We start from the raw sequence: 72,089 nt of genomic DNA, 5'->3' as shown, positions 1-72,089 counted from the left end.
TCCCATGCATCATTCCAGTAAGTCATACAATAACAAGTTGAACTAAAGGGATCAAGCTCCCTCCATTTTCAATCCCATCTCTGAGAGAGGCGGGTGGGCCACTGAGAGGACTGGTCTATTGGGCCTAAGGTATTAAAGGGGACATCTCTGGCACTCACCTTATGCCCAAGGGAAAACTCCATATATCAATTGGAGCTGCTGGTGTTGCCACCATTGGTTGCTCCTTGACTATGAAAAACACAGTCATCATGGCATCACACATTGTGGCTGTTAACTGTTCCATCAGCATCGACATGGTAGGAGCTATCAGTTTCATTACTTGATTTTACAACTTGCAACCACACATCCATTGATCCTCACTGTGCAGCAAGCAAGAAATTTGTCCCTGTTCCATGGGCGAAATTCTGCACAGCTTGCTTGCCACTGCCTCTTGCAGAGTCTGTGATGGATTCGCCCATCTGCTTGGCTGGGCACTTCCATGCCCTTAGTGAGTCTGGCAGCCACACAGCAAATGCTGCTGTGTCTCCCTGTGGCTTCCTCCACCACTCTCGTTGGCGGGTTCCCCCACAAGTTTGCACTGCACAGTCAAGGCATGCATGCCTTTCTCTGGTATGGCTGGCTGGGCAGCTGTTGCTCATTTTCTATGCTTGTCCCCTCACCAGACATGGCTTTTCTCACCAGATTTATCTTCTTGTTCACAGCAAGGGTGTGGTCTGAGAAGACCTTGCATCCTCATCTCCATGCCATGAGTTATTCTCCACAGCTCACACACAAGGATGGAGCTTTTTTTTTTTCGGGGTGGTCCATCGATAGTGACCAGGCCAAATATCTCACTAAATAAGCATCAAATGAGAAAACTACAAAGAACAAAACTCATCTAGCTTGAAGAGGGAAACCAGATGGCACTATGGTTGGCCCGCTAGATGGCGCTGCCATAGGTCAAACGGATATCAACTGCGTTTTTTTTTAAATAGGAACTCCCATTTTTTATTACATATTCGTGTAGTATGTAAAGAAATATGAATGTTTTAGTTGGACCACTTTTTTTTGCTTTGTGATAGATGGCGCTGTAATAGTCACAAATGTGTAAGTGCGTGGTATCACGTAACATTCCACCGGTGTGGACGGTATTTGCTTCATGATACATTATCCACGTTAAAATGGACCATTTAACAATTGCGGAAAAGGTCAATATCATGTTCGTGTATGGCTATTGTGATCAAAATGCCCAATGGGCATGTGCTATGTATGCTGCTCAGTATCCTGGATGACATCATCAAAGTGTCCAGACCATTCGCCGGATAGTTACATTATTTAAGAAAACGGGAAGTGTTCAGCCACATGTGAAAAGTCAACCATGACCTGCAACAAATGATGATTCCCAAGCAGGTGTTTTAGCTGCTGTCACGGCTAATCTGCACATCAGTAGCAGACAAATTGCGTGAGAATCGGGAATCTCAAAAACGTCGGTGTTGCATCAACATCGATTGCACCCGTACCATATTTATAGGCACCAGGAATTGCATGGAAACGACTTTGAACATTGTGTACAGCTCTGTCACTGGGCACAAGATAAATTATGGGATGATGACAGATTTTTTGCACGCAGTATATTTAGCGGAGAGGCATCATTCATCAATGGCGGTAACGTAAACCGGCATAATATGCACTGTTGGGCAACGGAAAATCCACAATGGCTGCGACAAGTGGAACATCAGCGACCTTGGTGGGTTAATGTATGGTTCAGCATTATGGGAGGAAGGATAATTGGCCCCCATTTTATCGATGGCAATCTAAATGGTGCAATGTATGCTGATTCCCTACGTAATGTTCTACTGATGTTACTAGAAGATGTTTCACTGCATGACAGAATGGCAATGTACTTCCAACATGATGGATGTCCGGCACATACCTCATGTGTGGCTGAAGCAGTATTGCATAGCATATTTCATGACACGTGGATTGGTCATCAAAGCACCATATCATGACCCGCACGGGCACCGGATCTGACGTCCCCGGATTTCTTTCTGCGGGGAAAGTTGAAGGATATTTGCTATCGGGATCCACCGACAACACCCGACAACATGCATCAGTGCATTGTCAATGCATGTGCGAACATTATGGAAGATGAACTACTCACTGTTGAGAGGAATGTTGTTACATGTATTGCCAAATGCATTGGGGTTGACAGACATAATTTTGAGTATTTATTGCATTAATGTGGTATTTAATGGTAATCACAATTTAACAGCATGCATTCTCAGAAATTATAAGTTCACAAAGGTACATGTATCACATTGGAACAACCGAAATAAAATGTTCAAATGTACCTATATTCTGTATTTTAATTTAAAAAACCTACCTGTTACCAAATGTTCATCTAAAATTGTGAGCCATATGTTTGTGACTATTACAGCGCCATCTATCATGAAGCGAAAAGAGTGGTCCAACTAAAACATTCATATTTTTTTACGTACTACACGAATATGTAATAAAAAACGGGGGTTCCTATTTAAACAAATGCAGTTGATATCCGTTTGACCTATGGCAGCGTCATCTAGCAGGCCAATCACAGTGCCATCTGGTTTCCCCCTTCAAGCTAGACAGGTTCGTTCTTTATAGTTTTTTCATTTGACGCTTATTTCGTGAGATATTTGGCCCAGTCATGATCAATGGACCACCCTGTAGGTATGCAACTCATGGTTTCTCATACACCTGTCACATCATGGAAAACGTTGGTAGTATTTTGCCACACAGCCAGGTTCTTGGCAACTTAATCACTGTGGCTCCATGCCAGGTCCAAGGGGAGAGGCTCAACCATTACTTGGAAGCTTAAGAGCTTCCTCACCTTAAAGATCTCTCTGCAATCTTGTGATACAGCATTGACTGTTGACAGTTTTCACAGTCAAGATGAAGAGGGGTGGTTTTTTCTTGTTGGTACAGTTGTGAGATCGAAAATCTGCCCCCACAATCCAGTGTTATCTAGCTCCATCTTGCCTGACTTGTCACCACGACCTGTGGCAGGAACATTGCCACAGCCTTGGCTATTGGTGCCTGCAGTGGAATCTGCGGCACTGTTTGAGGTACAAAGTACTGCTCCACTTTAAATGATCTTAGGGTTGCACATGCAGCTTGGTTGTACCTCAAGTGTGCTCTCATTGTCCACCGACTTGACATCAACCTGGAATGCAGAAATGTTTGGTTATACTCAAAGACATTCTGACTGTTCTATATTTCTCTATTTTAGTAGACAATGGTAACTCTTTAGGTTTTTAAGAATATCTGCTTTGTTCTTAATGTCCTGAAACAGCTCTTTGGCTGTTTTTCTCTCTTAAAAATTTCTTGAAGACTGTATCTAGTAATTAAATACAGAACTTCATTTTTCTTGAGTCTTCTTAATTTCCAGAAATACTTTCTTCCTTGTTTCACTGACAGGATACTTAGTACTAAATGACACATGTTTAGTTCTAAAGTGTGTCTCGAAATTCGATCCTTTGTTATGAGCCAATTTCTTCTGACAAACAAGCACCTCCATCACACATATTGGCCGATTGATGCTTTGTGGCTCCTAAGTGTGCAGAATGGCAGCAAGGGGAGAGGAAAGTGGTTGATGGGGTAATCTTGGAGGGGAGGCAAATCTCTTCAGACAGAGACAGATGGAACAGCCAACTGAAATGATGTGAATTTTAACTATAATCCTACTCTTTCACACATTGGCCATGAAGTTTCAATCACATTGCAGGTGTGGAACTGCAAGCAATATTATCCAAATGAGTCAGAGTGCCACATGAGATTCATGACCAGCAATTTGCCCATCAGAGCCTCAGAAGATATCAATTGGATGAATTCATAGAGAGACAGAGATTCCAAAATCAGACAGTTGATTGCAAGGAGTACTATGACCAGATGCACAGTCAAATCACAATTTAGTAATGATGCAGAGCACACTAAAGCTTAAGAGAATCATCTGCAGGGATCAATGTGGAAAGAAGTGGGATACTGAAGTACAGAGGAATGATGACACACATTTGAGGTTCCCTAAGACCACAGATATTACAATAAAGAATATGATAGTAGGCAGTTCAGTTTAAAAGAAAGAGACATCTCTAAAAATGGCAACCAGAGTTGCTAGACAAACAAATATAAGTACAAGGAAGGTAACTTCAAAGAAATCTTGGATAACAAAAGACATATCGACATATTTCAATTGTTCAACAAAAGAAGTACAAGAAAGGGAAAGGTAGGGACCACAGCAAAAAATGTTACTTGGGAATGAAATGGATGGGAAGTGCAAAGAAGCCAAAATGAAATGACTGCAGGAAAATGTGTAGAAATCAGCAAAAGAAATGCTCATCAAAAGGACTGACTCAGCATGTAGAGAAGTCAAAATAACCTTTGCTGAATTAAAAGCCAGATCATCAGTGTTAAGGAGTTGAAGGGCAATTTCCCCTTTATACACAGAGGAGAGAGCAGACGGATGGAAAGAGTACATTGAAGGCCTCTATAAGGGGGACGAACTGTCTGATGATGTGATAAATGAAGAACAGGGGTCAATATGGAAGACAGAGAGAATCCAGTATTAGAGTCAGAGTTTATGAAATAAGGTGGGAGACATACATAACAAAAAAACATCCTTCATTTTTTCCAAACGACTGGGGGGAACTGGCAGCCAAACAGTGATTCAAGTTGGTGTGTGGGATCTGTTAGCCAGGAGACATCCACCAGACTTTCAGAAAATACCATCCACACAGTCCCAGATACAGCAAGGGCAGATAAGTGTGAGAACTATAGCAGAAACAGTGTAACAGCTCCTCCATACAAGACTCTGATAAGAATAACACAGAGAATAATTGAAAAGAAAACTCAGAAAAGGTTAGATGACAATTAGTCTGGCTTTCAGAAAGGCAAACCATTAGACAGGGAGTTCTGACATTACATTCTATAAGAGGAGGAGGATTTAAGAACAATCGATACACTATGAATGGATTTGTTGACTTGGGAAAAGCATTTGACAATGTAAAATGATGCAACACATGTGAAACTCTGAGAAACCATCAGTAAGCTACAGGGAAATATGGATAATATACAGTAAGTAAGAATGAGGTGCTCTGATTAAAAAGGGTGCAGTCTCTTGCCCCTACTGTTCAATTTATTCATCGAACAAGCAGTGATGGTAATGAAAGAAAGGTTCAAGAGTAACATTAAAATTCGGGGTGAAAGGATACCAACAATAAGATTTGCTGCAGCATTATTATCCTCAGTGAGACTCAAGAAGAATTACAGGACCTGCAGAATAGTCTAATAAGTACAGAATATGATTGAGAGTGAAATGAAGAGAGATGAAAGTAATGAGGAATAACGTAATTGAGATTAGCAATAAATTTAACATCAAAACTGGAGGCCACAAAGCAAAGTTAAGAAATTCTGTTACCTTCAAAGCATAATACACAACAGACATAGCACGAACATAAAAAACAGATTAACAGAGGCAAAGCAGGCGTTTCTGGCCGAAACGTGTCTGCCAGTATCAAACATTGGCCTTACATTCCATCCTGGATTTTCCATTGTTTAAACATCGGCCTTAATTAGAGGAATAAAATTCTAAGAATGTACGCGTGGAACACAGCATTCTGTGATAGTAAATCATGGACTGTGGGAAAATCAGAAAAGAAAATTAAAGCATTTAGGATGTTGTGCTATCGAACAGTGCTGAAAAGATAGTGAATAAGGAGATTCTCTGCAAAATCAGTGAGGAAATAAGCATATGGAAAAGAATGAAAAAAAAGGACAAGATGATCAGACATTTATTACGACATTAGGAAATAACTTTCATGGTACTAGATGGTGCTCTAGAGTGCAAAAACTGTACAGGAAAACAGGCACTGCAATACACCCAATAAATAATTTAGGATGTAGGGTGCAAGTGCTAGTCACATGAAGGCTGATTACAACAACAACAAAATCCATATGGTTATGTGACAATTAGTATCTATAGCAGACAGTACTTAAACAATCACACAGGCTCAGTCATGGGTAAAGCAGGTGGCAAACTTTGGTTCACTGGTAGAATTTTAGTAAATTGCAATTAGTGTGCAAAGGAGATTTCTTATAAAAAGACTTGTGCAATCCATTCTAGAGTATAGTTCCCAAGTATGTGGACATATTCAAAATTGAAATAACAGGGTAGACTGAATTTATAAAAATAAAGGCAACAAGAATGGTCACAGGTTTGTTTGACCAATAGGTGAGTGACTCAGAGACGCTGAAGAAACTGAAGTGGCAGACAGCTGAAGGTACACTCAGACTATCCCAAAAGACCAGCTTGAAATGATGAATCTAGGAATATACTACAATCCCCTTCATGTCACTTCCATTGGATCACAATAACAAGATTACACTTATTGCAGTATTCACATACATGCTTAAACAATCGTTCTTTCCATATTCGATAAGTAAATGGAACAGCAAGAAGACATAACAACAGGTACAGTGTGAAGTGCTTTCTGCCACACACTTCCAAATGATGTTCAGAGTATCAATGTAGATGTAGAGGAAATGGCAACTCATGAGACAGCTGTAAGCTCTGTAGGGAACTACACTTTACGGGCATCACCTATCACGTAAGGCCCAAAATCAGAGCCACTGTGAAGTGGTTGGTCCTTTTTGAAACTGTATTGACTTAAAGTCTTAGAATGACAAATGATGACTCACAATACGAGCAGCAACTGGTATGCTTTGATGTATCCATGGAATCTACTTTGCAAAATCGAAATGAATTGGTGTCTTTGTGGCATTATGTTGTACACTTTTACCAGTAGCCTACACTCTATACAGTCACTATTTACCCAATACAAGCTTTTGTCTTGGAATCACGAGCCTATTAAAAATATGGAGTCCTTCTTTCCTATGCACATAGGACATTTCAAGTTTATGAAGAAATGGTAGTGATGGTTTACAGTCATTTCGCAGCTTCTCTCCTTCACAGGCGCTCGTTCTGCCTCTCCCAGTCAGGAGTTGGGGTAACCATTCTGCTAATTATGAATGAGGCTAATAGTCTTTAAAACTTCAGCCAGAAGTCTTAAGCCACTGAGAATAGCCTCTGAACACAGGTAACAGGTGTCATTGGTATCAATATGAACCACAATCTCCAAACGGCTGCAACCACTGCACTTAGTTCATGCTGGCAGTCTCCTCCAGCTCTCAGATGAGACCTCTGGAAAACATCCTGAATGAATATTGGACTTCTTTCTCGGCATCATGTCCATTTTCCTAAAGAGTTCCGATACCTGTAGTAAGCTGGATATTCGAATGGCGGGTAGTTTGTTATTTTAAGAGCTATCAGCCCCAATCCTAACAGGTGAGACATATGAAAGTAGCCGACATGTAGATTCCATTGTGGACAGCAGCCCACATCTGTTGCTTAAGCACAGCTGTGAGGACAATATCCATATTCAAACTCTGCCCGTAGACCTGTGATCCTAACACTATCTGTCATTCACTGCGGAATGATTTTCAACAAGCCAGGTCAAATGCATCAAAAGGCCCAGAAGCATTAGGGGTCCCTAGTGACGGCAGGCACACCAGTGAAATTTCAGGAATAACTGTAGCCTCCCTGTCACAAATAAAGCCCAGTGTAATAACTTGAAACTAGTCAACCAAGGACAATGCAGCTTCCATTTGCTTACTGACACTGTCAATTTCTCCTGCATCTGCATGCAACACCTACAGTCCATTTCAAATTTTAACAAGGAGCAATAACATAAAAATTCACAGAGAAGTTCAAAACCAGGACTTAAGAGTTGAAGTAGAGAACTGCAGTGAAGCTGGTGTTGTAGAAAATTTGACAATTGCTATCTTCTGTTGTGCTGTTGCTAGTTTCTTGAATCTTCTAAGCAAAGTATTTAATATTTCCACAATTTAGTTCCTAGCAGCTTCCTGTATGATTCAGTATGCCAGGAAATTCCTGATGACGACAACTAGTTAGATACACTATGTTGTTAAAAGATATGAGAAGTCAGCAACATACCTAAGTGGCTGTCATGTTGTCTGAAATTTACACTCACTTTTATGGCTCCCTGTCCTGTGATGTTCAAATTACAAAATATTAGCATACAAACCACTAAATACAGAAAAAGGAAAGGAAAACGCTCCATGGTCTTGTACAGCTACTGCTACTGAGCTCTAAAACAGCTACAAAACACAAAGTCGAACAATCAAATTGGTTTTAAATCTCCTGCTAAACTTTGAGAGTCAGTATCTAAATACTGAGTTTTAGCAAGTTCATCTTAATGGGAGCCACATATTTGGAAATGCATGGCAACCATAGTGGATGTGTAAGTGCCTTCTAACAGGTATTTTAACACTGACAACGGGGAAATGTGAAACTAGAGTTGGTGAAGCTAGAGTTTAGTAAATCCATGTTGCCATTTCTGTTACTTGCGATCAGTAGTCTCCTTCAAGTAAGTCAGTTCAGAAACAGCACTAATTTTTACATCTATCTTAACAGAAAATTTAAAATAAATTTAGTTAACAGCAACTGAGCACTCAATTGTAGCACCTGGAACCCCCCTAGAAATTCCAAACCATGAGATGTAATTATGTTTACTTGCTTCTCTAAGCATTTTTTCAAATTTCATTATCTTGGTGGTTCTCTGATCATTTTACAGCCACCTTTGCAACTGATCTCTAATACGTTCATTTTCCCAACCTACAAAAATGTTCAGTGTTTTACTGCAGCTTGGTACTTTGGGGGTTTCTCTTACTGATGTGTGCATGCGGAAAACTGGCACAAAATAATTGGGAACAATTACATTCTATGTTGTGTGCTGGAGGGTACTTTGTGTACCATAGTCACTTCCCTCTTTTCTATTCCAATTACAGATGTTGTGTAGTTTGAACTATTGTTGGTAATGCGACCATACAAGCTTGATTCTCTCTAATTTTACCATTATGGTCTGTTTCTGATATCCATCCATGGATATGTGTGTGTGTGCGAGTGTATACCCGTCCTTTTTTCCCCCTAAGGTAAGTCTTTCCACTCCCGGGATTGGAATGACTCCTCACTCTCTCCCTTAAAACCCACTTCCTTTCGTCTTTCCCTCTCCTTCCCTCTTTCCCGATGAGGCAACAGTTTGTTGCGAAAGCTTGAATTTTGTGTGTATATATGCGTCTGTTTGTGTTTCTATCGACCTGCCAGCGCTTTCGTATGGTAAGTCACATCATCTTTGTTTTTAAATATATTTTTCCCGCGTGGAATGTTTCCCTATATATAAGTCAGTTCAGAAACAGCACTAATTTTTACATCTATCTTAACAGAAAATTTAAAATTAATTTAGTTAACAGCAACTGAGCACTCAATTGTAGCACCTGGAACCCCCTAGAAATTCCAAACCATGATATATATATATATATATTATTTTTGTTTTCCCCTTTTCGTCGGTCTACTGACTGGTTTGATGAGGCCCGCCCCAAATTCCTTTCCTGTGCTAACCTCTTCATCTCAGAGTAGCACTTGCAACCTACGTCCTCAATTATTTGCTTGACGTATTCCAATCTCTGTCTTCCTCTACAGTTTTTGCCCTCTACAGCTCCCTCTAGTACCATGGAAGTCATTCCCTCATGTCTTAGCAGATGTCCTATCATCCTGTCCCTTCTCCTTATCAGTGTTTTCCACATATTCCTTTCCTCTCCGATTCTGCATAGAACCTCCTCATTCCTTACCTTATCAGTCCACCTAATTTTCACCATTCGTCTATAGCACCAATCTCAAATGCTTCGATTCTCTTCTGTTCTGGTCTTCCCACAGTCCATGTTTCACTACCATACAATGCTGTACTCCAGATGCACATCCTCAGAAATTTCTTCCTCAAATTAAGGCCGGTATTTGATATTAGTAGACTTCTCTTGGCCAGAAATGCCTTTTTTGCCATAGCAAGTCTGCTTTTGATGTCGTCCTTGCTCCGTCCGTCATTGGTTATTTTACTGCCTAGGTAGCAGAATTCCTTAACTTCATTGACTTCGTGACCATCAATCCTGATGTTAAGTTTCTCGCTGTTCTCATTTCTACTACTTCTCATTACCTTCGTCTTTCTCCGATTTACTCTCAAACCATACTGCGTACTCATTAGACTGTTCATTCCATTCAGCAGATCATTTAATTCTTCTTCACTTTCACTCAGGATAGCAATGTCATCAGCGAATCGTATCATTGATATCCTTTCACCTTGTATTTTAATTCCACTCCTGAACCTTTCTTTTATTTCCATCATTGCTTCCTCGATGTACAGATTGAAGAGTAGGGGCGAAAGGCTACAGCTTTGTCTTACACCCTTCTTAATACGAGCACTTCGTTCTTGATCATCCACTCTTATTATTCCCTCTTGGTTGTTGTACATATTGTATATGACCCGTCTCTCCCTATAGCTTACCCCTACTTTATTCAGAATCTCGAACAGCTTGCACCATTTTATATTGTCGAACACTTTTTCCAGGTTGACAAATCCTGTGAAAGTGTCTTGATTTTTCTTTAGCCTTGCTTCCATTATTAGCCGTAATGCCAGAATTGCCTCTCTCATCCCTTTACTTTTCCTAAAGCCAAACTGATCGTCACCTAGCGCATTCTGAACTGCATTCCAGTCGCCCATAACTATTAGATTTTCGTCCCACTTTACATACTGCATTACCCTTTCAATATCCTCATACACTTTCTCTTTCTGTTCATCTTCAGCTTGCGAGGTCGGCATGTATACCTGAACTATCGTTGTCGGTGTTGGTCTGCTGTCGATTCTGATTAGAACAACCTGGTCACTGAACTGTTCACAGTATTCATAACGAATCCTACACCTGTTATACCATTTTCTGCTGTTGTTGATATTACCCAATACTCATCTGACCAGAAATCCTTGTCTTCCTTCCACTTCACTTCACTGACCCCTACTATATCTAGATTTAGCCTTTGCATTTCCCTTTTCAGATTTTCTAGTTTCCCTACCACGTTCAAGTTTCTGACCTTCCACACCCCGACTCGTAGAACGTTATCCTTTCGTAGATTATTCAATCTTTTTCTCATGGTAACCTCCCCCTTGGCAGTCCTCTCCCGGAGATCAGAATGGGGGTCTATTCCGGAATCTTTTGCCAATGGAGAGATCATCATGACACTTCTTCAATTACAGGCCACATGTCCTGTGGATACACATTACGTGTCTTTAATGCAGTGGTTTCCATTGCCTTCTGCATCCTCGTGTCGTTGATCATTGCTGATTCTTCCGCCTTTAGGGGCAATTTCCCAGACTGCCCAAGATATTAGAAATTAATTCGCTGCTTATTCCATTTCCGAAGAGGGAAGACTGCCATGGCAAGATGATTACCAATAACTTATTAAAGAATTTTTTCAGGTACTAGCTATACATACATACTAGTGGCTGCCGACTGCACACATTTCAACTACCTATATATGTGAAGTTTTACCTTCATTAATTCCTATTTTATTATTTTTATTTTCACTAATAACACAATATACAAATAAAATACGTATAAATGTACATGTGCTTAAATATATTGTGTTAGAAAAATAAATGTTATTCAGTATTATTTATTTATTACTAGCTGAGTACCCAGCATTGCCCCGGTATGCATTCCAATCCTGTTAGTCCATTTCCTCCTTTCCCCTCTGTGATGTTCAGAGCTCATTTTGTCATAAACCCTATAATTTTGTTACAATTAGAACTTTGTTTTAATTTTTAAATTTGAAAACTATAAGCAATTACTAGATATATTCCTAATAGAAAGGGTAGTATGCTAAAATAAACACAAAAAAATATCTTAAGGTAAGATATGATATGATTAATAGTATATAAGGGAATAACACCAAAATATTTAAAAATAACAAATGAGCGGGGACTGAAATGTAAGCTGATAAAGTCAAAACATTAAGTAGCCATGGAGACGGAACAAAAAGGGACCGAACCCCATTAAGTTTGTTAGTAGGTTTTTTATACGTTTCCAAAAATAAATACTTTTTACTTACATCTGTGTTGATTGTCTTCCGTGGCTGATATTTACAGTGCAATAATTCAAATGCTTTGAAAGCGAACCAATTTGGACGTTAAGAATGCGGGGATTACTGTTCGCAGTATCCAGCATGTCCTTTGTGATCTCTGAACGAAGTTACTTCTGCTCAGTTGTTAGCAACTTTACACAAATTTTTCTGATATCCTCCTGAGATGCAAACGTTTTGTTTAAATGGAATGAATGGATCCAATACTAATTATAATCTTGTCTGCAGTTTTCTGATCATGATTTGTCTATACTGCATCACCAGGGTTTTTATGTGATCAATAGCATCATCATTTGTGGACGTTGGAAGTCTACCTGAATATGCTTCACTCCTCGGTGTTAAGTGGCCATTTCTGAAGCAGCTGTACCATTCCTTTATCTGTGTGGTGCCTGTTGCTTCGTCACCAGAGACTTGTCAAATATTGCAGATTGCTTCGTCTTGAGAATTGCCAAGCTTAAAACAAAATTTGATGCTGCAACATTGCTCCACTTTTCTGTCATTTTGCCCATACCACAACCTCTGGTGACTACCACTTACACACATTCACTTGTCAATGGCTAGTCAGTGACTTCTCGTTTCTGTAGGGGAAAAAAGAAAAAAAAAAGAGAGAGAAGAAGCTTGCCCACTACGTATGCCTACAAGCATAGAAAGCGTGCACACCCCATACCACTGTTGGTTTTAGCAATAAAAAAATGAGGTTGCATGCTTTAAGAGCAGCCCCCCTAAGAGTGACACGATGCAATGTTGCTCAACCACATGTACTACATCGAGTTTTGGCTGGGGATATTGTGGCCCAAACCTGCAGAAGGGCACTGCCTTAGTTTTCAAAGATCAGAAGCTCATTTTTATACCCTGCAGAAGGTATCGATCAACAGCTCAACAGTAAAATGCCCTGGTCAGCCCAAGAACTTACCTGTCTCCCACGACTTCTTTCACCTCTGACAATGTTTAAGATGAACATTTGTTTGGAGTGTGTGTTAAACTGTACGTCTGACTATAACTGATTGGTAAGTCAGTTCAGAGATCAGCAGATGGTAAGGGCATAGACCCTTCAGTAGGACCACACCTAGTAAAGAATGGTGTGTTCACGTCAATAATCGGGTTCACGACAGCTTATGGCATCCTGGAGCTTATGTACAGCAGTATCTATTGTCGAAGCACTGTAATTTAGACAGGAGCTATTTACATACAGTGACAATGCAGCTGAAGGATGTGCTGCAGAATGATACCAATTGAAACTATGGGGAGGATAGTGCTCATGACTGATCCCAGGAGAACCCATTCTTATGGATATGTCAGCACTGATAGCTGAAAGTGGCCCCATCTACACCCTTAACATCTGAAGCAAAAGCAGTCATGGATACTCCACCAGAGTGAATAGCACAAGCCATCATCTATTGCTGTAAAATTTTTCCAGCCGATGAAAACACCTGTTTATCGTGATGGCACAATGGTGGTTTTTAGATGATAACAGCATGGGTATTAGTGCCCTTGCTAAATATGAGTATATACACTTTGTAATTTGACAAAAAAGTCTTTCCTTACAAGTAATATTATTGTAATGGTGTACCATGACAATATACTATCAGCTCTCCTGACAATTTGTGGCAATGTCAATGTTTGCGAGTGAGTTCCACACAGGCTGAAGGTACATCACGTCGGAGCAGCTTCCATGTGTGACCTAAGAGTATGTCATAACATAAATCCACCTTTGTTCACATATTTGTTATGTAGAATTTGTTCTGTTGAAATTCAAGCTAACTTATGTTTTGTTGATCGTTTTCCTGGTATAGGTCTCAATTAAAATTAAGTAATAACACACAACTGGCCACAAGTTATGAATGCATAAACATTGTTTTAAATGGAATACACCATTATAATTTATATTTCTGAATAAGAATATATAGTATTCTGATTAAATACAAAACAAAATATTCAATAAACAGGAATGCATAAGAAACATACATATAAAATATAACATTCTAAATACAACTGCTTGTAGGTAACAATTTCTATTGGTTTAAGTAGATATACATATATAAGGCACTTAAAATTTGGTTGTACTTTCATAAATCTCCCTTATCAACAGTATTTTACCAACTGCCTGATCTAAACATTTGCCACACGATGCAAGATAGAACATAAAATCTGTCTTCATGTAAATTCATCTTCTAAAAATATTTTTCTTTTTGTGATTCAGTTATCTGTTCTCCCCCGTGGTGCGCCGACAAATCAGTTTGAACGCCTAAAACAAAAGTAAAATTTTAAAAAATGAATCAACAGCAAATTCCACTGATTAAGAAAGTTACTTTAAATATATTAAGTGATCTATAAAATTACTCAAAATGTCTTTTATAAGAGACAAATCTACACAAAAACATTTTAAACTGGGTACTATACGAAGGGTATCCAAATAAAAACCAGAGCTTGTGTGCATCTCAGCCACTAGGTGTGTGTAGCACAACTCATTGACAGTTCAGTGTCACCTGTGTTGTTGACCTGGCTTGTTCTGTTCATCTACAATGATTGTGCTTGCTAGAGCTGTTTTGTTCTTATTTCATTTTTTATGATGGTAAGTTTAAGTGAACAACTGCACCTGTGAAATTTTGTTTTCTACTCAGTAAAAATGCTGCTGAAATTGTTTTAATGTTGAAAACAGCTTACCAAGATTATGCTATGGGAAAACACAAGTGTAACAGTGGTTTGTTCATTTTAAAAATGGCAACTTGTCGATTGATGATGAACCTCGTTCTGGACGCCCATCAACAGCCTGAATCGGCAAAGGCATTGAAAAATTCGAGAGCTTGTGCTCACAGACCATTTTAGGAAGTAGTAAGAAGATAACGCAACAGTGTTTCTAAAAAACAATTTGTGGCAGACATGAGACTGGTTCTTCCACCAAGACAATGCACCTACCCACGCAGCCATCTCTGTTAGAGTTTTTGGCTAAAAATGGCATGGTTCCGCTGCCCCACCCACCTTACTCCCCTGACCCAGCTCCATGCAACTTTTCCTTATTCCCAAACATAAAAAGGGGCATGAAAGGACACCAATTTGACAAGATTGAAGAAGTCACAGAAAAAAACAATGGAGGATCTGTCAGCCATTTCTAAAGGTAACTACAAAAAATATTTCAAACTTTGGAAGAACCTGGGGGGGGGGGGGGGAGGGGGGGATGTATTAGTGCTAATGGAGAGTATTTTAAAAGGGTAATGTTGTTTTGTAAACAATTTGAAAATATGTAGCTTAAAATTACTTAACAGTTGACCTCTGCCACTTGCAGCTACAGTGTCGCCACATTGGCTGGCTGTTAGAGCTTGCTTATAGGTGACACACAAACATAGTAAGTCACTTCACAAATGCTATTAATGTGTAACATGGAGCAATCTTGGAAGTGGCCACCACAAAGTACAATGGAAATCCAAGATGCGCTGTCAACAGCTGATTTAAAGTGTCAACTAAGTGAACTGTGGCAGATGACATGTTTTGTAGCTCTGAATTTAAACTCACATTCTAACCTAACCACAACCTCGTGATGTGCACTGTATCTGAGACATGGCAGTCAACAAGCACCAGCAGAACTAAAATCACAATCACTTTGTTCATGGCAATTAAAACTAACCTCTATGAGAAAACTCAAGACAGCAAAATTTCAGTTTCAGTACTAAAAAACAAACTGTAATTTCTCGCCATCTTTCATTGGTTACCTGAAACTATTCTCCCACTGTCTACACGAACTGCTGCAAATAAAAAAGCCAAAACAATGTTGAAAATGATGGAGTGAAGTATTAGGAATTAAAAAAAAAATACATTTAAAGGAGTTAACTGAGTAAAAATAATAATAATAAAAGTCTTTTCATTAGATTTTGAAATTAAAAATAATAATAAAATAAAATAAAATTTGCTCATAAGTTTGAAATCTACAACCTTCTACACGCAAGGGTTTTGTGCTAACCACTACTCTATGACACTACAATACATAAAGTTGTTACATTTATGACTTTGATATTCCAAACGCAACAATGCATTGGTGCCTTCAAAAATTTAGCTTTATGTAATGCCACGCGAAACTCTTCTAACAATCTTTGTGATTATGATAACAATATATGTGCCACTGAATCAATCTAGTGGGGAAGGATCCAGTAGTTTTTGGTTACTGCTGTGCACGAAACATATTTATATTGCTAGCATTGTGTGTGTGTGTGTGTGTGTGTGTGTGTGTGTGTGTGTGTGTGTGTGTGTGTGTGTGCGTGTGTGTGTGTGTGTGTGTGTGTGCGTGTTGTTTGGCAACAGCAAATGGTTTGGGAGTGATGTTGAGCACCCTAATTGGTGGAAACTAGCACCAGCCATGAAATGTCAACTATCAAGTAATTTTAATCTGGCTGTAGTGTCTCAACTTGAGTTGTTTGGACAAGAGCAGCAGTGCTTTTAGGATCAGAGCTCAAAGAAGTCCTTCAAACATATTCTCTGTTATAGGCAATAGTTATTCTCAATCACCATCAATCTCTTATTCCCTGATTCCTACAACTTCTTCCATAGTCTTCCTTTCTTTTTTCTTTTTGCATTTTGCATTATCATTCTCTCCTTAACAGTCCATCACCATTATTTTCTTCCTTTGTTCTGTCCCTCATACATCTTTTTACCATTTTTGTATACATTAATTCATCTTTTAGTTTCTTTGGTGATTAAAATTCATCTTTCACCAACAGCTCATTATTAGGAGTACTTTAGAATCGGGACAATACTGTTAATGTACCGTCACTTTTCAAAACTTTCTCTCTCATGGTTCAATAATACATCAGTTGACCTGCACCTTAATTTGTCATCACTGTTCCAGCAGCAGTGGGTTTCTTTTCAGTACAGTGACTTGAGCTGATGTACATTTTCAGTATCGAAGAACATGTGAATAAATACACTGGTATCCAAAATTAAAGCAACAAACCAAAATTTTGCAAGGTTGCATTCATTTTGCCACAAAAAAGTATAATCAGGTGATAATAAGGCAGTTATATAAAGAATGCAAGACAGTAGACAAAAATGTTCTTCATTTTTCCCAACTTAAAAAATTTACACAACTGGGTAATGCAATCAGTAGGGGGTGTGACCACCTCTGGCAGCAATACAGGCCTGACAGCAATGGTGCACACTGCAAATGATGTCAACCTCTGGTGAGGCAATAACTCCCATTCTTCCTGCAGCGCTGCTCACAAGTCATGGAGAGTGGTTGGTGGATGCTGAAGTGATGCAACCCATGTCCCTAGTGCATCCCAGACATGCTCTATGGGATTAAAATCAGGAGAACTACCAGGCCACACCACGGCTGCAATATCTTCCATTTCTAAGAAAACATCAACCACGTGTGCTCTATGAGGTTGAGGATTATCGTCCAGCAACACGAAATCTGGGCCCACAGCACCTTGCAACAACCGCACGAGGTCCCAAGATCTCATCATGATATCTGACAGCAGTTAAACCTTTCCAATTTAACCACCAATTTTATGAAGAGTTGTTTAAATGGTCAACATAATCCCTACCCACACCACTAGGGACAATCCTCAATATCAGTATCTTTCCACAATGGTTAGGTCCCGAAATAATGTTCCACATTCCCTCCAGGTGAGAATCCATCGAAATCATGTCCAGACCAAATTGGGACTCTTCTGTGGAAAGAACACTGGTCCACTGTTCAACCATCCTGGTAGAATGGTAACAGCTCTGCTCTAGACGTTCCCTTCTGTGAAGACGCATCAGGGGTACACATGCAACAGGTCTCCAACAATAAAGGCCACTCTTCTGAAGCTTTCTGTGCACCGTTTGCCTTGCTACAACACATCCAGTGGGTGCTGGGAGGTCAGATGCCAGTTGCTGTGCAATACTAAGGTGGTACCATCATGCCATTACAGCCAATGTCATCGTTGGTGTGGTTGTCCATTGACCATAATGTCATCACCATGCAGGACACGATCATATGGAAATCTTTTGACAGTTTGTACGATTATATTGTGAATTAGATGCAGGATGGGGAAATAGTAGTGTGTTGCTTTAATTTTGGACACTAGTGTATGAGTAGTTGTTTGTATAAAACCACTATCATAACCGAAATTCCACTGTTAAGGACTAGTTTAATATAAAGAATTTTAAACATAAAAAGTGTGATGTAGGCACTACATTAAGACTATAAATGAAAAACAAGAGATAGTCAGAGATTGGTATGAGGAATGCAGAGATGTTAGGGAGTGGGAGACGTAAGAGAGGTAGAGATCAATTAGTATGGGTATGCTGATAACAATATTGTCACAGAGAAGTTTGGGAGACAAGAAAAATGGCAATAAGATTCTGATTCTCAATAATAATGGAAACACACGATGATTGTTGTTTATAGGACCCCTAACTCTGACTTCAGAGCATTTCTGCTCAAGCTACAGAGGGTTCTTGATTGATTTTATAGGAACCACCAGAAATTAGTTATATGTGGTGACTACAATATTAATTTTGTATATGATTGTGCAAGAAAAAGGATGTTGGTAGATATCCTAAAGTCTTTCCAACTAGGGTGCAGGGGAACAGTAGCACAGCCATAGACAATATTTTTATTCATTCTTCATTACTTGATGGGCATTCTGTTAGCAAAATGGTGAATGGCATTTCAGACCGTGATGCACAAATTTTGACACTAAAAGGCTTTTGTACTCAAATAAATGTCACATGTAAATACAAACTTTGTAGGAAACTTACTCCAACGGCAACTCATCAAGGAACAAGAGTGGCAGGACGTTTATAGTGCCAGTAACATAGCTGAAAATGTAATGCTTTCCTTAACACATTTCTCATGCTGTTTGAGAGCTGCCTTCCATTAGAACGTTCTAAATGGGGTTAGGGGTCCAGTAAAAGGGCACCTGGCTGGCTGACTAAACCCGGGTCACTGAAACATGTCACTTCGAGGTCATTCCTCAATCGCTGTAGAGTTGGTGGTAGAACTAACGAATAAGTGAGGAACGGGAGGTGCCGTGTCTTCTGAACCAATAACAGCACAGAACAAAAGCCGGTTCCGGCGTCGATGCTACCACGTTGCCGGCTTACATGTAAACATTGTATGTTAGTGCGCGAACGCCTGCTGTTGTGTTGTTTGTTAAACCATGTCACCAAAATGACATCGTTCACCAAGCGACAATCCGTTGTGCCGTGGAGTGCCATTAAATAGTCAGGCTTTGGAATTGCTATGGAGGAAGCACGAGTTTTACGGACAAGACAAAGAATTTGTTTCTGTTCATGGGCATGCATCGATTCCTGGCAATAAAGTTTTAGATCGTACCTTAAAAACTTTAGGACTCACTGAAAGAACAGTTATAAGGAAAGGTGTGCTACTTCAAGACTTACAAGACAGTGAAGTAAACAGTGTGGAAGAAAGCCCCTGCGGAAGAAAGAGTGTGTGTTTAAGTACTCCGGGCACGAAAAAGAGCAGCCTCATCCTGTTACAGATATTGATTCTTCCCAATCTGATGCAATTCGTCGGCACATATACGGATACTATAAAAGGAAAGAATACTCCACAATAGCAAAGTTGCTAATTTCTTTAAAAGAAAGTGAACTTTTCTCAGGAGGGAAAACGTCACTTAAGATGATATTAAAAAGTACAGGCTTCCGTTTTAAAAAATTAGATTGACTAAAACTGTAGGAAAGCATATACACTCAGTCATATGGTTAGACAAAACCTGGGTCAATGTTGGAGAATCAGTTGAGAAATGCTGGACAGATGATACTCCGAATAGCAGTGATCATCAGCCAACAGGAAGAGGGTCCCAATTACTTGTGACCCATGCAGGATCTTCAAACGGCTTTTTGCCTGAAGGACTCCTAGTTTTTCGATCGAAAAAACACTGGTATGAGGGTATGGACCGCCCACGGTTTCTATGGTGGTTTAAAAATTTGTTGCTCCAGTTCAGTGTTCCGACAGTTTTTGTGATGGACAGTGCACCATAGCATTCCGTGATTTCAGATAAAAATCCCACCACTAGTGACCGTAATGAAACTATGGTGCAGTGGTTGCAGGCGGAGACATTGCTGCGGACATGAGCATGACAAGGCTGCTGTTATACTCACTTGTGAAACAAAATAAGCCTGTGATGCCTAACTACATCGTAGATGAAATTGCAAGCAAACAGTGTCACTTGGTAATTAGGCTACCGTCTTATCACTGCCATTTTAATCCAATTGAATTGGTTTGGAGCGAAGTCAAGGCATACATTAGAAGTAACAACAAGACTTTTACTTTAACAGAAGTGGAAAGACTGCTATGTGAAGGTCTTGCTACTGTAGACGCTACCTCATGGAGGAAGAAAGTAGACCATCTTGCTAAACTGACAAGAGAAGCACAGACTATAGACAGCATTATAAGTGAAAACCAACAATTAATGATTTCTCTTAATGATGATGATGACGAAGACAAAGATTTTGGCACCGATTCCGATGATAGTGAAGGAGAACTGGATGGAATTGCGGCATTGACATCGTAAATTGGTGAGTGTAAATGTGTACAGAATTAATTCTTTTTCTCTCAGCAATCGGATAGGCTATGCGTGTTTTGCTTTATTTCTTTCTATGAGTGTGGATAGCGTGTTACTTGGTATGCTTAGATTTACATTATTATACGCCGTTGTACATGCAGATATTACTGTAATGATTTAGAACGACTTTTCATAGATATTATCATTAACTTCAGATGTTTTTACTTCCCAGTTTCATATACTATCGAACGTCATTGTTCTATCCATTGTTAGAATAACGTATTTTGTTGCACTTAACATATAAACGTTGATTGTAGCTTACATTTACAAAACGTACTTCGGAGTTGTGGGCGTGTGCGCTGGCAGCTACTGCAACCTCGCAATCGTAGTGTAGCCAACCCCACACGAGCTGTCAAGTGACATGTTTCATCGGCCCGGGTATAGTGGAATAAGGGTATCATGTAGAACAAAGCAGGAATTATACCAAAATGTTAGACGTAGTCACAATCGAGCTATAGTAGTCCATTACAAACAGTATTGTAAGGTGCTTAAAAATGTTACTAGGAAGACAAAGAGTATATGGCATGCAAATAGAATAGCTAATTCACATGATAAAATTAAAACCATATGGTCACTTGTGAAGTAAGTGTCTGGTCAGCAGCACAAAATCAACGATATGAAGTCAGTTCATAGTAAAAATATTTCTGTTACTGATAAATCAGATATATGTACAGTATTTAATGATAATTTTCTGAGCATTGCTGGTGAATTAAATATTTAAATTTAGTTTCTACAGGGAATCATGTAACGCTCTTGGCAAATGCCTTTCCGAGATTGATGTCTGAAATACTCCTCTGTGATACAGACAAGGTGGAGATTGAGTCAATAATTAAATCACTCTCATGGATACGATGGAGTGCCTAGCAGAATATTAAAGTACTTTGCTGTACATGTTAGCCCTGTACTTAGCCATATTTGTAATTTTTCCTATAGGAATGGTCAGATTCGTGAACGATTAAAGTACACAGTAGTAAAGCCACTTTATTAAAAGGGAGAAAGGGATAATGTAGATAATTTTAGACCTATTTGTATGCCATCAGTGTCTCGCGAAGAGACCATGAGGATAAAATCAGAGAGATTAGAGCCCACACGGAGGCATACCGACAATCCTTCTTTCCACGAACAATACGAGACTGGAATAGAAGGGAGAACCGATAGAGGTACTCAAGGTACCCTCCGCCACGCACCGTCAGGTGGCTTGCGGAGTATGGATGTAGATGTAGATGTAGATGTAGATGCTAAAGTTATTGAAAAGGCTGTGTATTGATCATTTTATATCACTTAATTTGCCATGAAATGTACAGTTCGGTTTTAGAAGTCATTTAACAACTGAAAATGCTATATTCTCTTTTCTCTATGAAGTACTGGATGAGTTAAACAAAAGGTTTTGAATGCTAGACAAATATTTTTATTTAACTGATGTGTTTGTTTGTGTTGATCACAAACTATTGCTCCAGAAGTTGGACCATTACAGAATACGTGGAGTAGGTCACAATTGGTTCACCTCTTACTTTAGCAATAGACAACAAAAGGTTATGACTCACAGTCTTGAGAACGGCCATGATGTGCGGTCTGAGTGGGGTATGGTCAAATGAGGGGGAGGGGGGGGGGGGGGGTGCCCTACGGATCAGTGTTGGGGCCACTACTGTTCCTTATTTATATAAACAATACGCCTCTAGTATTATGGCTAACTCTAAAATACAGGGTGATTCAAAAAGAATACCACAACTTTAAAAACGTGTATTCAATGAAAGAAACATAATATAACCTTCTGTTATACATAATTACAAAGAGTATTTAAAAAGGTTTTTTTTCACTCAAAGATAAGTTCAGAGATGTTCAATATGGCCCCCTCCAGACACTCGAGCAATATCAACCCGATACTCCAACTCGTTCCACACTCTCTGTAGCATATCAGGCGTAACAGTTTGGATAGCTGCTGTTATTTCTCGTTTCAAATCATCAATGGTGGCTGGGAGAGGTGGCCGAAACACCATATCGCAGGGGGTACGATCAGGGCTTCTTGGAGGCCAGTGATGAAGTGCTCTGTCACGGGCTGCCTGGCGGCCGATCCATCGCCTCGGGTAGTTGACGTTCAGGTAGTTACGGACAGATAAGTGCCAATGTGGACTCTCCATACAGTAGATAGTGGAATTTGCAGCTCTCTGCTAGCTCTGCGAGTCGATTTTCCTGGGCTGCGAACAAATGCTTGCTGGATGCGTGCTACATTTTCATCACTCGTTCTCGGCCGTCCAGAACTTTTCCCTTTGCACAAACACCCATTCTCTGTAAACTGTTTATACCAACGTTTAATACACCACCTATCAGGAGGTTTAACACCATACTTCGTTCGAAATGCACGCTGAACAACTGTCGTCGATTCACTTCTGCCGTACTCAATAACACAAAAAGCTTTCTGTTGAGCGGTCGCCATCTTAGCATTAACTGATGCTGACGCCTAGTCAACAGCGCCTCAAGCGAACAAATGTACAACTAAATGTAACTTTATAGCTCCCTTAATTCGCCGACAGATAGTGCTTAGCTCTGCCTTTTGTCGTTGCAGAGTTTTAAATTCCTAAAGTTGTGGTATTCTTTTTGAATCACCCTGTATTTCTGTTTGCTGATGACACTAGCTTGACAGTAAAGGGTGTTGTGTGCAACACTGGCTCGGTTTCAAATAGTGCAGTTCATGACCTAAATTCATGGCTTGTAGAAATTAAACTAATGCTAAACAACATTATGACTCAGTTTCTACAGTTTCTAACACACAACTCAACTAAACCCAAAATTTTAATTTCACAGAATGGGCATATGATTAGTGAAACTGAACAGTTTGAATTTCTAGGTGTTCAGATAGATAGTAAACTGTCGTGGAAAGCCCACATTCAAAATCTTGTTCAAAGACTTAATGCTGCTATTTTTACTATTCTACCAGTACCTGAAGTAAGTGATTGTTCAACACAGAAATTAGCCCACTTTGCTTATTTTAATTCACTTATGTCATATGGTGTTATATTTTGGGGTAACTCTTCCCAAAAGTATAGCTTTGGCTTAGAAATGGGCGGTTCAGGCAACAAGTGGTGTAATTTGCGAACCTCTTGTCAACCCCTGTTCTCTAGTCTGGGTATTTTGACATCGGCCTCTCAATGTATATATTCTTTACTGTTGTTTCTTGTTAACAATATCAGCTTATTCCCAAGAATAAGCAACTTTCACTCAGTTAACACTCCTCAAAAATCCAACCTGCATTTATATCAGACTTCCTTAACTTTTGTGCACAAAGGTGTGCAGTAAACTGCTGCATACATTTTCAATAACCTACTACAAGAATTCAAAAATCTTAGCAGTAATCCACGCACTTTCAAATTAAAACTGAAGAGTTTCCTCATGGTTGGTCCTTCTATTCTGTTGAGGAGTTTCTTGAAAAATTAAGCTGATTCTTATGTTCTATTGTTGACTGCATTTACTTAAACTTATGGCTAAACTTTTTTTGGGTTCATAAACATTTTATTTTTATCCGTTATTACTTTTATGTTGTAATTTCATGTACTGACACATTCCATGACCTTGGAGATTTGCTCCTTGATTTGGTCCTATGGAACTTGACGTGTAAATAAATTAAGTGCAAATGTGCTTCTTACATGTTCAAATAGTTGTAATAATGTACCACTGTCCTTGTTATGTGACCACTGACCCCTAAGACCACACGTTCAGGTAACAAGTGGTCCTCAGCAACCTGCTTCGTTGAGCTGTTTACTAGCTTACCCCATCAACAACAGTCTTCGTCTGCCAAGAGGACATCTTTCTGTGATTTTCCCCATCACAGCTCAGGGTACTGCCTTTTTGGACAATGTCAGTGTCCGCATATCAGAAATCTCTAAAAGTTATTTTATTAAGCTCTGAGCTGAGGCTTTTTAAGTTTCTTTAGAGAATGGAAAAAATGTGTAAATGCCTAAGAGTAATATTTTAAAATAATTTTAACTGACTATAACAAAGGCTTTTTCCAAAAGTTTACCACGTAATGTAGAATCCAAAATATTGTCAATAACAGGATCATTTATCAAAGAGCACTGTCACAGTTGAGAAAGAATTTCAAAAATAAAGTTGGTGTGGGGGCAGAAAAACCAGTACCAGTCTTATCTAAGAAAAAATCTCAGCATCCATTTCAAGCAATTTTTTTTTTAAAAAAAAGTTTAGACAAATCAAATCAAAATAGTTGTACTGGCATTTGAATATCACTCCCCAACACAAGTCCAGTTCAAATATAGCAAGACTCCATTTGCTATCATTCTATTCCAACTGCTTCCAATCATATGCCGATTCATATACAAAATTTCCAAATAATTATTCACGGAGTATTTTACATAATGTTGCTATTCATCTTATAATTTACAATCTCCTGATTCCAATGGTATATTTCAGTTTTCTCTAAAAGATTGTTAGTTAAGAGAAATTGATAATTTCAGTTGTTCCTGTAGTATGTAATCATAAAAAATTATGTGAGTTAATAACAGTTCATTTGTAAAAAGACCTAGCACTTTCGATAGTCCTAGTTTTGTTATTTCCTGTAATCAGTTTACTTTCTCTGAAAACTCATTAACCAAGAAAAAATTCATAATTAAAGTTTGGACTGAACCAAAAATACTTTCATTATTTGAACTTTCAAGCTATCTTTATTACCTAGATTTGACATTATCCTTTTGTTGCCCTAATTTTTCTGAATCACATTGTCTTTGTTTACTCAAACAAGCCAAAATCTAGAGTAGTAGTATGGTATTCTGCCTTATGGCAGGTCTTGTCATGGGTTAAGCCTTTTCCACTTTTGTCTGTCCATAGCCAGTCTTTTCATTTCTGAATATTTGTTTCCTTTGACATTGTCTAGCATTTGATATCTTCTTTTTCCTCTTCCCTTTTTCCCTTCCTTCAATAAACAGTCCATCCTCAAACAATGTCCAATCCATTTCTCTTTTCTCTTTCTGATGACTTTCAACATTTCTCTTTCTTCTCCAACTCTTCTTAATACTTCTTCATTCCTTACTCTGTCTTCCAATTTCACTTTTTCCATTCTTCTCCATATCCACATCTCTAGTGCCTCCAATCTTCTTTCATCTTCCTTCCTCAACATCCAGAAGTCACAGAAATTAAAGAAATTATGAACCTGGAAATTTTACATGAAAATCAATAACCCACCGCACTGGTATAAAGTGTAATAATCAAACAATACTTCAGACTTTAATAATTTTCTAATTATCTATCAAACAGTTAAGCAATATTGTTGTTGGGCTGAACAGATTGACCCCCTCCTAAATTTGAACCTTATATCATTATAATTGCAAATAAAATTACCAATGGCACTGAAAATCCATACACCCATCTTTATATACCCCTGTCTGCACTCGGAAATCATGACAATAACATCTGTGCGCAATCAGTCCAAATCTAGCTACCAACGATTAACAACTCAATGTACAACCCCATGGGCAGAATTCTTTTAAGCAACATCACTGTCACTCATCTCGAAAGACCAGAATTTGTTACGATTATTTGGACATTAGTATGTAGTAATATTCCACTGTGTTGTGTTTTATGCGAATTTATTTCTTTCTTAAAAAAAAAAAAAAAATCATTGTGTGTGTAGCTACAAGCTCACCAACATTTATGAGTGAATATAAATACATATGTTATGTGTGAACTCAGTTGGACAGTCAGTCAGAGCTGTGCGGAAGTGTGGTGAGGAGAGATGATAACAACGCACTTGCTACAACACTAACAATGAATTATTCTGCCACTCTCTGATATTCGTATATAGGGCCACTAACTTGGTTTTGAAAGAAAATGTACTGAACAGATGAGATTTATTAATGAAATTCTTATCCGCAAACTGCTAATTTTGTGTGTGTAGGGGGTGGGGGTGGGGGGTGGGGGGGCGGCGTGTGTGTATTGTTGACGAAGGCCTTACTGGCCAAAAATTTTATTTGTGACAAACTTTTTGTTATGTGCATCTGCGACTCACCGTCTCTGCAATATGGCGAGTGGCAACTTTCATTGTTACATATGGAAGATTTGTTTATACTGACCTCATGAATGGCCGACACCCACAGACCAGATGCTGTTTGATCAGTTTCTTGACCACAAGATAACTTTAGCTGCCGATAGGGCCCATCCTTCTCACCATTGTCGTAAACAATCTTCACACCACATGGACCTTGAAACAATAAGCATTCAAAAATATAGAAGCACAGCACACACAGTACCTGTCAACAAATGAGACCACTGAAAATACATCATCATATATTACAGGCAGTTTACTACTTAGTACACCTAACTAAGTAATTCCTCCAAATTTATGTCAAAACCTTTCAAGCTTTTTTTTTTTTTTAAATGAAGCAAACCTTATTAACACTCCACATCTTTATTCTTGATGCCCACACATTTGAAGCCCTCTGCTGTAAAAGGACTACAAACTGTTGTGTATAGCATGGTAGCTCATAACGTAACTATCTCTGGTGTGCAAAGATCAGTGAGCTGTAATCAAGTTTGGAATTTGAAGAGTTTGTCAGCATATTGAGAATCCTCTCCTTCAGCATGACAATGCCATACCACACACAAGTGCTGCAACAATCTGTCACCTTGGGTTCACTGTCATCGATGATCTACCATACAGTCCCAACCTTGTCCCCATCTGATTTTTCATCCATTTGCAACACTTTTGAGGACTTCATTCTGATACTGATAAATCAGTGCAAGCAAAGGTAAGGTTGTGGCTCCATCAACAAAGTCAAACATTCTATGGTGACAGTGTCAACAAACTGGTCTCTCGTTGGGAGAAATGTATTCATGCCAGGTGGACTACGTTGAGAAATAAATATGTAGACATGAAGAATAAAAATGTAGAGTGCTAATCACATCTGTTTCATTTAAAAATCTTTACGAGTTTTCACATAAAAATTCAGAGGCATTAATTTTCAGTATGCCTTCATAACACTAAGACCAAGCTGAGGTACACTGATGAATCATTTCTGGCACAGATAAATGTGTGAATGGGCATGGTAGTGTGTGTCAAACAGCAATAAAATCGTTATAATTATTCTGAAAGCTCAAACAAGGAAGTTTACTAGCACAACCAGTAAATACGAGGGCTATCCACAAAGTACATTACGTTTTGGAATTAAAAATAAATAAAGTATTGGAAATTTTTTTTATTATATAGAGATGAAAGCCACACTTAAATACTACTTTTCTACATAGTTGCCATTTAAATTAAGGCACTTATCGTAGCGATGGATGAGCTTGGAAATTCCTTCGTCGTAAAATTCGGCCGCCTGCGCCTTCAACCACATGGTTACCTCTTTTGGGACAGAAAAGGTGTGATTTTTGTGGATTTCCTGGAAAGAGGCACTACAATAAACTCTCAAAAGTATTGCCAAACTCTGCACAACCTCAGAAGAGCAATACAAAACAAGCGCAGGGGAAAGTTGGGCTCAAAGATCTTGCTGATTCACGACAACACCCGGGCTCACACGGCAAATGCCAATCGTGAAGTTCTCAAATCTTTTAAGTGGGAGTTGTTTCCTCATCCACCGTACAGTCCCAACCTGGCACCGAGCGACTTCTACTTATGCCCAGCAATGAAGAAGTGCTTGGCTATGCAGCATTTTGATGACGACCCACAGCTTCAAGAAGAGGTAACCACATGGTTGAAGGCGCAGGCGGCCGAATTTTATGACGAAGGAATTTCCAAGCTTATCCATTGCTACGATAAGTGCCTTAATTTAAATGGCAACTATGTAGAAAAGTAGTATTTAAGTGTGGCTTTCATCTGTATATAATAAAAAAAAAATTCCAATTATTTATAATTCCAAAACGTAATGTACTTTGTGGATAGCCCTCGTATGTGCATTTTCTTTGGAAATATACTTTGTTTCTTATGCAAAATTTGTCAAAGAGCATAAGTTCTGGAAGTATAGCTTGTGTGCTCCTTGGAATATGTCTCCACTGCTTACCGGGACCATTCAATACACATGGTGTGTATGAATCTTTCTTATCTTCTTAGGGCACATTTTTCTTCTGCATGCTTTTGTAAACAAAGTATCAACCACTGATGATAACGATGTAAAAGAGCAATCACAGATCCAACCAGTGACACTTAGAATTCAGCACATTCTTATAGAGGAGGTGGGAGGGTATCTTGAAAAACTGTATCAGTACTCTTTTTTTCAGTGATATCAGGTGATGGGATTGATGGAAGACATGGAACTAGCAACAATCATTATTACATCTACATCCAGCGAGGCTGCTATTAGCAAGGAAACATCTCCAGCTGGCCAATCAAGCGAGACCAGCTAGCTGGCAAATTTAAGCCTTGGCAGCCATGAGCCCACTATCATTCTCTGCGAGTCAGCCATTGTCTTGTCCTGGTCTAACAGATGCTTCCCTAGACAACGATGCTGTGTTTATGGACTCCGCAGAACAACGACACAAATTGCTGTTACCACCATGCAAGTCAAAGATGCCTGTTCAGTCACGTGAACTAACTACTGCAGTGATTTTAACCATCATGTATCAATATTGTGACACCTGTTTTACTGTAAACTGCTAGCTTGTATTCGGTTTATAAACTGATATACAGTATATTAGTAGTGTGAATTGATTTAATTTTCTTGTGGATCAAGACAATTACTTTACTGTGAACTTACTGACATTTCATAATGCAGTGTACTGACGGCTGGGCGATTCATCTCAAATCACACAGGTCAAGAGTGAATGTGCCACATCACTATTTCAAAGTTTGCTGAGAAAAATGTGTGTTGAAGTTATACATAATATCCCACCAAAACTACAATATTTTGATTTTTTGATGATTTGTTAAAATGTTACAGACCTCTCTAAATGAGAGTATTTGTGAAAATTAAAAAAAAATGTAATAAAGAAACCAAATGTGATAGAGATCTGAATTTATTTTCAATAAATACTTTGTTCCCAATACTATGGGACATGATTAATACATACAGTGTGTTAACTGTAAGATGGCAGAGTTGTGAGGGGAGTGCGGGGAGAGGAGGAAGCAAGCATTGGCTGGCGAGAGATGATGAGTTGTTGGGGGGAGGGGGGGGGACAAGTAACGTCTACCAGTTGCAGTGCCGGCACTACAAATTGCGTGTCATGCTTACACAAAAGCAGACGAAAGGCTTGGAAGTAAAACTCGCTTTAAATGTTGTTCGTAAACGAAACTGAAATCATCATGTAGATTAAAATATTCCCATTCGCAGCATTCAATCACACGCAATATATTTTTGCGAGCATCGCTATGCAATACTAATTTCCTTCTAACCGTAGGCCTACCGGTAGGGGTTGTTGGTGACTCCCGAGATAGGCCAGCAACTGCCTCTTCACTCATTTTGATAATGTTTAGCACACTGCACAATAAAAACACGCAGAAGAGTACAGCGCAAAACAATAATGAAGCAGATGACAATGATTACCTTGTACAACACAGTCAACTACGTAATGTTGGCAGCAGTCGATACTTCGTACCTACCGAAGCCTCCCGAAGTTTACTGACTTCTACCGATTCAGGACTAGGGTGAGGCCTGCCATCTAAAAGTTTACACACTGTATACACTTCTGAGCTTTTTTCCATTTATTCTGGAAGAATAAACTATGAAAATTTGTAACTTTTTGTGAATTTCAAAATTATGTTTTGAAAATAAGAATAGTCACAGCATGGTAATTGTCTTGAGAAATGATAAAGTGCAAGAACTGCTAAATGTCAGCTATGACATTAATACATGAAATTCTTAAACTGTCAAAATATTTGTACATAAGATGAAAGAATCTGAAATGTTTGGTTATTTAGATATTTTCTCCAAAACCCCCATCTTAAATTTTCTAAAATTTCATGGTACATTAGATGGTCACTGTACTTAAGGAAAGTACAGTCAGAATGGGCAATACTTGTATGTACAAAATGTGAGAATTTTTTTAGATAGACCTAGCTCAACTCTAAAGGCCAAAAATCATGGACATTTAAATATTTAAACTGATCACTGATTTTAAGTAAATGTGATGTAAAACTGGCATTTCTGAATCAAAATAATTACTTTATAACATTATAAGTAAGGGGGGAAAATAACTCATAATTTTGTTCAAAAGCATTTTATAACAAAAATGAGATATAGAATATTTATATCCATTTTTCTTTTTATGGTATTATTCACAAATTATTATTGTCTTCTGTCATGCTTTTATTTCTTCATGACTTCCCATGAATTAAAATTACATACAATATAACAATCAACAATGTACTGTTGAAAAGAGTTTTGTTTTTTCTTCCCCATCTGCTTGTATAGCCGAGTTGAATTTGTGCATGGACATGGATGACCCAACGAGATCAGTACTTGGGAAATGGGAACTGCACACTGATCTTTTGATGACAGCTATTTGAAAACATTAGCAGGAGCAAGAGGTGTCATAAAGGACACGGTTGTATTTTGCAGCTCATGAGAGACAATTATTATCTTTCTCATCCACCACTGATTGTCATATACACAAGAAATGAAGTGGCTCACTTCAAGGTCTTCTAATGGATACTGTGGTCTCTGCATCTCACTCATAGTAATAGGCTGCATTTCATGGAGAACCATTCTTGCAATGTATGTGCCACTCCAGGATGCAATCCAATGGTGTCTTGATTGAATTCCTACAACAGGCTTCATAGCAGATCACTCTTCTCTCTTTTTTAAATGGAATTCCCTTAATGTACTTTCATTTAGAATTAAGAGTTTCATGTGTGTTACTAATGTTGACATGGTGTGTACAAATCCATTAGCATCTCTTATATCATCAACAGCTTCATGCTGGAGATTAAATCTTGTTGCAAGATGTTTACAGAGACCTTCTACCCTGTCCGATGAACTTTTTCCATGACCTGTTACTAAAAAAATACCTTTTTCGCCTTAATTCCTGCGCTACAGTATTGACCAAACTCATAAGGCTGAAAACGGTTTTTAAAATGAGATGCTGCACCATCATTCACATACACATGTTTAGGAAATGCATGGCCTCTAGATGCTATGTCATCAATTTTCATGCTGACAGTGTAGCATGCATGTGTACTGCCACTTATGAGATCACTGACAGTAGGAAGACAGTGTGATGTTCCAAGGAAGTGAGTAACACATGTGAATATTGATACCTGTGATGCGTACCAGTGGTAACTTTGAATTTCATTCTGCAAAGCAACAGACCAGTTCTCAGCAAAGTCGAAATGAAGAACTAATGCATCAATATTCTGGGATGTGGCTCATTTTACTTCTGCTATGACCTGTCTCCAAAACCTCCAGATATGATGGTGAGCTATTACTTTCATGACCCAATGCCTAACCTTTGTAACAAACTTCTGTGGCTCTCCTCCCTCACACAATGCATAGGTTTCATCATTATCAGTATCCATAAGGAGTAATGCTTTAACAGTCACCACTTCAGCACCAGGACACACTGCACACTCCTGCCACCAACATTTATCTGCGGCTCTTGACATATACAGAAAAGCATCAGGTCCATCTCTGTTTACTTCTTTCCTGTGACACTGCTTATATCAAAACAAACAAATTTCAAATTAGTGCACCCTAAACACATATGCATACTCCCTTCACTGGCAGGCATTTTACCCATTTTGGTCGTAAGGGGAAGAATTTTGTGAGACCAATTTTTAAATTCAGATTCTCCTTTTTCATTAGGAGATATGCTTCTCTTATTGATCTTTTCACATATATTTTTACTTTTTTAACTTTTTCACCATTTTCACTAACAGAGATAACATCAGCCTAGTTAGGACTTTGCCTGCTGCAATCTTTGTCATCACTTAGGTAATATTCCAGAGCAACAGTATCATCTTGCAACAGATGCCCACAATAAGAATCTGGGCATGCCCAAGTACCTCTATCATTCTTTATTTTACCTTTTGAATTTAAATAATGTGAGGAAGTGGGTAAGCATTTCTGTAACTTCTGCTTACAGTAGCTACCTGGTATCAGTGTCAGTAACTGTACCTTCTCAGCATAGGTGGCAGCTGAGATAGCAGTATTTAGGTTCTGAAACCACATATCACATTTCATGCACATATCACCATCTTCAGTTTCTGCACAAAGTGCATCTACATTACACATTTCATAAAGTTTTGAAGATGTTGCTTGTGTAAACCTTGTTTCAATTTCTTTCACTTTTCTTTTTATCTGCACTGTCGTCTTCAGTTTTGCATTCAGGTGATGGTGATCATTCAGGTGGGTTGTCACTAAATTTCTTCACATAACGAGTGTAGTGCAGCTGTAGTGAGTGTCGCAATTCCTGCACAATGAATCATTCCTCGAGGACCACGATATTCCTGCAATACCTCTGACAGATTTCCAACAACTGTGAAGTGTTTTTTCTCTTTTCTGAAACACTACCTTATTGTGTCTTTTTTTCATAGTCCACACACCTCACTCTTTCACTACTGTATTTCTTCACTGACACTGTATATAACAAAAAGTTCGAACCAAACACAACACTCGATGCAGAATGGATTACATGCAAATTGTCACTCACTTTTTATAAATAAAAGAGCCTGGAAACAGTGTTGCCAACATGCATATTTTACACTAGAAATTCAGTGATGTGAAATATGCAGAATGCTGAAAAATTTTTGAAACTTTACACACAAAAATATTTTCCACTGTCTCTGTATTGACAACTAACATATCAACCACACAATATTTTGTATAATTCTCAAAAGTTTTTGGATGGCGTTTTTCGAGTAAATAATTCATAAATACTTATAAATATGAAAATTTTTACATTTTTAGTAATACATATATACATAATAAAGACAGCTGGAGCAGAGGAGATACTGCTTACAATTACATCAGTCATATCTGGCAACATGACAGAAAAGATAGCATTCTGTGACTTTCCAAAAAAAAAAAAAAAAAAATTTAGTGGAAAAATTAACTTAAATTTCATATTTTCATCTTAAATTTGTAAGTTAAAGAAAGTCCATAAGTGTGTGGGGTGTCAACTAAATTTCAACACACTAAGAGGGGGCTTTAATGCAAAACATCTGCCAGGTCTCAAGTACTTTTGGTTTATTTACAAAATAAACATTTTTCAAAGGGCACTACCATTTACAAAAATTAAGACAAAACAAAAATACTTTATTTGTTAACACTTATGATATAGAGGTCTAAAATATAATTTTTACAGAGAAATTCATGACTATGAGTTACATGATTTTATTGTAACAGTACAGTTGTAAAATGAAACTAACTGTGCATTATGCTTTATTACATATGGGAATATCTTTTAAATAAGAGTGTGTGAGAGATCAACAATACTCATCACACAGAGAAAACACTGAGTAGCAGACTACATGTATTCTGCATTTTCACAGCACTCTACAAGCTATCCATGCAAATTTGGATCACTGTTTGCATCATTGCACCCTGCATTACAGCATCAAGTTCACCCAAGTCCCTACCTGCATGAATATATGCTTTGCACGTTAAGATCATCCAGTAGGACATGATTCACATGATGAGCTCAAGAGAACATCATCAAGTAGGTAACAATCCTTTATCTGGTAATAAAGTACCCTTTAGAACAAAATACAAACCACATTAATATAAACCCTGTTGGCATGAATGCTGCTTCTACTTTACTGATAAAAGGTGCTCCAACAGGTTGTTTTTATGGCAGTGTACTTTATCAGCCATGACTTTTATAAAATTTACTTGTACAGCAGAGATAGCAGTGTACTGCCAAGTGAGACTATGACCTCAACTGTGTCTCATTACATGAGGCACATGTATTATACATAGGGAAAACATGCAGCATCAAGATGTTAGAACCACACCACTAACGAATTTCTTTTGCTACCGCAGTGAATGTAGCTTAACACTTGCGGGGAAAAAATGACACTATTAAAAAAATAGGGAAAATCTTACTACGTGTTATGCACTACTCCATAACAGTTATTGAGTTCCAGCAGGCTGTATGCTGTCCCTAGATCTGGGTGATTTCTTCCTACAAACGGAAGCAGTTCTCAGGATTTCTTTTCAGCCATAGAAGTAAGAGCATAGATATTATGTCAATTAGTGAACTGTTCCTCCTAATTAACTTCTCGGGTTTTCTGGGATGATTTCTACAATATATATAGATACAGAACTTCTACAAGATTTACATTTCGGTTGATTGTGATGTTTCCCTAAACCATGTATCTAAAACTTATAAAAAAATACCTAGTCATCTTCATCAGTCACTGCAAGTTATGCATTTGCTGATTGGACTCCAACAGGATTATGAGAGATAGCCAGCATTGCACAGCCATGATCCTTTAAGAATTAAAAATGTCGAGACAAATGTTATGAAATGCTGATACCAGAAAACAAATGTGACATGTAACTATGTGCCTGGAAGGTACTGTGAATCAAAGTTAGGCTTAAACAGCAGTATGTTGTTAACAATAACACACAGCCTGGCAGGATCCAGATAGTGACTACAGCCAAAATAATTAAACTGAGAAAGACTACTACATCAATCACCAAAATACTGGCCCCAAAATTGGATCAACAAGTCTACAGTTTTACACATTTCCATGGTAAATATGTGGTGTTCAGTGTTCCTCACCTCCACTGCTGTGGAATGGTGTGCTTTTGACAATAATGCAGAATCCAAATCCAATTTCATGAAATTACAACAATTTAAAAACATCTGAGATATAATCTATTTTGAATGATGATATTTGGGCTAAAGTCTACAACAAGGGACAATGCCAGACAGGGCAGTTTCCCTCTAAAGCACACGATTTGGCAACTTCTCGTTCCTAACTAAATAATCCACATAAAATTAGCTAAAACTGAGCATGTTGGAACAGGTATGTTCCTCACAGAAACAATGAATAACGTTTACAATAGGTTAAGACAATTAACTAAATACTACAAGGATCATTTAAATAATTTCATAAATTAATAGTTCTCTGCGATACCTGAAGCCATACACAGTATTGGTGCCACTTACTAATACAACACAAGGTGCAGTAAGACTAGCATCCTTAGTACCGATTTGCCCAGAAAATAAACACACTATATACAGTTCAACAGTAGCATGGAGACACAAAATAAAGTCACTAACTTTTCACCTCGAGCTATCAACAAACGTTTTAATATTGTGAGAAGCAGAGAAAGAAAAATGTCATCACAAGCCATGGGACAGACAAATGTCTCTTACAGAGAAATTGGCAGGGCAGGATTCTGTAGAATGATACACAGTCTTCTCGTGAACATACCAGCCATGATGGGCAGGAGCTCAAACCCTGGCTACTACCTAAGTGGGAACATGCATTTGCCTGTTGGATAGAAAGTCTTGCGGTGCGATGCACTGCTGTATATACCAAGCTGCGCTGTAGTTGTGTAGGTGTAAAGATGGTATAACTTCTCAACAAATGCCCAAGAATGAACTTGGTATCATGTACTGCGCTATTAGAGATACAAAGTCCAGAGCTACCTAACACATCCATTGCAGAGCTTGCATGAGACTGAACTCCAGTGCTCTTGTCTTGAAGAGTGAGGTTAAGACAACGGAAGCTTATCTAGATCTGAAGCTACTGTGTTGGCGCCATTAGCCAGTGACCATAGTAGACAGGTGTCCCATCACATAACAAAGAAAGAGCCTTGCTGCATCAAGCAACAGCCAAAGCAATCCAGATGCATATAAAATGGGGCCAGACTACTAAAATCAATGTCCAGTGAAGTGCCACCATAGTAGGATGTTTTTAAGGTAACCAATGAAAGACAAACCATTCAATACAGTGGGCTGAAGGACAAAGAGAGATCTAGGTTAGGCTGAAAGGTTACACTTTGACTGAGAACATGTAAAGCCAATGGAGTGATATGATGGGACGCTCGGCTACATTTAGCAAAAAGTTAACAACGAGCTGTTGACCCATTCCCATCTGTTCTTGTTACACCTCTAAGTGTGCACTAGCCAAAATTTCTATGCTAAATATGGAAGTAATGGCACTGCTCCTGGTCTAGACTTTTACCTATGATTAGTGACTTAAAAAACAATTTTTATTAGTTTGTGCATCCAGACATGCAGTGTTACTATGAAACCAAATCCGCAATATAGCAGCTTCCAACCACATAATGACAGTTCCTTACCTGAATCTTGATAACGGGTAACACAGAGTGATTTTATTTCAGAGAGCTTCAATGGTTCTGGTTTGTCTGTTTCATGTCCCTCAAAGAGAAGGTACCTATAAATAACATTATACTGTAAGTCACACCACACCATATTTCAACACAGCTTACCAGACAGAAAATTTGCTAGAGGGAGAATTAATTGTGAAACCTACTTCCATCACCACTTTATCAACATAATGGTGATTGGTATTTGACATTATCACATTTCTATTTCATTATGCAATAAATAATATATTATAAATGGGGGAAAGGAACTGTATGAAAAATACTAACAGCTGACATGTACTTGTCCAAGAAAGTTAGGATGTATGATTTAAATTTTATCACAGCAATTCCAAGTATGGGGATAATTCAATAAATAAGTCACAAAATGGGACAGAGACAATAATAATAAACATAATTTCCTGAAATTTATTTTACTTTTCTACCTGTCCACCCTGTACATTCTGACACTTATCCTAACTCCTTGATGGCCAGCAGCAAAGAAGTCTTTTGGTTGCTGTCACAGCCAACATATCTCTTTGGCTATGGTATCATCAGTTTCAAAACACTGGCCACCCAAAGTAAATTTTAGGTACCCAAACAAATGAAAGTCACTTTCTGTAAGAGCATTGTCATCCAGAAGAATCACTCGCTTTGTCAGGATGCCAGACCACTGGAGAAGAATGGCCTGTTGGAATTCCTGCACAGTGGTGCAATATGAGGTGGCATTCTCTGGTTCACTGTGAGACTGGAATGTCATCAGTACGATCCCTTGCATGTCCAGAAACCTGGTGAGCATATAACCTTGTGGGCTGATGAAATGATCTTTAACTTTTTTGCTGTCGGGGAGGTGGAATGTTTCCATTCCATGAACAGTCATTTGGTTTCTGGTTGAAAATGGCAAACATAAGACTCGTGCCCTACAACAGTTCATGTCATGAAGTTCTCCCATTCCTCTGAGTATCGAACGAGGCATTGGAAAGACACACTCATTCGCTTCATTCTGTGTTCCTCAGTTGACTTGTGCAGCACCCACAATGCACAAACTTCATGAAACTTCAACAACTCATGCATAACGCTATAAGAAGTTCCATGTGAACAGCCTACAGTATGAACTATGTCACTGAGCCTTATAATCATTACAAATGATTTGTTCCACACAATGTTCTGTGGTTTCAGTTGCCACTACAGCAGGGACATCAGGATGCTCCCGGTCTCTGATGCTTCGCCAATCCTTGTTTAACTCCTAGTATCAAATTGAAGACAACTTTCCACAATAGAATATTGTCACCATACATGGGAGGTATTTCAAGATGTACTTCTTTTGTGGAGAGTCTTTTGGCCCCTAAAAATGCACAACCAAATACTGTTCTAATCCTGTACACTCATGCCACACATCAGGTATCTGGCATAGGCTGCCACGTGATGTCCTGCAGCCTCTGCAACAAGCAAACATATACTGCTATCTTCTGGCAAAATATGCACGTGTAATTTAAACACGGTATAAGGAAAGCTTACATTTGTGACTTATTTACTGGCTTACCATCATTATCAAAATAAATCTACTACTTCATTTTCTAGTTAAAATAATTTTCAAATCTCCAGTAATCAACGTATGTGCAGGCATAAGATTATTATTGTACAAGACATGATCAAAAAGTAACAGGAATTTTTTTTTATTTTACGGGCTTTATACATCGGATTTGCAATTTTTTTCATCTTGTTGGTACTCATGTTCCTGATGTATGTTAGCATTTTCAGCTGTTTTGAATATTTAGTTTATTGTTGACAGTCAAAAGCTTGTGTGTGTTTTCAAAGTGCTCAGCAAGTTTTTACTTTCAAAAAAGGTTGATCAAAGAATCTGCATTACATCTGTTTGGAAATGGAATAAAGTGCAGCACCACATTCAAAATAATGGCTGTGGCTTTTTGCAAATCTGCTATGAGTAAGACAAGAGTTTATGAGTGGTAAAAATGTTTCAAAGAGGGCCAATAAGATGCTGAAGACTATGACTGCCCTGGATGCCCTATCACATCAAATACTGACAACAACGTGTAAAAAGTAAAGAAAATTGTCCTGGAAAATCACCATCAGAGAGGTTGCTGATGATGTCAGTATATTCTTTGGCTCATACCAAACAATTTTTTTCAGATGTTTTGGGCATGAAACTTGTAGCAGCAACATTTTTTCTAAAATTGTTAAATCTCGACCAAAAACGACGTTACATATACATCACTCACAAACTGCTGAATGAAGAAGGTTACAACAGGTGACGAAACATGGGTATATGACATAAAAACCAAGGCCCAATCATCTCAATGGAAACTGCCTGAAGAAGCAAGTCAGAAAAAACTTAGCAAAGTCGATTACATGTGAATGCTGTTCTTACTGTTTTATTCAATTCCAACAGGATAGTGCATCGTGAGTTCCTGTGTTATAGTAGCACTGTCAATACAGAATACCACCTGAAAGTTATGTGCCGTTTGCATGAAGCAGTCTGAAGAAAACAATCAGTATTGCAGCAAAACCATTCATGGAAATTGCATCATGATAATGCTCCTGCTCACACCTCAATACTTGTTCGTGATTTTTTGGCAGAAAAACAAAATCGTTGTGTTGCCTCAGCCACTGTATTCACCGGACATGGCCCTCTGCAAATTCTATTCCTGAGGCTAAAGAGAACCATGAAACTACATCGTTTTGGCACCATTGATGAGATGAAAACAGAATCACTAAAGGAGTTGAACATCATGTCGAAAAGTGAGTTCCAGAAGTACTTCCAAGATTGGAAAAAGTGCTGCCACAAGTGGGATCTGAGGGGGATTACGTTGAAGGGGACAAAGTTGATGAACAAATAAAGATTCTTTACGATAAGTTAAAATTCCCATTACCTTGTGAGCACACCTCATAATGGTGCCACAAAGTGGTTTCCTCATGAAGCCTACATAACATACACAAATTGCACAATAAATTACTGCTGAAATTAAAGTTACAGTATGTTTGTTATTGCCCAAATCAGATTTAATTTTGCCTTAATAGCTGCATAACATGATAAATATTTAAGAAACAGGGGAAACAGGAATGAACTTTATGACACAGGATGCAACAAAGGGTATGGCGAAACTTTCAGGACCCATTCCTCATAAATAACAGAAAAAAATGTTATATCTAAAAACAAAGATGATGTGACTTACCAAACGAAAGCGCTGGCAGGTTGATAGACACACAAACATACACACAAAATTCAAGCTTTCGCAACCAATGGTTGTTTCATCAGGAAAGAGGGAAAGACGAAAGGATGTGGGTTTTAAGGGAGCGGAAAGACTTACCTTAGGGGGAAAAAGGACAGGTATACACTTGCATACACACATATATCCATCTGCACATACACAGACACAAGCAGACATTTGTAAAGGCAAAGAGTTTGGGCAGAGATGTCAGTTGAGGTGGAAGTAAAGAGGCAAAGATGTTGTTGAAAGACAGGTGAGGTATGAGTGGCGGCAACTTGAAATTAGCGGAGGTTGAGGCCTGGCGGATAACGAGAAGACAGGATATACTGAAGGGCAAGTTCCCATCTCCAGAGTTCTGATAGGTTGGTGTTAGTGGGAAGTATCCAGATAACCCGGACGGTGTAACACTGTGCTAAGATGTGCTGGCCGTGCACCAAGGCATGTTTAGCCACAGGGTGATCCTCATTACCAGCAAACACTGTTTGCCTGTGTCCATTCATGCGAATGGACAGTTTGTTGCTGGTCATTCCCACATAGAGAGCTTCACAGTGTAGGCAGGTCAGTTGGTAAATTATGTGGGTGCTTTCACACGTGGCTCTGCCTTTGATCGTGTACACCTTCCGGGTTACAGGACTGGAGTAGGTGGTGGTGGGAGGGTGCATGGGACAGGTTTTACACAGGGGCAGTTACAAGGATAGGAGCCAGAGGGTAGGGAAGGTGGTTTGGGGATTTCATAGGCATGAACTAAGAGGTTACGAAGGTTAGGTGGACGGCGGAAAGACACTCTTGGTGGAGTGGGGAGGATTTCATGAAGGATGGATCTCATTTCAGGGCAGGATTTGAGGAAGTCGTATCCCTGCTGGAGAGCCACATTCAGAGTCTGATCCAGTCCCGGAAAGTATCCTGTCACAAGTGGGGCACTTTTGGGATTCTTCTGTGGGAGGTTCTGGGTTTGAGAGGATGAGGAAGTGGCTCTGGTTATTTGCTTCTGTACCAAATCGGGAGGGTAGTTGCGGGATGCGAAAGCTGTTTTCAGGTTGTTGGTGTAATGATTCAGGGATTCCGGACTGGAACAGATTCGTTTTCCACGAAAACCTAGGCTGTAGGGAAGGGACCGTTTGATGTGGAATGGGTGGCAGGCTGACCGATCCATCGTCATTCTTCCGGTGGATAAGGGTTCCACGACCGTGGTACTTGATCGTCGGGAGTATCTGGCTGAGGGACTACGTCACCTTTCAGACAACACTACTTACAAAGTTTGTGAAGGTAATCCCATTCCTGATGTCCAGGCGGAGCTTCAAGGAATCCTCAGAACCTTAGGCCCCCTACAAAACCTTTCACCGGACTCCATCAACCTCCTGACCCCACCGACACCCCGCACCCCTACCTTCTACCTTCTTCCTAAAAGTCCCAGTGTGGCATACAGTTTTGATCTTCCAGAGAATTTCATTTGCAGGATATATTCAAATCTCTGCCTTCCCCTGCTGTTTTTATCCTCCACAGCTCCACTCAGTACCATGGAAGTTATTCCCCGATGTCTTAATGCATGTACCATCAAACTGTCCCCCCTCCTTGTCAGTGCTACTCATGTTTGTTTCCTCTCTGATTTTGTGGAGAACATTTCCATTTCATTTTATTAGTCCAACTAATTTTCAGTCTCTTTCTATATTTCAAATGCTTCAATTATCTTTTCTTCCATTTGTCCAATAAGCAAAGATTCACTTTTAGACAATATATAAATTTGAGGCCAATGTTTGATACTAATAGACTTCTTTTGACCGCAAATGCCCTCTTTCAGTGTGCTAATCTGCTTTTTATGTTTTCTCTGCTTCATCAGTCGTGTTATTTTGCTTCCAAGATAGCACAATTCCTTCACTTCGTTTACTTTCTGGTCACCAATTTTGTTGTAAATTTGATCTCATTTCTGCTACTCCTTATTACTTATGTCTTTCTTTGGTCTACCCTCAATCCATATTCAGTACTCATTAAACTGTTCATTTCATTCAAACAATTCTGTAATTCTTCTTGAGTTTCACTGAGGGTAGTAATGCCATCAGTGAATCGTATTATTGTTATCCTTCCACTCTAAATTTTAATCCCAAGCCTGGACCTCTCTTTACTTCCATCATTGGTTCTTCATCATGTTGACTAAAGAGCAGGACTAAAAGGCAACACCCCTGTCCTAGACTATTTTTAATCCAAAGACTTTGTTCTTGGTCTTCCATTCCTATTGTTCTCTTTTGGTACTTGCAAAAATTGTACATTACTCATTTTCCCCTAAAGCTTACTCCTAGTTTTCTGAAAATTCTGAACATAATGCACCATTTTATATTGTCAAATACTTTTTGTGGATTGACAAATCCTACGAATTTGTCTTGATTTTTCTTCAGTCTTACCTCCATTATCAAGCTCAACAGTAGAATTGCCTCTCCAGTGCCTTTACGTTTCCTAAAGCCAAAATGACTGTTATCAAACAGATCCCCAATCTTCTTTTCCATTCTTCTGTATGCTGTTTTTAATAGCAACATGGCTGGATCAGCTGTTAAGCTGATTGTGCAGCAGTTCTTACACTTATCTGCCCTTGCTATCTTCAGGACTGTGTGGATGATATTTCTACAAAATTCTGGTGATTTATGTCTCCAGTCCCACACATTTTCACACTAACTTGAATTGTCGTTTGGTTGCAATTTCCACCAATAATTTTATAAATTCCAAAGGAATGTAATCTATTTCTTCTGCCTTATTTAACTGCAATTCTTCCAAAGCTCTGTTAAACTATGACTGTAATACTAGATCACATGTCTTTCCTATTGATTCCCATTTCTTCTTGAATCATGTCATTTGAAGAGGCCTTCAATGTACTCTTTCCACCTTCCTGCTCTTTCTTCTACATATAACAGTGAAATTCCTCTTGCACTTTTAATTTTGAAGCCTTTGCTTTTAATTTCAGTGAAGATTTTTTTCATTTTTCTGTATGCAGAATCTCTCCTTCCAATGACCACTTCATTTCAGACTTCTTCACACTTTTTCTGCAATAATTTCCTGCATTCCCTATTTGTTTCATTCCTAAGTAAAATTACTGTATTTCAGTCTCTTCAAGAGCACTGTTGTACTTACTTTATTTATTTGTTGATCAATTCACACATTTCTTCTGTTCCCCAAGTGTTCTTTGGAGTTACCTTCCTTGCACCTTTGTTTGTCTGTCCAACTTCCATCATCATCCTTATTTGACGTGTCCTCTTCAACTGAATTGGTTACTGAGGTATTCATTGCCGCAGTACTTGCAGCCTCAGAAAATTTCAAACATGCATCATCCCTCACACTGATTCTTAAACACAGTTCTCTTAAACTTCAGTCTGCTCTTCATTATTACCAAATTATGATTTGAATGTGTGTCTGGGCATGTGTACGCTTTACAGTCCAATGTCAGACTTCAGAATCTCTCACTGTGATGTAATCCAGCCATCTTCTCGTGTATCCAGGCTTTTTTCAAGTATACCACCTCCTCATGTGATTTTTGAACAGTATATACACTATCAGTGGCAAAAGATTAAAGGAGAATTCAATTAGTCTTTGTATTCCCTCATTTCTGCTACCAAGCCCACATTCTCCCATAATTCTGTGTTCTGTTTCTTTGCTTAATTCTTGTTGTTGTCGTCATCTTCTGTCCAAAGACTGATCTGATGCAGCTCTCTGTGCTACTCTATCCTGTGCAACGCTCATCTCTGAATAACAACTGCAATTTACATCCATCTGAATCTGCTTACTGTATTCATCTCTTGGTCTCACTCTACAATTTTTACCTCTCCCCCCCCCCCTCCCTCACACTTCCCTACAGTACTAAACTCATGATCCCTTGATGTCTAAGAATGTGACCTATCAATCAACCCCTTCTTTCATTCGGGTTGTGCCATAATTTTCTTTTCTTTCCAATTCTATTTCATACTGCCTCATTTGTTATGAGATCTATCTGTCTAATATTCTGTAGCATCACACTTCAAAAGCTTCTATTCTCTTTTTGTCTAAACTGTTTATAGATCATGCTTCACTTCTATACATTGCTATCCTTCAAATAAATACTTTCAGAAAGGACTTCCTAACACTTAATCAATATTTTATGTTAGATTTCTCTTCTTCAGAAATGCTTTTCTTGCCATTGCCCATCTACATTTTATATCCCCTCTACTTTATCTATCGTCAGTTATTTTACTGCCCAAATAGCAAAATAGAATCTGCTACTTTAAGAGATTCATTTTTTAATCTAATTCCCCCAGCATAAGCTGATTTAATTCGACTATGTTCCATCATACTTGTTCTGCTTTTGCTGATGTTCATCTTACATTCTCCTATCAAGACACAGTCTATCCTGTTCAGCTGCTCTACCAAGGCAGCTGCTGTCTAACAGAATTACAATGTCATCAGCCAACTTCAAAGTTTTTATTTCTTCTCCATGGATTTTAACTCCTGCTCCAAATTTTTCTTTTGTTTCCTTTACTGCTTGCTCAATACACAGACTGAATATCGGGGATAGGCTGCAACTCCGTATCACTACCTATTCAACCACTGCTTTCTTTCATTGCCCCTCAACTCTTAACTGCTGTCTGGTTTCAGTACAAACTGTAAATAGCCTTTTGCTTCCTGTATTTTACCCCTGCTTCCATCAGATGGTTGATTGGTTGGTTTAAAAGAGGGGAAAGGGTCCAAACTACGAGGTCATCGGCCTCTCGTTCCTAATAAAAGAATGCCACGAGTGTGAGAATAAAACAGACGAGACATATAACACAAAACGGAAAGAAAGGAAAGACCACAAAAACAAAGAAAAGGCGATGAACACAAAAAAAGAGGACAAGAAAACAACAGAGATGCAAAAAACAGTTAGAAGAGAGTAAAACAAGGAAGCAGATTACAGTGGCTGGCCGACCACAAAAACAAAAAGCCAACCACCCAGCAACCCATTAAAACCTACACCCTAAAAGCACTAGAGTGGAGGACACAGAGGGACAAAGGGCATGCACTAAAACTCAGATCGAATGATAAAATCCATCTTCATGGATGAAACGTAAAACCAAATCAGCCGATGAGGCGTTGTCTGCTAAAATCAATGATAACGAGTTCGGCAACCGAAGATGAAGCCGCAGGGCAGCCAAAGAAGGACAGAGCAGAAGAATATGGACCACTGTCAACCGGGCGCCGCACTGACACTGAGTTGGGTCTTCACGGCGCAGGAGGTAGCCGTGGGTTGCCCAGGTATGGCCAATGTGGAGCCAGTAGAGAACCACGGAGTCCCTGTGAGAGGCCCTCATCGAGGATTTCCACACATTCATGGTCCCCTTAATGGCTTGCAGTTTGTTGTGTGTAATGAGATTTTGCCATTCCGTCTTCAAAAGCTGAAAAACCTTGCGGCGTAATAACGAACGCAGGTCAGTTGTGGGGATGCTCATCACCAGAAGTGGTTTCCGTGTAGCCTGTTTGGCCAGCCTGTCAGCAAGTTCATTTCCTGGGATTTCGACATGACCAGGGGTCCAGACGAACACCACTGAATGACTCGACCGTTCCAGGGCATAGATGGACTCCTGGATGGACATTACCAAAGATGATTATGGTAGCACTCGTCGATAGTTTTCAGGCTGCTCAAGGAGTCATGTGCATGGTGGTAGCCAGTCAAGGAATATTTTAGGGAAATGGTTTAAAAAATGTAGTTCAAAGGCCCAGTCAAATCTTTACAAGTTTACTCCCAGAGCAACTTACGCTGTGCCTACGTGACAAGTTGTCTGTCTTTCAAAAACCAAGGCAGTTCTGTCCAGTTAAAGCTGCTGACAAGAGATGCCTTGAGCCCTCTGCTGAAACTGCTAGCGAATTCACGCCATTGGTTTTAGCCAGTAGCGTGCACGGGATGCCGATCACGTGTGGATGCTCGAGTGGTCTGCGGTGCAGAACACAGTTGCTACTCTCTCTTGCAATTCAGACCTTGAGCAGAACAGACATATTTTTGAAAGGCCTCTGGATCTGCTTTCATGACCGGCCACCAACGTAAGTTAACATGAACCGCTTTCCCTTCCATTACCCATTTCATTTAATTGTTCGATCTCCTAGACTGGCCTAAACCTGCTAACTTCCGACCCTAGGTGCGCCTATTGTACTCCATATATCGAAATACATCCTCTTTATTGTACTTAATTCACTTTTTTGTCATTTAACGGTAGCCCTGGATGCCCACTATCAAATCCTGACCGCTCGACCTCCTGCACACTGCCACTACGAGGCATATTTAACAACCTCCTTCCCCCTTCCCTGCCATTTTATACATTAACATTGGTGTCAGAAGTTTCTCTCCCCAACATCAAATCACATACTCATTTACAGTCAGTACATAAAAGAAAATACACCCCAGGGCATGAATGGAGATACTGAAATGCACGTGAAATGGCCACCAGCTCTGCAGCCATTGGGTAAGGAATGCTGTTCAATATGGCCACCATGAACATAGGCAAAGCCAACGCGACTATCAGCCATCGAGCCATTGGTGTAAACCACTTCAGAGCCCCGGGACACATTAAGAATTGAGAGGAAGTGACAGCAGAGAGCTGCAGGGTTAACGGAGTCATTAGGGCCACGTGAAAGGTCCAGACGAAGCTGCGGCTGAGGCATACACCATGGAGGCATATGTGAACAGACCTTTCCCTTTACGGGAAAGACTCCAGTTCGGAGAGAAGGGGCCGCACTCAAACCGCAATCGTCAGACCCAACCAGGGCCGCCAATGCAGGAGAGGGACTGCCGCGGGCGGAATAGGAGATGGTAATTCGGATGCTCAAGAGAACTATGAATGTGTGTTGCATAACTGGTGAGCAATTGTGCACATTTGATCGGCAATGGAGGGACTCCAGCCTCCACCAGTGCGCTGGTCACCGGGCTTGTCCTAAAAGTTCCTGTCGCTAGTCGAACCCCGCAGTGGTGCACAGGGTCGAGTGAAGGCAACGCTGAGGGTGCTGTCGAACCATAAACCACACTCCCATAGTCTGGATTGGACAAAGGCTCTGTAGAGCTGCAGCAGCTTAGAGCAATCTGCACCCCAATTGGTGTTGCTCAGGCAACGGATGGCATTGAGGTGCTGCCAGCACTTCTGCTTAAGCTGATGAAGATGAGGAAACCAAATCAATTGAGCGTCAAAAACCAGTCCTAAGAATCGATATGTCTCTACTACAATGAGTGGATCATCATGGAGGTAAAGTTCTGGGTCCAGATGAACAGTATGACGCCGACAGAAGTGCATGACACATGACTTTGCGGCTAAAAACTGGAAGCCGTCAGCTAGAGCCCATGACTGTGCCTTGTGGATGGCTCCCTGTAGGCGACGCTCAGCAACACCAGTACTGGTGGAGCAGTACAAAATGCAGAAGTCTTCTGCATACAGAGAAGGTGAGACAGAGGGCCCGACAGCTGCTGCTAGACCGTTAATGGCCACTAAAAATAGAGACACACTCAATACAGAGCCCTGCGGGACTCCATTCTCCTGGATATGGATGGAGTGATGGTAGGCACCAACTTGGACACAGAGAGTATGGAGCAACAGGAAGTTTTGGTTAAAAATAAGGACCAGGCCCCAGAGACCCCACTCATACAATGTGGCAAGGATATGATGTCACCAGGTCGTGTTGTATGCCTTATGTAAGTCAAAAACGACAGCAACCACATGTTACCATCTTTAAAAGGCTGTTCGGATGGCAGACTCAGTGGTAGGGCGACCCTGGCGGAAGCTGCCCTGACATGGAGCCAGAAGGCCACGTGACTCCAGGACCCAACACAACTGCTGACATACCATATGTTCCAGGAGCTTACGAAGAACGTTGCTGATGCTGATGGGCCAATAGCTATCCACATCAAGCTGGTTTTTACAGGGTTTGAGCACTAGAAAGATGGTGCTCTCCTGCCATAGCGATGAGAAGACGCCATCGCACCAGATCTGGTTGAAGACGACGGGGAGATGTCGTTTGTTAGTCAAATGAGAGATGTTTAATTGGCTGTGGATCAAGTCAGGCCCAGGAGCTGTGTCAGGGCAATGTGCAAGGGCACTGAGGAGCTCCCACTCTGTAAATGGGATGTTATAGGATTCACTGTGGTGTGTAGGGAATGAGAGTACGTTCCCTTCCAACCGCCATTTGAGAGTGCGAAAGGCTGGGGGGTGGGGTGGGGAGGGAAAGGGGGGGGGGGGTGGGGGGGGGTAATTCTCCGACACAGAGGCTTGAGCAAAGTGCTCATCAATCGGGTTTGTGTCGGTACATAACACGCCATTTATGGGAACACCTGGAATGCCTGTTGGGATCTGGTACCCAAAAAGACGTTTGATCTTTGCCAGGACTTGAGAAGGTGACGTATGGCACCCAATGGTCAAGACATATCTCTCCCAACACTCCTGCTTCTGCCATTTGATAAGCTGGCGAACATGGGCACGGAGCCGTTTAAAGGCTGTGAGGTGCTACAGAAAAGGTTGCTGCTTACGCCGCTGTCGAGCTCACTGACGCTCATTAATTCCTTCAGCAACTTCCAGCGACCACCAAGGAACTGCCTTATGCCTCGGACACCCTAAAGAGCGAAGATTCACATTTTCTGCCACATCACATCGATGTTACCACGTGAGGGAGATTCAACAGTGACAGCAGAGGTGAAAGCTTCCCAGTCTGCCTTGTTTAAAGCCCATCTGGGCAGGCGTCCATGGGCCTGACGCTGGGGCAGTGACAGGCAGATGGGGATGTGGTCACTGCCACATAGGTCATCATGTGCTCTCCAGTGGATAGATGGGAGAAGTCCTGGGCTGCAAATTGATAAATCAATGGCTGAGTAACTACCATGAGCCACACTGAAATGTGTGGCTGCCCCAGTTTTTAAGAGGCAGAGGTCAAACTGAGAAAGTAAAGTTTTCAGATCTCTGCCTCGGCCAGTAAACACTGTGCCACCCCACAAGGGGTTATGGGCGTTAAAATCTCCCAGAAGTAGGAAAGGTTTAGGGAGTTGATCAATCAGTGCAGCTAATGCATTCAGGGGTACTGCACCATCTGGAGGAAGATATACACTGCAGACAATTATTTCCTGTGTCGTCCTTATTGTGACAGCCACAGCTTCAAGAGGGGTTTGAAGGAGCGCAAGTTCGCTACAGACTGAGTTTACGACATAAACGCAAACTCCACCTGACACTCGATTATAGTCACTATGGTTCCTGTAATATCCCTAGGGCAGGGGTCCGCATTGCCAGGAACCAAGTCTCCTGGAGGGCAATGAAGATAGCAGGTGTAAAGCTTAACAGTTGCCATAGCTCAGCCAGGGGGTGGAAAAAACCACCGCAATTCCACTGGAGGATGACGTCATCGTGAGACTGGAAAGGCATGGAACATTCAATGAGGTAGTTTAACCTCAGAGTCACCTGCTGCCACCGGCTTATTGCCTGAGCTGTCCATATCCATTGTGTCTAAGGGTCTGGCGAGATCTAGGTCCTCAGCGGACACCAAAATCTCCACCCCATCCTCAGATGCACTGCTCATAGGTAGCAGTGGTGTGAGTGTCACCGCAATTTCCTTGGTCTTAGGGGGTCTTCTTTCCTGGCTGGGAGGACTTCACTGGATCAGTCTCTGGGACTGAGGACAAGAGTGAAGCCCTACAACCAGCTGCTTTTGGGCTCTTCAGCCACTGGCAGGCGTCATCTTTCCAACTAGCAGAAACCTGGGAAGGGAGTGACCCAAGGGACCCCTTCGCAGCGTGAGAAGCAGAAGAAGACTTGCGCTCCTCCAGCTTAGAAGTGAGGACGGACGTCCCCGATGGTTGGGGGGGGGGGGGGGGGGGGGGAGGGGGTGTTCCTCCAAAAGTAGGTGGTGCAGGAGCAATAGGGAGCGAAGTGCACCCCCATCATCAAGGGGGCGGGTGTAGTCTTCTGGCTCTGAGAGGTGACCGGGGTGGGCAAAGCTGATAGTTCCCAAAACTGTTGTAGCAGAGGTGTAAGACAATGTCTACGCACAGGATGCAGGCGTTCAAATTTTCTCTTAGCCTTAGTGTATGACAGTCAGTCCAGGGTCTTGTACTCCATAATTTTTCTTTCTTTCTAGAGAATCCTGCAGCCTGGCAAGCAAGGCGAATGGTGCTCTCTGCAGCTGACACAGATGGGAGATGGGGCACGTGGAGTATTGGGATGTGATGGGTGTCCGCAAAATAGACATGTCATGGAAGTACTGCAGGAAGACATATGGCCGAACTTCCAGCACTTAAAGCACTGCATGTTGTTGTTGTTGTGGTCTTCAGCCCAGAGACTGGTTTGATGCAGCTCTCCATGCTACTCTACCCTGTGCAAGCTTCTTCATCTCCCAGTACATACTGCAACCTACATCCTTCTGAATCTGCTTAGTGTATTCATCTCTTGGTCTCCCTCTATGATTTTTACCCTCCACGCTGCCCTCCAATACTATACCGGTGATCCCTTGATGCCTCAGAACATGCTCTACCAACCGATCCCTTCTTCTAGTCAAGTTGTGCCACAAACTCCTACCCAATTCCATTCAATACCTCCTCATTAGTTATATGATCTACCCATCTAATCTTCAGCATTCTTCTGTAGCACCACATTTCGAAAGCTTCTATTCTTTTCTGGTCCAAACTATTTATCATCCACGTTTCACTGCCATACATGGCTACACTCCATACAAATACTTTCAGAAACGACTGGGACTGAGGACAAGAGTGAAGCCCTACAACCAGCTGCTTTTGGGCTCTTCAGCCACTGGCAGGCGTCATCTTTCCAACTAGCAGAAACCTGGGAAGGGAGTGACCCAAGGGACCCCTTCGCAGCGTGAGAAGCAGAAGAAGACTTGCGCTCCTCCAGCTTAGAAGTGAGGACGGACGTCCCCGATGGTTGGGGGGGGGGGGGGGGGGGGGAGGGGGTGTTCCTCCAAAAGTAGGTGGTGCAGGAGCAATAGGGAGCGAAGTGCACCCCCATCATCAAGGGGGCGGGTGTAGTCTTCTGGCTCTGAGAGGTGACCGGGGTGGGCAAAGCTGATAGTTCCCAAAACTGTTGTAGCAGAGGTGTAAGACAATGTCTACGCACAGGATGCAGGCGTTCAAATTTTCTCTTAGCCTTAGTGTATGACAGTCAGTCCAGGGTCTTGTACTCCATAATTTTTCTTTCTTTCTAGAGAATCCTGCAGCCTGGCAAGCAAGGCGAATGGTGCTCTCTGCAGCTGACACAGATGGGAGATGGGGCACGTGGAGTATTGGGATGTGATGGGTGTCCGCAAAATAGACATGTCATGGAAGTACTGCAGGAAGACATATGGCCGAACTTCCAGCACTTAAAGCACTGCATGTTGTTGTTGTTGTGGTCTTCAGCCCAGAGACTGGTTTGATGCAGCTCTCCATGCTACTCTACCCTGTGCAAGCTTCTTCATCTCCCAGTACATACTGCAACCTACATCCTTCTGAATCTGCTTAGTGTATTCATCTCTTGGTCTCCCTCTATGATTTTTACCCTCCACGCTGCCCTCCAATACTATACCGGTGATCCCTTGATGCCTCAGAACATGCTCTACCAACCGATCCCTTCTTCTAGTCAAGTTGTGCCACAAACTCCTACCCAATTCCATTCAATACCTCCTCATTAGTTATATGATCTACCCATCTAATCTTCAGCATTCTTCTGTAGCACCACATTTCGAAAGCTTCTATTCTTTTCTGGTCCAAACTATTTATCGTCCACGTTTCACTGCCATACATGGCTACACTCCATACAAATACTTTCAGAAACGACTTCCTGACACTTAAACCTATACTCGATGTTAACAAATTTCTCTTCTTCAGAAATGCTTTCCTTGCCATTGCCAGTCTACATTTTACATCCTCTATACTTCAAGCATCATCAGTTATTTTGCTCCCCAAATAGCAAAATTCCTTTACTACTTTAAGTGTCTCATTTCCTAATCTAATCCCTCAGCATCACCCGACTTAATTCGACTACATTCCATTATCCTTGTTTTGCTTTTGTTGTTGTTCATCTTATATCCTCCTTTCAAGACACTATCCATTCCGTTTAATTGCTCTTCCAGGTCCATTGCTGTGTGACAGAATTACAATGTCATTGGCAAACCTCAAAGTTTTTATTTCTTCTCCATGGATTTTAATACCTACTCCGAATTTTTCTTTTGTTTCCTTCACTGCTTGCTCAATATAGAGATTGAATAACATTGGGGAGAGGCTACAACCCTGTCTCACTCCCTTCCCAACCACTGCTTCCCTTTCATGTCCCTTAACTCTTATAACTGCCATCTGGTTTCTGTACAAATTGTAAATAGCTGTATTTTACCCCTGCCAACTTCAGAATTTGAAAGAGAGTATTCCAGTCAACATTATCAAAAGCTTTCTCTAAGTCTACAAATGCTAGCAATGTAGGTTTGCCTTTCCTTAATCTAGCTTCTAAGATAAGTCGTAGGGTCAGTATTTCCTCACGTGTTCCGATATTTCTACGGAATCCAAACTGATCTTCCCCAAGGTCGGCTTCTACCAGTTTTTCCATTCATCTGTATAGAATTCGTGTTAGTATTTTGCAGCCGTGACTTATTAAACTGATAGTTCGGTCATTTTCACATCTGTCAACACCTGATTTCTTTGGGATTGGAATTATTATATTCTTCTTGAAGTCTGAGGGTATGTCGCCTGTCTCATACATCTTGCTCACCAGATGGTAGAGTTTTGTCAGGACTGGCTCTCCCAAGGCTGTCAGTAGTTCTAATGGAATGTTGTCTACTCCCCGAGCTTTGTTGCGACTCAGGTCTTTCAGTGCTCTGTCAAACTCATCACGCAGTATCATATCTCCCATTTCATCTTCATCTACATCCTCTTCCATTTCCATAATATTGTCCTCAAGTGCATCGCCCTTGTATAGACCCTCTATATACTCCTTCCACCTTTCTGCTTTCCTTTCTTTGCTTGGAACTGGGTTTCCATCTGAGCTCTTGATATTCATACAAGTGGTTCTCTTTTCTCCAAACGTCTCTTTAATTTTCCTGTAGGCAGTATCTATCTTACCCCTAGTGAGATAAGCCTCTACATGCTTACATTTGTCCTCTAGCCATCCCTGCTTAGCCATTTTGCACTTCCTGTCAATCTAATTTTTGAGACGTTTGTATTCCTTTTTGCCTGCTTCACTTGCTGCATTTTTGTATTTTTTCCTTTCATCAATTAAATTCAATATCTCTTCTGTTACCCAAGGATTTCTACTAGCCCTTGTCTTTTCACCTACTTGATCCTCTGCTGCCTTCACTATTTCATCCCTCAAAGCTACCCATTCTTCTTCTACTGTATTGCTTTCCTGAATTCCTGTCAGTTGTTCCCTTATGCTCTCCCTGAAACTCTCTACAACCTCTGGTTTAGTCAGTTTATCCAGGTCCCATCTCCTTAAATTCCCACCTTTTTGCAGTTTCTTCAGTTTTAATCTACAGTTCATAACCAATAGATTGTGGTCAGAGTCCATATCTGCCCCTGGAAATGTCTTACAATTTAAAACCTGGTTCCTAAATCTCTGTCTTACCATTATATAATCTATCTGAAACCTATCAGTATCTCCAGGCTTCTTCCATGTATACAATCTTCTTTTATGATTCCTGAACCAAGTGTTAGCTATGATTAGGTTGTGCTCTGTGCATAATTCCACCAGGCGGCTTCCTCTTTCGTTTCTACCCCCAATCCATATTCACCTACTATGTTTCCTTCTCTTCCTTTTCCTACTGATGAATTCCACTCACCCATGACTATTAAATTTTCATCTCCCTTCACTATCTGAATAATTTCTTTTATTTCATCATACATTTCTTCAATTTCTTCGTCATCTGCAGAGCTAGTAGGCATATAAGCTTGTACTACTGTGGTAGGCGTGGGCTTCGTATCTATCTTGGCCACAATAATGCGTTCACTATACTGTTTGTAGTAGCTTACTGCATAGGGCGAGGGATATAGGGCTTTACATGACAGTGGTAGATCACCACCTTGACCTTCTAGGGCAATGTATCACCCTCAAAGGCCAAGATGAAGGCACTGGTGGCAACCTGATTATCTCTCAGACCCCGGTGGACACGCCAAACGAAATGTACACCTCGCCACTCTAAATTGGTGTGCAGCTCATCGTCAGACGGCAAAAGAAGGTCCCTATAAAATATGATTCCCTGGACCATATTTAAGCTCTTATGGGGCATGATGGTTACAGAAACATCCTCCAGCTTGTCACAAGCGAGTAATGCCCGTGACTGGGCAGACGATGCTGTTTTGATCAAGACTGACCCAGATCTCATTTTGGACAAGCCCTCCACCTCCCCAAACTTGTCCTCTAAATGCTCAACAAAATACTGAGGCTTCATCATCATGAAAGATTCCCCATCAGCTCTCGAACATACAAGGGGCGAATAAGATCTGCGGCCGTCCTTAGCCTGAGGTTCCTCCCATGGTGGGGCCAGGGAGGGTAACTATTTGGGGTCATACTTCCGTGCGCTGAATTGAGCTCGTGAACGCTCAGAGTCTGCTGGTGTTCGACCACCAGCAAGAGATGATGGACTATGCTTCATCGCATGTCATCTGCCCTGATGCCACCCACTCTGAGCAGGGGCCCGCCCACGGGCGCCACCCAGCTACTGCTAAGGCCACCTGGCAGGATGGCCATTGCTGGGAGTCCCGATGCCCCATGGGGATGGGCATCTACCCCTTGGCATACGTGGGGAGTTAACGGCACAGGCATCAGCAGAGCGATCCCTGTGTGGTCAGGAGGCTACAACCAACAGGGTACATGGCGGCCCCACCACAACTGACTAGCTAGTTTGCAGATGACATGCTGTCAAAAAACGACGAAAACGAGCACTAAAAGCAATAGTTTAATCAACAATGTAATTTTAAGGTGAATGTCCAAACAAAATGAAGAAAATTGCAAATATTGTATTTCTTAGGCCTACAATAGTTAAATTATTACAAATGTGATATTGTACTTTACAAAAAATAAAAGTTAACCCACAGAAGATGACACATTGGTGTCAAGACTTGTCTGGGGAAATATAAAAATAAACTAGTTGTGTTTGCATAAGGCTGATTTCCGAAATAGCCCAGTTTTTAAATCGCAAACGTGGAAGAACAAGAAGAGGAGCTTCAAAACTTAGTACAATAAATAAATATCACATCTACAAAATTACTGATACAGCTATATTATTTTAAGTTAAAGAGCAATTTTCCAACTTCCAAAACTATTACTTCCAAACACAACTTCGTCTGTTTCTGTATGTTAATTAAATATGTAATAAAACTGATTTGCCTGGTTCCTTGAATTGTGAATATTCTGGTAAATATCTTCTGTGGGGGTATTAAAAACTGTAGCCACTACTGTCAACAAACTTTGCTTCTTAGCCCACTGTCTGTCGTCCAGTAACTGTACATCCCATAATGCTGGCCTTCCCTCCTACACACTAATTAAATACACAACTTCGTCCTGAGTACACTTCATGGCAGCTTTCTTAATTACTACTTTTACACCACATCACCGATATTCACTCACGGTGTGTACCCATTATGACAGCAATGCTTGTACACATTTACACAAGGATTTGTTGCAGTGTTAAACTGGCACAGTGAGTAGCGCACTAGTCTGCCATTCATAGTATCATATTAACATGATATTGAGTCTCTCCAGCAAGAATTTTTTTAAATTTTTGTTTATTAATTCTATATTATACGTCTATGATGCTTTTGTATGTTATTTGCAACATAGCATTAAGTCTAGTAGTTTCAAAATTAGCCAACTGCTCAAGTAGTTCAAATCATGCAGTTTTGTGGGTACTTCTATTATGTGTGCATGAGTATGGTAAATTATATTATCAAGATGTGGTACTGTACAAACTGTGGAATATGGCACAAGTCTGGGACGCAATATAGCTGCACAGCAATCTCAAAGTACTCTCAGCTCTCCTAACATGCCCAAGTAGCTTTTATTGTCCGAGAGCTATGGCAAGCAGTTCTTGAGAGATGGAGGTTGCAGTCTACACAAGAGGTCTAAACTCGCGAAGCATGACTATATGATATGTTTCCCCACACTCAGACACTGTCGGTGAACTGATTCTCAGTGGTGTTTACACAACAACAACAACAACATGAGCAAGGGCTCTCAGAATGAAAAAAACTCTAATATGTACACCTAACTTAAATATATTCTCTACAAAGACAATGGCCTTAGTAAGGAGAAAGGACACTCCATCAGCCCAGGTGCAAAGCAGGAACTCCTGTTCACTTCATTTCACTTTCCTTCCATAACTTTGCCATGGAGGGAAAATTTTTGGGGTCTAATGATTTGCAATGAAGAAATCAATTCTCTTGAAGAGGCATTTTCATCATTAGAATAAGAAACATTCTATTAATCCTATTAGATCTGCCTTAACCTTTGACGAGTTTGGATCACAAGATACCACACTGAAGTAAAGGAAACTAGTCCCGACATGACAACAAAACTTTTAAGGACGTATCAGTTATGTTTGGACAGGATGTTTGGAATGTTGGTCAGACAGTTGAGAGAGAACGTGGTCAGACAGTTTAGAGAGAGTGATAAATTCAGACTTTTTATTCTAACCAATATTCTTCAGTCTGAAAAGTTTGTGGTTGCAGAAACTGGTTTGTTTCGTATCAACAGTAGCTGCAATCTTTCTTCTCTTTTTTTTTTTTAAGACCTGTGTAGACCAAAAGTTCTCACCACAATGCAAGGCTAGGAAATGTGTATAAACCATGTTCTTTATGGAAACTACTGTATTTACTCGAATCTAAGCCGCATACGAAAAATGAGACTTGAAATCAAGGATAAACAATGTTCCCGAATCTAAGTCGCACCTGAAATTTGAGACTCGAAATTCAAAGGGAGAGAAAAGTTTTAGACTGCACCTCCAAATCGAAACACGGTTGGTCCATCGTAACATGAGACACAATTTAGGTCGAATGGATGAAGATCCAGCTACAGTAGTTTGGTTCGAGTCTTAAGCTTAACAGTTAAGCTTTACCAAGTAGCCATTGCTGTGTATCAGATGTTCTGTCCGTATTTATACAGGTACCTTTCCTTTTTCACGTGCTTCATCTGGTTTGAATCGATTGCTTATTTTGATTTGATCTGATAAGTGCCATTCTCTTTGTTAGAGGTGTTTACGTCACTCTAAACTGGAAATGCATTATTGTACTGTGTCATGCATCGTTTGTCGCTTTCTGATAATGAGTGTTTACAACCTGTCACCACTCATGGCATGGCTTGCTTTTGTGTGCGCTACCGCCACTTACAATAAAGAAAGAGAGGAACTGTCTCACAAGTGAAACAATGGCAAGAGACTGCTATTTGTTGTTACTTACACTGCTGCTTTCTTTGATAATGATCAACAAGAATCAAATAATAGACTGTGTATGATAGAAGATGTTCTGAACAAGAGTTTAGCGATAAATTTTCTCCGTTTGAAAATCTTTGCAGATGCCTCTTTAGTACATTACATTCTGCACATAAAAGAGTCAACTTAGATTTAAAAATCTAGTCAGTTGCCGTGTATCATTTCTGACTGTATCACTATTCACCATAAGAATAATACGAATATAAACATGACCTATGTATATTCCTCCACGTTTGCTGTTGTCTCACTATAGTTTCATAGTTTATCAGGCAGACAGGATTTAAATGAGATAGCAGCAAATACGAAAGAATACATGGCATAATGTTTACATTCTTCTACCTTTTCTTTTATTTTATTTACTGACGTAAAGGTTTTGGCCCCAGTATTTATCTTTGTGCCTGCAAAGCATGCTTGTGTAGTGCTACATATATTGACGGCAGAAGTTAGTAGTGGCGGCACCTACCAACATTTTTCAGAACTTCCACTTACTTTGCACTCGATTCTAAGCCTCAGGCGGTCTTTTGGATTACAAAAACCAGAAAAAAGTGTGGCTTAGATTCAAGTAAATACAGTATATCCATGACAGAGTGTACAGCTTAAAATCTCACTGATATAATATCAACAAATATGGATAATTAGTTACATTGGGCAAGGATGGTGGCACAATCAATCATGGCCTTTTCAGGGAACAACTCTAGCCACCATCTCATTCTAATTAAATTAAGCCAAACAAAACACATACACGCACACACGCACACACGCACACACACACACACACACACACACACACACACACACACACACACACACACACACACGCGCACACACTCGCGCGCGCAAAAGTAGTATTTTCATGTAAATTAAAAAAGTTTCATTAAAAATAGTTTAAACCACTGTAACATGCTTAATGATGTGCAACAATTAAATCTATGAAAAATCACCAGAAATACTGAAATTATCAACTAAAGTTGTTCACTCATACCTATGGTCGCGAGATAGCTTGCACCTTACATAACCAGATGTACTGGCATTCTGACCCAGATCTTCAATCAAGAAAGCTGCCCCTAAAAGGGGTAAATAACAATCACAGAAATCAATTACACATTAAGTACAATACTCATAAAAGCTAATATTCTTTCAATAAATACATGTTTTCTAGAATTATGGAAACTCTGCTACAATGATAAATATAGTTCTTTACAAAAAATATTGGAAAGCCATATCAAATTCACTCAAACTTCTGATATTATGATGTACAATGATGTACATCAGTTTGAGTACTGCTCCAGTCAAAACTGCTATAGCAAATATACTTACGGCCTTGTCCAATGCTTCTTTCACCACTGCAGGACTAATCTGACGTAGGATAATATTTTATGCTTGATATTACCACAATGATCATCAAAAATGGCAATTAAATGAGACTTAAAATCTAAGAATGTACTAATTAAAGCCATTTTGTCATGACATAAAAGCCAAATAAGTCACCTGACACCATTTTTTCCTCACTCTTCCCTTCATTTAAAGGGCAGCCTACTGTAATACTGCATGTTTACAATTGGGTGTGTATAAGTTTACTTTGAGAAGACAGCTAAATTCAATATGTCATTACAGAGAGGTTTCCTTATATGGTATGCCTTATTTAGACGAAAGTTCTGTAATGGCAACATGTAGCAGGTTTTGATTTTTGCCTGCATTTTCACAAAAATTTATTTATTTGTTTTTATTCATCCAAGGATCATCACACAATAGACATACAGGATCTGTCAAGGTAACACAATGCAATTCAATAGGCCAAAATATACAACATACAGCATACATAACATGTTTTATGAAGATAGAACAGATGGTCAGCTGTGGTCTTGATTTAGGAGCTATCCCGGCATTTGCCTTAGGGATCCATGAAAACCACAGAAAACCCAAATCAGGATGGCTAAACAGAGCAATTCCATCCTCCCTAATATGAGGTCAGTGTCTTAACAGCTGCACTGTCTCATTCGGTAAGCCCCCATTGTACAATGTTTCTACATCCACACAGATACTCCGCAAGCCACCGTATGGTGCGTGGCGGAGGGTACCCTGTACCACTACTTGTCATTTCCCCTCCTGTTCCACTCACAAATAGAGTGAGATAAAAACGACTATCTGTACACCTCTGTAGGAGCACTAATTTCCCCGTATCTTATCTTTGTGGTCCTTATGCGCAATGTATGTTGGTGGCTGTAGAATCATTTCGCAGTCAGCCTCAAATGCCAGTTCTCTAAATTTTTCAAAAAGAACATTGCCTTCCCTGCAGGCATTCCCATTTTAGTTCTCGAAGTATCTCCGTAACACGTACGTGTTGTTCAAACCTAGCAACCTGCCTCTGAATTGCTTCCATGTCTTCCTTCAATCCGACCTGTAAGGATCCCAAACACTCCAGCAGTACTAAAGAATAGGTTGCACCAGTGTCCTTCATGTGGCCTCCTTTACACGTCAACCACTCTTTCGTAAAATTGTCCTAAAATTGTGCCCCGACCGAGACTCGAACCCAGGATCTACTGCTTACATGGCAGATGCTCTATCCATCTGAGCCACCGAGGGCACAGAGGATAGCGCGACTGCAGGGACTTATCCCTTGCACACTTCCCATGAGACCCACATGCCCAACTGTCCACAACCTAAATTCATCCCAGTTGGGGCACACATTTTCAACTGTTCCCACTAGGTTATATCAAGAACACCTGTTGGCAGCTAAAGGATTCGATTAATTATCATTTCTTTCTAAGGAAAGCTGCATGGTCATCATTGATATCTTTTCTGTCGGAACAGTTACTATTTTCATATAGTTTCCTGATTGTTTCTTGATTTATACACAATTTTTTTCACGTAACTTGCAGTATAAAACATAGTTTCATTCTTCAGTGCCACACAAATTTAGGACAGATCTGATGACTACTGGACTGTTCCCAGTTACTTGCAATGCAAAACACAGTTCCACTATTCACTGTCACACAAACTAAGACATCCAATGACGACTCCTGGACAATGAAAGTGCTGCTGTGCCCCTCGCATCAACTCCAGATTCCATCACAAATACTCCATTCTGCAAAAATGGCTAACTTTAAAAAAATTATATATCAGTTTCTCCAAATAACATCAGCATCCCTGATTTCCACTTTGACGACTCGATGTTATCTCAATGGCAGACATGAGTAACTCATATAAATTTAACATGCATAAATTACAGGTCATAATAATTATGGCCAATTAACAACGCATGTCAACAGAACTGAAGCTGATGTCACTGTTAAATCATGGCGTATTCATACTAGATGGAACATCAAGACAAAGTCACCACTAAGTAGATGTAGATGCTCCATCTCTAATGACCTTGTTGCCGGGACATTAAACACTAATTTCCACCTCCTCCTCCAGTACCCAACAGTGATAGTAGGTTACGAGATACAACTTGTGTAACAGAATCAGAATGTACTACCAGAATTAAAGAACTAGAAATAATAGAATTTATTAACAGTGAAAGCAAAATTCATAGCAGACGCTTTTGATAAAGTTTGTATGGTAAACTGCTGGAAACTGAAGAACAGAAAAAGTGCTATCCAAACATTCCAAAACCTCAACATTTGTTTACTAGAGAAAATATATACATACAAACACATTACACAATATTTACAAGGCAATATGTATGACCTTTTATCATGTCTGTTCAATTGCTTTCTCTTTCTAATTACCAAATAACATAAAAAATAATTGGCTTTTAGGGTTCCGTACATCAATCAGTAAAAACAGAAACATTATAGGTTCACTTTGTTGTTTGTCTGTCCAACAGTTAAGAGTCAAGAATGGGTAGAGGTATCAAATTGAAATTTATGTCACATACTACGGTCTATGATCTCTTGGCAGAGTCAAAAATTTAAGCTTCTAATTCAATGCAATCAAAAGATATGACCATTTATATCACTTATTTTGATACTCACAAACTCACTCATCAAAGCCTTCCTGTTTTCGTTGAAACAAATTTTGCCAAGGAGCACGGTTTCACAGTGTAAGTAAAGGAAAAACTTCTAAAATTGTTAATTTGTAATTATATCACAAAAATATTTTTTTGTTGTTTGTTGCCCACCTGCTTCTGTCCATTTGCTAGGAGCCCTTTTCTCAGGAACGGGTAGAGATGTATGTCCCGTGGTGATGTATATAATTTTTAGCTTCTAAGCCAACATCATCACAAGATACGGTCAAATAAGTCACATAATCTGATATTCGCAAACTTGCTCATCAAACCTACAGATTTATCTGTACATAGGTTGGGCTGGGTGATCCAGTAGTAAAGCACGTGGCAGGAAACCAAGAGGTCACAGGAACAAATCTCGGATGGACCACAGATATTTCAGTCTTTGCTTTGACTAGTCTTCACCTGTCAATGATATGAAGTGCCACGAGGTACAATATGTGATTCATACTTCACATTAAACTGTACGTCCCACTTGTTCAGTTGGACAACTGGGGCAGGCTGAAGACACACAGATCACACAAAGGGTGTCCAACAGAAAATCTTGCACCAGGCCAGTAAGCCACACAAATTTATTAATAATATCTATATAGATATTTATGTTTATATAGAACACTCAGTGCTTGAGTCCTGCTCAATAACACTCATTGGACAGACATCCATGTCGTCCTAGAACCTCTGCAATGTGTGAGAAAGAACAAAGTATACAATAAAATGCAGACTAAAAAGGCTCAAATGCACAAAATCCACTTATGTAACATGAGTGCAGACAATGTTACCATCCCCCACACAAATATCACTGTCAAAACTTATTTTCTGAGAAACCTTGGCATAAATATCTGTTCCATTCTGCTGACAGCCTATCAGAATGCCGTCATTTGAAACACATTACGGAACGTTTTGAAATCTTGTTCCATGATGTGTGACTCTACCTTTATAGTTATTTTCATGAAATCACATTCACTGGTTCCATAATCTATAATTAATTTCTTGGGTTTCAACTTAACCTACATCCTCGACTACACAACAATTCAATTCAGTATGTCACCGCAACGTACAATCCAAAAAAATTATGTAGAAGTGAAACAAATATTGTCAGCGTTCTGCCTCGAGACAACACTATTACAATAGCAAAGCTACAATGTCTCCAGCATCTTTGCCAATAAGTGAAAGAACTGATCATGTTATTGGATTCTAGATCAGCACTTGCTCTCTTCCAGTGTTTATACAAGTGCAAATTATTGTTACCCTATTGCATCCAACATATGTGGCCTAAAAACCATTATTGTAGAGCCTTTGACAGGACAAACAACTTGCTGGATATAAAGGCATCTTGCAATATTACACAGTAGAAATTTTTGTCAAATATATGCTACATGTTTATTATGCAGTTACCATTTGGGTCAAGGAAGCAAGGAACAAAGAGTGACAGGAGTCTCCCAGAAGTAGGAGATGAGCTCAAGCACAAATACACCATTCACTGCCAATGTGTGGCTGGCAAGACACCTGACAACCCTCAATAAATTTCAAAATATTCATTCACTTCCACATATTGACCCATAAAAACCACCACGAATGAGAGCCTTTAGGGATGTGAAACAAATCAAGTCATGCAACAGATTTCATTATCCATCCAGAGTGCTTTCATTTTTAAAATGAACAGTTTTGATACCACACGATGAGTCTTCAGAGTAACCCATCCAACTATCAGCAAAATTTACATTCTATGAAACACAATAAAATACATTTTAAAAATAAAAGCAATCCAGATGGACAATAAAATATGCTGCAAAGGCAGTGAGTGTGGATTTTCTCTAAAGACAGTACGTCAGTTTTGCTAAATCAAGCTATACATGAACAGGCAGAAGCACCCACTGCAGGCTACTTCTGTAAAGTACACTAAACTAACAGTATTCAGTGAACCATGGACACCACACCTAGAAGATACCAGCAGAGGGATCAAAACATCGATCATACGGAAGAAATATAATGCAGCATAACAACCCAGAAGATTTTACCTTCAATGGAAATTGCCACAAAAGCCTACAGTAATTTATAACTAGTGCTAATCTGCAAAAACTTTTAATAATTATGGTAGTTACATATTACCTGACATGCATATTAAGAGAAAATAGTGGCCACTCTTCATCTTACACTACCCAGCAGCTAGTTTTAGCTAATACTTTAAATAGCAATACATGTCTGAGACACCTATCACTGGTTCAAGGAACACCTGCAGTGTCGAAGTTTTACATCATCCCCACTGTGGGCACTTAGTGGACTGGACACAAAGCGTATGGTTTCAAGTGAATAAACGGGCCTTTTTTCCACAAGTTATCTAATCTGAGATCTGATAAAACTGAACTGTTCCCTGCTGACATAAATAACATTGTCATTGCCACAGAAGAAATGCAAAATATATAAGGTCTTATGAACAGTTTTAGCCACCTTGGAAACTCACATTTAATTCTGAACTACAAACAATGTTGTATGAAACTGAGAAGCATCCAGAATGAATCTATCACTCAGCAGTAGAGTGCACAATGTTGTGAAACTTCCTGGTATATCAAAACTGTGTGCCAGAAAGTTGGTAACTAGTAATCTCAAACTACTGTGTTACAAGTTACCAACATAACATCACTTGCTGTAAGTAAACTTCTCAGATGGGGAAAAAAACCTCTTACAACAATCAAAGTAGTTGGGCCCCATTCCAAAATTACCATAGCAACTGCTCACAACACAATGTACAGCAAACAATAAGCATTTCTATTGGTTAATTAGCATTTATAACTTTGGAAGTATGAAGGGCAAGTGAGAGAGTTAAGCATTGTGTCACATGCAAATGTTTCTTCTAGTTCCTATCACGTATTGAATATGGGTTAATGCTGGTTCCTGAAACTCTAAGTGACATAACTGCTATCCATCTACGAATCTGCCATTCAGAGTTTTCAGCATTACCATCAAACTAGCATGCTGCCTTTCTTTGAATATGCATATCTTCTGTTAGTCCTACTAGGTATCTACATCTACATCCATACTCTGCAAACCACTGTGAAGAGCATTACAGAGGATATGTCGCACTGTACCAGTTATTATAGCTTTTCCCCTTTCCATCCACGTATGGAGTAGGAAAAGAACAACTGTTTAAATATCTCTCTGTGTGCTTAATTAATCTTGTCCTCATGACACCTATGGAAGTGATATGTAGGGGCTTGTAGTGTATTCCTAAAGTCATGATTTAAAACCAGTGTTTGAAACTTTGTAATTAGGACTTCTCAGGGTAATATCTGTATACCTTCAAGGGCCTGCTTGTAAGTTCTTTGCACCCCTCGATACTCTCCCACATGTCGAACAAACCTGTTACCATTCTTGCTGTCTTTTTCTGTAAACATGCAATATTTCCTGTTAGACCACATTTCATACATTTGAGCAATATCCTAAGCTGAGATGCACAGGTGTTTTGTAAAGTAGTCTACTTCACAGACAGACTGCACTTTCAGAGTGCTGCCAATGAAATCTAGTTTGTCATCTATGACTGAGCCTATGTGAACATTGCACTTCATATCTATACAAACTGTTCCACCTAAGTATTTGTCTTCATTGACTGATTCAAATTGTGACTCACTGATACTGTAATTACAGGATACCAAAGTTTTGTATTTTATCAAGTGCACAATTTTACATTTCTGTTCATTTAAAGAAAGTTTCCTACCATTGTGCCACTTTGAAATCTTTTCATAATATGACTGAACATCCGTGTAGCTATTTTCAGATAGTACATCATTAAAAGTTATCTGTATCATCTGCAAGGTTACTATTGTCTGCCAGGTCATCAATATAAAACATGAGAAGCAAGGGTCCCAATACACTTCACTGGTGCATGACTTAATGGGTCAACAGAAGTGTCCGAATCCAACCGTCTGCTTTGAACCGTGACATAATGGTGGTGTTTTGTGTGACATCACTACAGCGCAGAGTTTTTGAGTTGCCTGTGTTTGTAGATGATGTCTTGTTGAGTTTGATGGTGGCGTATGTATATGTGCCAAGTGTAACCTGTTGTATTGGGTTCATTTGTGGTTTGGTTTTGACAGTTGCAACATTGCTGTGTGTGTACATAGTTGATGGTATAATGTGGTTTGGAAGTGTTTTCACTGAATTATTAAGATTTTTTTTTTTATGCGTTTGACTTTTTTGTTGGGTCTTATTAGTTTACTGTTTGTTGTGCAGAAAGAAGTTTAATTTGTTGTATGGCTTCTGTTGTTGGAGATGAATATGACTGTGAATTTTAATAGTGCATCATTGCATGCCGAGATGGGTGAGAACATTATGTCTATCACTAACTTTCTGCAGTTATTTGGGCTGATTGCAGATTATTTGTGGTAATAATATGAGTCTTACAAGAGTTCTGGCATTTTGGATCAGGGACGACTATGTGTGGAGTGTTAGCAGGATATCTGGCAGTGGATTAGATGTGGTACCTGGTTCAAGAAATCTAGGTTGCCCATGAAGGAGAATGTTTTGCTGACTTATTTTTGTTATAGGGGCTCTATCAGTTTTTATGCGCATGAGACCGGTGTGAGTGTGAGAATAGTGTTCAATTGGTTTTCTATTTGTTGAGAGGTTTGTTCTGAGTATGTTAAATATAAAGGGAAGGTGAATGGGCCAGGTATGGTCATTGATATCAACGAAGAGAAAGTATGGGAGGGGTAGTTCTCAGGTTGATCTGTGGGTGTGGAGGACTGTTATTTTGCGGCGGGTGGGAGGAGGGGGAGGGGGGTGCAGATTGTGCTTTTAGGGTTTTGGAGGGCCATACTAAGAGGGAATTGGTGGGTTTGATGGAAGAATATATTGAGGGAGGGAGCACTATAGTTTCAGATGCATTTTCATCCTATAGGTAGTTGGAGAAGAGGGGTTATGAGCATTTAGTTGTTAATCACAGTATTCAATTTAAATATCAAGAAAATGGGGCATGTACCAGTATGATTGAGGATTTTTTTTTCTGGGGAGGGGGGGGGGACAATTTACTCAGTTACAGGAAGGGGGGGAGAGGTGCTCTTCCAACTTGCAATCCCATTTAGAGGAGTATTGCTGGTTGAAGAGTGTCCTTGGGGATTATTGAATTTTTTGCATCTTTTTAGGGCTGTGGGTAAGATGCATAGGCAGAGGGTGGTGAGTTGAGGGGGTTGGGTTTGTGTGGGTGTGGGGAAGGGGGGGGGATTGTTTTATGATTATGTTGTAGAAGACCAGTTTGGTTGCAGTTTTTGTTGATTTGTAAGTTGTGATTGATTTTGGTTTATTTTGTGCTCTTTGTTTGGGGGGGGGGGGGGGTGATGTGTGTGGTTTGAGGTTGGTTAATGGGTGGTAGGCTGGTTGGTGGTTTACGAGTTTTTTTTTATTTTTTTGGTGTGTGTGTGTGTGTGTGTGTGTGTGTGTGTGTGTGTGTGTGTGTGTGTGTGTGTGTGTGTGCGCGCGCATGCGCACGCACTTGTGTGCTTAGGGTTGTCAATATCGATTTTATCGCCAGAATCTGTTGTTGGTAAGTAATTTTTGTTTTGGCTATATTCTAAAGTAACTGTGAAGTTCTGTGTATTTATGGTAGGTTGACTGTTTTAATTGATGTAGTGGTGTCTGATTTTTGGGTTGTTGAGGTGATGGTCTTTTGGTTCTATGTTTCATAGTTGTAGGAGTTGGTTCAGTTGTGGTTGAGCTGCATTGGTCAAGGGAATAGTCCGGTTCCTCCGGTTTTTGTTGGTTTAAGGGAATACCATGATTTTGGTTTTTTTTATATTGTTTGCTTTGGGATTGTGCGGCATTTTTTTATTGTTGTATATTTAGCTTGTCGCTGCCCTAAATCCCCAGTTTCCCATGGTTGTCCTGCTAGTTTAATTTTCAGTAATGCCTGACTTAAGTTGTTTCTACTACTACTTATGAATTTCCATCCAAAATAACATGCTGTACCCTTTCTACCTATAAACCCTCAAACCAGCTAGAAATTTTGTTTGATACCGTCTTACAATCATACTTGTTATAATGAACATTGCCATGTAGTAGAGTAAAAAACTTTACTGAAGTCAAGAAATACTGCTGCTGCTTAATTGCTTTGATCCATGTTTCCAGAATATCATGTGAGAAAAGCCTGAGTTGGGTTTCTCAAGAGCAATGGTTCCAAAATATTCAGGAATGGTGGTTAGCATGAAGGTGATTCCATTTGAAAATACCTCATTTCAATGGAGCTCAGAATATGTTCTAGAATTCTACAACAGCTGGATGTTAATGATATCTGTTCGTAGTTTAGTGGATCTCTTCTGATACCCTTCTTGTACATGTGTTAAACCTGTCCTTTCTTCCCACCACTGTGCACAGTTTTTAGTGCAGGGGATCTAAAATATATCATTGTTACCATGGGAGCAAACTCATCTGTTCCTCAACACCATGAGTGCTAGTGCCTGTGTCACCAATCTTCGCAATGCCATGAGAATTAAACTAGGATACCCCTTCTATATCTCTCTTTGTAAAGACGCAACTAAAAATAACACCGAGCGAGGTGGCGCAGTGGTTAGACACTGGACTCGCATTCGGGAGGATGACAGTTCAATCCCGCATCCAGCCATCCTGATTTAGGTTTTCCGTGATTTCCCTAAATCGCTCCAGGGAAATGTCAGGATGGTTCCTTTCAAAGAGCACGGCCGACTTCCTTCCCGTCCTTCCCTAATCCGATGAGACCGATGACCTCGCTGTCTGGTCTCCTTCCCCAAAACAACCAACCAACCAACTAAAAATAACAGTTCATTAATTTTCTTTTGATTTCCTACATCTGGACACTAACTTCGGCACCAATGAAGTCTTTTACATATGGCCAGGATTTCTCCTTTCACAGGCATTGGCTTCATCATCTCAGAACTCAACTGTCACCTTCCACTTAATTTGGATCTTGGCTGCAGTGCATGTCATCTGCCACTGCAGCCAAGATTTCGTGGGGGGAAGCCGGCAAAATACATAACTTCAACTTCTTTTGCATTTTGTGAGAGATGACATGGTAATCATTGAAGACTTCTTGAATTGTTCTGTTGACAGGCAAAGGTGTTTCATTCAGCATATCTATATATAGCTCTATGCTTTGTTTTGCACATTTGAATAGTCTCTATTTAAAAGAAGTTTTCTCACAAAGACTATACACCACGGAGGGTATCTCCTATCACATTGCCTGCTCTACCAGGTTTATGTCCAGTACTTTGAGAACCATTCTTCTAAATGAGGCCACAGTTCTCTAACATGTACTTGTCTAGAGGTAATTATTTTGAGTTGTTCTTTAAGATACGACGTTACTTTGTTACCTTGTTTACTGAATATGTAAATCTATTCAGTAGTTTCATATGACACAAAAGATCTAATTTACTTGCTTTCGATGATTTTTTATTTTTCACTCTAACAGAAGGTGGCTTTGTTAAGCACTCACCATTTGTCAGTATCTTCAGCTGATTGTTGAAGAAATCGTTCTCGCGATCAGTTACATCAGCACAGGGCTTGCACAGACGAACTGGATCAACGAAGCCCATACGTGGAAGTCCCAACTTGGTAGCACAGCATGAGTTACAGAAGATGTTACCACAGCGTCGGCAGTGATGCTGCAACCGCAGTTTTGATACTTTCATTTCGTTGTTATTGTAACAAAATTAGACTACTAATGGTGGAATACTTAATCAGCACATGTAGTGGAAGAAAAACTTTCCGCCCAGTATTTATCGGAAATATGTGCATGTACAGGTAATAGCTGTCAGTTCCCAAATGAAAATACATATATATTAACAACAGCAATATGACGGATATGCTTAATTAGTGTCTGCAATATGAGTACCTTTCTGCGTAACATATCGAACTTGACTTCGCAGTTTGAACAATGTGCTGCCTGAAACAAAAATATTTTATTTCACATACTTTCTTTGGTATTTCATTTCCGCTTCTATGTCAAACTGCAATTCCCGTACCTCGCTGTCGGGTATCCATGAAGGTTCCTGCAGAGTAAATGGACTTAAGTTGCCGTCGAGATTTACTAATCGTAATCCCGACTTAGACTTCACGAGTTTTTTTGGTGCTGTCTTCTCCATTCTTGTGTACAATTTTTCATACTTCCCACACTGATAACACGTCAATTAGCCTCACCTTCATATCACCCAAGAGATGTAAACATGTCAAAGTTGCTACACGCAAACACCTGTTCCACAGATTTTCAGAATGACAATTTACATAGTTGTCGCTGACAAAATTGAAGTTACGTGAAAGTCACAGTCGTCCTTATTTCTACGGAAAAATCGATATTTCTGCAAAAATTTCGAACACATAATTTACGATGTATCACGTACTTTTGATACGTGTTACTCGTTAATTATTCTAGACGTGTATTGTTGGACGATTTTATTACTGTGAAATACGGTTAAAGTTCAAATAAATTCTCAAAATTCCCTAAAAGTCGATTCAATCTGGTCGTCGTTGCTCGGAACTCAAAATGATTTTAAAACTAAATTCAATTTCAGCAATAGCATACTCTGTCAACGGAACAGGAAATCAGTTTCAAGGATTTTTCGGGAAATTTTTGACTCTATATTTGGTGATGTGTGTGTGTGTGTGTGTGTGTGTGTGTGTGTGTGTGTGTACATTAGATTAGTTTTACTTTCATTCCAATTGATCCGTAGTGAAGAGGTCCTCCAGGATGTAGAACATGTCAGGAAAACAAAAGTGCATAACAAATACTTAGAACTGAAACAAATAAACTAATGTCCTTCCACAGGTCCCAAGTGGAATGATGGTCATTTTTTTAATGAACACTGTATGAAAGAATCATTTTACAAACACTAATTTACTACGATCGTATTAATGCACTGAATTTAAAATTTAAATAAATGTTTTTTTTATTTATAACGTTATAAATATATAATAGATCTACTACAACACTTATTTACAATGAACACATTACTGCAGTGAAATGGTATATATACACACACAAATCAGTTGGTTCTACTGAGAAATTCATCAATGAAGTAGAAGGAGTTGGCCGCCAATAAATCCTTTAGGCTTCTCTTAAACTGAATTTCATTGGTTGTTAAGTTTTTTATGGCTGCCGGCAAGTTATTGAAAATGTGTGTTTCTGAATAATGCACACTTTTTTGCACATGAATAAGTGACTTTAAATCCTTGTGAAGTTTATTCTTATTTCTCGCATTGTTTCCATGAATTGAGCTGTTGGTTTGAAAAAGTTATATTTTTAATGACAAATTTCAAGAAGGAATAAATATATTGGGAAGCAGTAGTTAGTATCCCTAGTTCCCCAACTGGCTTCTGCAGGGTGTTCTTGAGTACATACCACTATAACTCTTATTGCATGATTTTGTGCCTGGAAAACGTTAGCTTGGCTTGATGAATTACCCTAAAAAATAATCCTATATGACATTATGGAACGAAAGTAAACATAGTATGCCAGCTTCTTAATTTTTATATACCCTATGTCTGACACAATTCGCATTGCAAATAAAGATTTGTTAAGACACTTCAACAGTTCTGTGGTGTGCTCCTCCCAGTTGAATTTATTATAATGCTGTAATCACAAGAATTTAACACTGTCCACTTCTTCTCTCTGCTTGTCATCATATGTTAGGCATATACTCATGGGACACCCCTTACAAGTTTTGAACTGCATGTGGTGTGTTTTTTCAAAGTTTAGTGACAGAGGACTGATGACCATAGATGTTAAGTCCCATAGTGCTCAGAGCCAGTGACAAAGAATTGGGAAGTAACCAGTGATTAGTGTCCACAAATATTTTATTAGAGGATCTTTCTAAAACTACACTTGATTTGCTATTTATCGCAATGTTTGTATCATCAGCAAGCAAAACTAACTTGCCATCTGGTAATGTTACTGATGAAAGGTCATTGATATACACAAGAAAAAGTAAAGGACCTAAGATGGAACCTTGTGGGACCCCACATGTAATTAGTTCCCAGTTGGATGATGCCTGATCGCTGAATACATGTCTCTTTTCTAATAACACTCTTTGTTTCCTGCTGCAGATATAAGATTTGAACCATTTTGCAGCATTTTCTGTTACACCATAATATTCTAATTTACTTACAAGGATATTGTAATTTACACAGTCAAATGCCTTTGACAGGTCACAAAATATACCAGTTGCCTACAATTTTTTGTCTAATGAATTAAGTGCATTTTCACTGTAAGTGTAGATAGCCTTCTCAATATCGGAACCCTTTAGAAATCCGAACTGCGACTTTGACAGTATGTTATTTGTGATAAGATGGTTATAAAGCTGATTGTACATTACCTTTTCTAAAATTTTTGAGAATGCTGGCAAAAGTGAAATTGGACGGAAATTTGATGCTATTGCTTTATCTCCCTTCTTAAACAATCGCTTAACTTCAAGACATTTCAATCATTCAAGAAATATTCCACTGTTAAAAGACTGATTACATAGATAGCTTAATATGTTACATAACTCAGAAGCACATTCTTTAATTAACTTTGTTGGTATTTCATCATACCCACTAGATGTTTTTGATTTTAAATATTTTATGATGGACATTACTCCT

The 72,089-nt window shown here is 39.7% G+C and overlaps 1 protein-coding gene across 1 annotated transcript; it reads right to left on the bottom strand.

Annotated features, from left to right (window-relative positions):
• Positions 1–14,241: 14,241 nt before the first annotated feature.
• LOC124711897 (zinc finger FYVE domain-containing protein 21-like) lies at positions 14,242–69,751 on the bottom strand. The gene is made up of 7 exons (XM_047242144.1): positions 69,479–69,751; positions 69,349–69,399; positions 68,950–69,118; positions 58,467–58,548; positions 36,813–36,907; positions 26,697–26,824; positions 14,242–14,300 (listed from the first exon to the last, which is right to left on the bottom strand). Exons 1-7 carry the CDS (start codon positions 69,596–69,598, stop codon positions 14,256–14,258), a joined length of 690 nt encoding a protein of 229 aa, XP_047098100.1. The 5' UTR covers positions 69,599–69,751; the 3' UTR covers positions 14,242–14,255.
• Positions 69,752–72,089: the final 2,338 nt, after the last annotated feature.

This window comes from Schistocerca piceifrons, chromosome 8 (genome assembly GCF_021461385.2).
Source record: "Schistocerca piceifrons isolate TAMUIC-IGC-003096 chromosome 8, iqSchPice1.1, whole genome shotgun sequence".
Lineage (NCBI taxonomy): Eukaryota > Metazoa > Arthropoda > Insecta > Orthoptera > Acrididae > Schistocerca > Schistocerca piceifrons.
Note: the sequence above shows the minus strand (reverse complement) of the source record. Positions and strands in the feature narration are given on the sequence as shown.

Excerpts from the sequence above, each read along its gene's own strand:
- LOC124711897 (XM_047242144.1), bottom strand. The coding sequence starts at position 69,598 with ATGGAGAAGACAGCACCAAAAAAACTCGTGAAGTCTAAGTCGGGATTA. Across the intron at positions 69,119-69,348 it reads TCGATATGTTACGCAGAAAG|CATCACTGCCGACGCTGTGG; the intron begins GTACTCATATTG and ends CTGCGGTTGCAG. Across the intron at positions 14,301-26,696 it reads GGGTGTCGGCCATTCATGAG|GCGTTCAAACTGATTTGTCG; the intron begins GTCAGTATAAAC and ends CTTTTGTTTTAG.